General features: G+C 37.6%; 5 protein-coding genes across 5 annotated transcripts; 1 reads left to right on the forward strand and 4 right to left on the reverse strand.

The window, feature by feature from the left end:
• Positions 1-19,384: 19,384 nt before the first annotated feature.
• On the forward strand, positions 19,385-20,409 carry LOC101717618 (olfactory receptor 52P1). Its single transcript, XM_004863485.2, is given in 2 exon segments — positions 19,385-19,901; positions 19,904-20,409. Coding segments are annotated over 2 exon segments (933 nt in total). The 3' UTR covers positions 20,320-20,409.
• Positions 20,410-33,769: 13,360 nt separating this feature from the next.
• Positions 33,770-35,416, reverse strand: LOC101717272 (olfactory receptor 52P1-like). The gene has a single exon (XM_013064975.3). It carries the CDS (start codon positions 35,395-35,397, stop codon positions 34,423-34,425), a length of 975 nt encoding a protein of 324 aa, XP_012920429.3. The 5' UTR covers positions 35,398-35,416; the 3' UTR covers positions 33,770-34,422.
• Positions 35,417-47,057: 11,641 nt separating this feature from the next.
• LOC101716920 (olfactory receptor 52D1-like) lies at positions 47,058-49,234 on the reverse strand. Its single transcript, XM_004863483.2, has one exon. It carries the CDS (start codon positions 48,195-48,197, stop codon positions 47,175-47,177), a length of 1,023 nt encoding a protein of 340 aa, XP_004863540.2. The 5' UTR covers positions 48,198-49,234; the 3' UTR covers positions 47,058-47,174.
• A 12,157-nt stretch (positions 49,235-61,391) lies between these two features.
• LOC101716569 (olfactory receptor 52H1-like) lies at positions 61,392-62,429 on the reverse strand. Its single transcript, XM_004863482.2, has one exon. The coding sequence runs from the start codon at positions 62,427-62,429 to the stop codon at positions 61,467-61,469; it is 963 nt and encodes a 320-aa protein (XP_004863539.1). The 3' UTR covers positions 61,392-61,466.
• Positions 62,430-69,072: 6,643 nt separating this feature from the next.
• On the reverse strand, positions 69,073-70,490 carry LOC101722745 (olfactory receptor 52H1). Its single transcript, XM_004863367.2, has one exon. The coding sequence runs from the start codon at positions 70,224-70,226 to the stop codon at positions 69,285-69,287; it is 942 nt and encodes a 313-aa protein (XP_004863424.1). The 5' UTR covers positions 70,227-70,490; the 3' UTR covers positions 69,073-69,284.
• Positions 70,491-72,089: the final 1,599 nt, after the last annotated feature.

Here is a 72,089-nt window from a genome sequence, read left to right on the forward strand (position 1 = left end):
GGTAAAGGTGCATGTATAGATGTGCAGTACGTGAAATTACCATGGGAACTAATGAAGGCAAGGATTTAAAGAGAAGTCAAAGCATTTTCAAATTAGAAGCAAGATAGACACTCTTAAGTACCAATACATTCATACACAAAGTGTTTATTTGGTATCAACTTAACACTAATATAATTTACTCTGCCATGCATCCAAAGCCATTCTCAGGTCATCAAATGTATTGAACTCCAAGACCCAGAAAAACAGGTTCTGCTATTAGCTGGTACCACACATTATACAGCAAGATTTCCAAGACTCGTCACTCTAGAGCTATAGTCCCTTTACACATTGTCTGCACTTGGTCTCTTCACTCCCTATCTAAGTATTGCGATGGTTTTATTCACCTCCATCCACACCATATATAAGGGTATTTATCCTTGTTGTCTGTATTTCTTGGACCAGAGCTAAATTTGAGCTCTGATAAGCTGCACATACTTAATCTTAGATCCTGAGAGTTTCTCTAAGGCAGTAGTGTGTAAATTTTACCGAACTAAAAAATTACCTGTAGCTCTTGTTAAAACACAGACTGGGGTAATGGGAGGGGCAAGGGAAAGGAAAGAAAGGAAAGGAAAAATGATGAGAAATGGAAAAAATAGAAATAAAGTCTTTGTAAATAGGGAAGGGTGGAGGGTGTGAAGGGAGGGCTAGGAATGGGGAAAAAATAAGAACCAAGATGCATTATGTAATGAGAAATGTAATTGTGTTGTATACCTACAATGTACCAATAAAAGAATTTAATTAAAAAAACCAGACTGATAATCCACACATACTTCTAGTTTCTGACTCAGTAAGTTAAAAGCAGAACCCTCAAAGTGCCCATTCTAACAAGTTGCCAATTAATTCTGCTGCTGTTAGTCAAGAGATCATACTTGAGAAAGTATTACTCTAAGAAAACGAATACTTAAAAATTTTTTGATTAAATTTTCCTCTCAAAATTGCTATCTGGCCTTCACTTCTTGTAAGTTCTACTGGACAGTATCAGCACTACAATTGTCTTTGTTGAGTTGTTTTAAAACCTTGGGCAGGAAAGGAATGCAACATCTTTCTTTTAGCAGAAAGCTGCTCTGAAAATTATTATCTGTCTAGAGTTTAGGAAGGCTCCAGAAAGCCTTTAATCCACCTCATTCCTATTAACTAAAGAAGAAAAGAAATTATACAAAGGAGGAAAGGGCTTTTTAAATTCCCCTGTTTACTGTCTCTCAACAGTTCTGGGGAAAGCCCTGGATAGCTCAGTCATGAAGGACATAATATCTCTGTGCTCTGATGACTTGGCCAGACTGAGCTGCATTCCCCAGAATTCCCATTCTATGTTGTCTCCGTGTGAGGAGGGTTACCAGAGATAATCTCTGTGACAGCTGAAAGATGGAAGGGAAGCATTTCAATTACACTGGACAAATAAGAGAAACTATGATAAAAATACACAAATTACAAATGAAGAAATTGAAACATTTCCTTATCCATAATTTATGTTAGCATAACATGAAATAATAGCAAAGTAAATGTTAAGAGAAAATTATTAAAACGTATGTATATGACAAGCTATTTTAAGCCTAAAGTAAAAATAACTCTAAATCAATTTTTTAAAAAGATTAACAGCCCATTAGGTAAATAGGCAAAAATATATGGAAAGAAAATTCACTTGATTAGTTACTAAATTTAGTGGAAAAACACAAATATATACAATAATGTAATGTAATTTCATATATATCAGATTAACAGATATGAACCATGCTAAGCACTTGCAAGAATATGGGGAAACAAGGATTCACACATTGTGTATGAGGTATAAATTCACAACTATTTTAGAAACAGCAATATGTAGTAAATGTGAAAGTATATTAACCTTAAGTAAACCACCTCTATTCCTTTGTAAATATTATATTGTAGGATAATCCAACAGTGTAATATCTTGAAGCATCAAAGAAAAATTATGCCACATTGGCATAGTTGAAGAAGGATCCTTGTAACTGGACACTCAGCTTCTATAACTCTACTCCTCCCTCACCCTTAGCTGCCATGAGGACAGGAGATTCACAGCTTGACACACCTGTAATTCATTTAGTCTCACAAAACATGTATCATGGCAAATAAGTTGTGTACAAGGGAGATAAAAAATGTTCTTTACAACATTATTTTTGAGAATCACAAAGTTAAAGCATGTGAAACATAAAAGAAATTGTTGTATATGAAAAAGATTATATAGTATGCTATGCCACAGTTAATAATTTTGTTACATTCAAAATGACATATAAAAGAGTTACACAATACACTTTCTACATTTAATCATACACACAAAGCTAAAAAGTATATTCTAATAGTTCAGTCCATAATTTTACAGAAAAAGTGCATTAGAAGAATATATGCTAAATTTATCTTATTATTTAATTTTCGGGTGAGAAAGAGAAGTTTCCCTCTTGACGTTTACTGAGGAGAAAGCAGAGATGATACAATTCTGCACAGTGAGAAACTACCCTAAATTCACCAGGGGTATTCAGGTGTATGGAAAATATTTTGATCACCATCTAGATTAAAACTGAAACAAGTACAAAGTACTTTGTCTTTGATGTCTTTTGTCATGATATTGTTGCAAACAAAGCAACACAGAATTCAGTGATTTTTGTCATATGCAGAATAAAATCCCTCTACCTCTAACCACCCCTCAGCAAAAGAACCAAGATCCTCATTTCTGGGACATATGGATATGTCAGGTTACATAGTAAAACGTACTGAGGTTGCAGGTCACATAAAGGTTAAGGCTCTTGAGAGGGAGTGATTATTCTGCATTGTCCAGATACGCCCAGCACAATCAGGAGGGTTCTTATGAGTGAAAGACAGGCAGAAGAGAGAAAACCAGAGGAGTGACAGGCTGAGAAAGACTTAACCAGCTTTATGTGGCTTTGAAGATGCAGAGAGGTCTAAAAGCCAGAAATGAAGATGGCCTTCAGGATCTAGAAAAGTCAAAGAAGCAGTTTCCCCTCTAGATTCTCCACCAGATACATAGCCCTGCCAACACCTTGATTTTACCTCAGTGACACCTCTTCTAGACTTCTGACCCTCAGACCTGAAAGAGGATAAGTGTGTGCTGTTTTAGCAAGGTTGTGGTACTTTTTTTTATTCTTAAGTTCTTTTATTGGTACATTTTAGGTATACAATACGTTTGCATTTATCATTGGGTACTTGTACCTGCACATGATGTAGCTTGGTTCTTATTTTTTCCCCATTACCTGTGCACCCTTCACCCCCTCCACCCTTCCTTATTTACATAGACATCATTTCCATGTTTTTTTCTGTTCTCATAATTTTTCCTTTCCCTTCTTTCCTTTCCCCCTCCCCTCCCTTCACCCCTACCTCTTTGGGCCTTTTTTCCTATTTCAAATTATCAATTATTCATTTTAATCCTTATTTACACTTTCAGTTTCTCACACTAGAGAAGCTATTTGGTGTTTACACGTGTGTGTTCTATTTATTTCATTTAGGAGTATGGCCTCAATATGCATCCATTTAGCTATAAATGACTCTAGTTTCTCATTCTTTATGGCTGAGTAGTACTCCATTTTATTAAAAAAAATCTTATTTATCCTATTTCCAGTTGATGGGCACTTGGGCTCCTTCCAAGCTTTAGGTATTACAAACTGTGCCACTATAAACATGGGTGAGCATATATCGCTGTGGTATGATACTTTTAATTCTTATGGGAAGATACTCAGCAAGGGAATAGCTAGGTAAAATGGGACCTCTAGTCCTAGTTCTTTGAAGTATCTCCATGCTGATTTCCACAGTAGTTGCACCAGCCTCCACTCCCACCAGCAATGGAGAAGGGTTCTTTTCTACCCACACCCCCGCCAGTATTTGTTATTGGTTTATTTCATGATAGCAGCCATTCTTTCTGGGGTGAGGTGGAATCTCAGTGTTGTTTTCATCTGCATCTCTCAAATGACCAGTGATGTTGAACATTTTTTCATAGGATGCCCACTATCATGACTCCTATTCAACATAATTCTGGAAACATTAGCCACAGCAATTAGAAAAGAGAGAGAAATAAAAGGAATAAAGATAGGAAAGGAAGAAGTTAAACTGTCATTATTTGCTGACCAGATGATACTTTACATAGAAGACCCAAAAAACTCCACCAAGCCAGGGATTTAGCTCAGTGGTTTCACTGCCTGCTGCCCAAGAGCAAGGACCTGAGTTTGATCCCTAGTACAAAAAAAAATTCCACCAAAAGACTTCTAGACTTAACTGACAGATTCAGTAGAGTAGCTGGATAGAAGATCAACACTCAAAAAAAAATAGCCTTCTTGTACACAAACAACAGACTCACTGAGAGAGAAATTAGGGAAACAATTCCTTTTACAATAGCATCCAAAAAAATGAAATATCTGGGAATCAATCTAACAAAGGAAGCAAAAGACCTCTACACTGAAAACTATAGCACTCTGAAAGAAGAGATCGAAGAGGATACAAGAAAATGGAAAGGCATCCCTTGCTTCTGGGTAGGAAGACACAATATAGTGAAAATGGCCATAATTCCAAAACTACTATATAGATTCAATGCAATACTGATTGAAATTCCAACAATATACTTCGCAGAACTAGAGAAAACAATCCAAAAATTCATTTGGAACCAGAAGAGACCTAGAATAGCTAAAGCAATTCTAAGCAACAGAGACATGACAAGGGGTACCACAATCACCAACTTGAAACTATACTGCAAAGCTACTGTGATAAAAACAGCATGGTACTAGCAAAAGAACAGATCTGAGGATCAGTGGAATAGATTAGAAGATGCAGAAGCAACTCCAGACATGCTCAGCCACCTCATCATTGACAAAGAGCCAACCATCACCATTGGAGGAAAGGTAGCTTATTTAATAAATTGTGTTGGAAAAAATGAATTTCAACCTGCCAAAGATTAAAACAAGACCCATACCGATCACCATGCCCTAAACTAAGATTGAAGTGGATTAAAGATCTAAATATTAAAACAGAAACATTAAACTTGCTGGAAGATAAGTTAGGTAGAACTCTTGAAGACATTGGCATAGGAAAAGACTTTATGAACAAAACCTCAGTAGCATGGGAACTAGCACAAAGAATCAACAACTGGGATCTCATCTTATTAAAAAGCTTCTGTGCTGCAAAAGAAACCACCAACAGAGCTAAAAGACAACTTAAAATGTGGGAAGAAGTGTTTAGCAGCTGTACCTCATACAAAGGACTACTATTTAGAATCTATAAAGAATGAAAAGCTTCTGTCCCGCTGCTCCTGGCCCAGAGGAAAGGGCTTTGGTCTGCAGTCTGTGCTGCCACTCCTGGCCCAGAGGTAGGGGCTTCTGAGCTGCTGTACCACTGCTCCTAGTCCAGAGGAAGGGGCTTCCCAGCCACCAACCCTCCCACAACTCCCAGCCCAGGGGAAAGGGCTATAGGGCCACCTTCTGTCCCACTGATCCTTTCCCAGAGGAAGGGGCTTCCAGGCCACCATCCCTACTGCCACTCCTGGACCCTGGCCCAACTCTCCCAGCTCAGAGGAGGTAAACCACGCGGGCGCCAAAATCACCCCCACTGTCACACCCCCCAGGGGAAATGAGAATACACGTAAATAGGTCTCTAAACCAGACTTCCAGATCACCTACAGCAACCCCAAAGGGAAATGAGATGGAACACTCTGATACTCAACCACCTGGACCCACTGAACTGGCAACAAAAGGGAATCTGGAAAAAATGAAATCAGAAATAATTTCTCAGAAAACAGCAGAGATTGTGCTCCCAGTGCAAGACATGATTAATGAATCTAGAGAGGAGCTGAGGAACATGATGGAATGGAATCCCAACATAGGAAACAAACGGAATCCATAAAACACATGTAAATAGATTTCCAGGAGATGAAAAACTCCACTGAAAGTCTACACAGCAGAAGGAGCCATTGTGAGGACAGAATTTCAGATATAGAAGATAAGATTGCAATTAATGACCAGGAAAAGAAAAATTGCTTCAAAATTATAAGGGAACATGAGACATCAATCCAGAAGCTGCTAGATGATGCAAAGAAGAATAACGTAAGACTGGTTGGAGTCAATGAAGAAACAGGAGAGAGTGCAGATGACATAAAAAAACTCTTCACATAATTAAAGGCAGAAAACTTCCCAAGCAGGGAAAAAGAACTTCACATACAGATAAGTGAGGCATATAGGACTCTAAATAGCCTTGATCAAAAAAAAAATCTACACATAGGCATATAATTGTTAAGATTCAAGAAACTCAACAGAAGAACACAGTTCTACAAGCAGTGAGAGAAAAAGAAACAAATCACATACAAAGGAAAGCCCATCAGAATCATAGCAGACTTCTCAACACAAACCATCAAGGCAAGAAGAGCTTGGAGTGACATATACCAAGCTCTAAAATAAAACAGCCTCCAACCCAGATTGATGTACCCTGCAAAACTATCTTTCAAAATGGATGGAGAAATAAGATACTCTCATGACAAAGAGCACCTTAGGAACTTCGTGACTACCAAACCAGCACTCCAAAGAATTTTACACAATATCCTAGGAACAGACATTGAGGATCAAAACCCCAGGAAGCAAAGCAGAATGAACCTATCTGGCATGAGAAGATATCAAATGTAAAGGGGAGAACCCAACAAAAAGAAAAAGTCATGGCAATGATAAGTCAATACATTTCAGTTATAACCATCAACGTTAATGGTCTCAATTCACCAATCAAAACAAACAGCCTGGCAGAATGGGTCAAGAAGCAAAATCCAACAATATGCTGCATACAAGAAACACACTTAATTCAAAAGGAAACTCATAGACTGAAAGCTAAAGGGTGGAAAACAATGCCCATGAAACAGGAACCCCCAAAAAAGAAGGAGTAGCTATCCTCTTGGCAGATCAAGTAAATTTCAAACCAACACTGATTAAGAAAGATGAAGAAGAACATTACATCCTTGTAAAGGGAAGAATCCAAGAGGAAGAGATGACAATCATAAATATCTATGCACCAAACACTAGTGCACCCAACTATATAAAACAAAAACTAATGGACATGAAAAGTCATATATGCACTAATACAATTGTAGTGGGGGACCTCAACACCCCACTGTCACAAACAGATAGTCAACTAGACAAAAAATAAGTAATGGAATACTAGAACTCAATTGAACTCTTGAACAAATGAACTTAACAGATGTTTACAGAGTGTTCCACCCCACAAAATCAGAATACACATTCTTCTCAGCTGCATATGGGCCATTCTCCAAAATAGACCACATACTCACACATAGAACATGTTTAAGTAAGTGCAAAGGAATTGAAGTTGCCCACTGTATATTATCAGACTATAGTGCAATGAAATTGGAGATCCAGAGCAAAAGAAACTGGAAAAATTTCATAAACACGTGGAAATTGAACAACACACTTCTGAATAACCAATGGGTCACAGAGGAAATTAAAGAAGAAATCAGACAGTTCCTTCAATCAAATGACAATGACAATACAGCATATAGGAATCTATGGGAGACAATGAAAGCAGTCTTAAGAGGGAAACCATAGCACTGAATACGCACTTTAAGAAAACAGAATGAGCTCAATTAAACAACCTGATGCTGAACCTCAAGCTTCTAGAAAAAGAAGAGCAGGACAACCACAAAGCTCATACAAGGGAGGAAATTATAAAGATCAGAGGAGAAATCAATGCAATGGAGACTAAGGAACAATACAATAAAATCAATGAAGCCAAGAGTTGGTTCTTCAAAAGAATCAACAAAATTGACAAACCCTTAGCCAACCTTATCAGAAAAAGGAAAGAAAAGGCCCAAATCCATGCAATTAGGAATGAAAAGGGTGAAATGACAACAGACCCAGCAGAAATCCAGAGGGTCATCAATACCTATTTCCAGAACCTTTATGCCAATAAGATGGAAAACACAGAAGAAATGGACAGATTCCTAGATACTTATGAATTACCAAAGTTGAATGAAGAAGACCTAAAAATCTAAACAACCCAATATCAAGCAATGAAATTGAAAATGTAATTAAAAACTTATCAACTAAGAAAAACCTGAGCCCTTATGGCTTCACTGCTGAATTCTACAAGGCATTTAGAGAGGAACTACTGCCATTGCTGTTTAAACTCTTCAGTGAAATTGAAAGGGAAGCAATACTCCCAAATTCATTCCTGGAAGTAAGCATCACCTTGATCCCCAAAGCAGAGAAAGACCCAACTGAAAAGGAGAACTATAGACCAATCTCACTAATGAACATAGATGCAAAATTTCTTAATAATATACTGGCAAACAGAATGCAGAAGATCATCAAGAAGATCATACACCCTGATCAAGTGGGATTCATCCCAGGGATGCAGGAATGATTCAACATACACAAATCAATCAATGTAATACAATATATCAATCAAGGGTAAAAACCACATAATTATCTCCATAGATGCAGAAAAAGCATTTGACAAAATGCAACATGCATTTATGATAAAATCCCTACAAAAAATTGGAACAGATGGTCTCTACCTCAAACTGATAGAAGCCATCTATGAAAAACCAGCAGCCAATATCATACTAAATGGTCAAAAACTGAAATCCTTCCCACTAAAATCAGGAACAAGACGAGGATGTCCACTATCACCACTCTTATTCAATATAGTTTTGGAAACATTAGCCAAGGCAATTAGACAAGAGAAAGAATTAAAAGGAATAAAGATAGGAAATGAAGAAGTCAAATTGTCATTATTTGCAGATGACATGATACTCTATATAGAAGACCCCAAGAACTCCACCAAAAGTCTTCCACACTTAGTAACCACATTCAGTCAAGCAGCTGGTTACAAGGTCAACACACAAAAACCAAAAGCTTTCCTCTACATGAATGACAGGCTCACTGAGAGAGAGAAATAGGGCAAACAATTCCTTTCACAATAGCATCCAAAAAACTGAAATACCTAGGAATCAACCTAACGAAAGAAATCAAAGACCTCTTCTCTGAAAACTATAGCACTCTGAAAAGAGAGATTGAAGATGATATCAGAAAATGGACAGACATCCCCTGCTCCTGGGTAGGAAGGATTAATATAGTGAAAATGGCCATACTTCCAAAACTACTACATAGATTCAATGCAATTCCAATTGAGATCCCAGCAGCATACTTCATGGACCTTGAGAAAACAATCCAAAAATTCATTTGGAACAAGAAGAGACCCAGAATAGCAAAAGCAATTCTAGGGAACAGAGACATGGCAGGGGGTATCACAATCTCCAACCTGCAACTCTACTACAAAGCTATTGTGATAAAAACAGCATGGTACTGGCAAAGAAACAGACCTGAGGACCAGTGGAACAGATTAGAAGATGCAGAAACAATGCTAGACACACTCAGCCATCTCATATTCGATAAAGGAACCAAACGCCTTCACTGGAGGAAAGATAGCCTCTTTAATAAATGGTGCTGGAAAAATTGAGTTTCAATTTGCCAAAGATTAAAACTAGACCTGTATCTCTCACCATGCACTAAACTAAAATCAAAATGCATTAAAGATCTAAATATTAAAATAGAAACACTGAACCAGTTGGAACAGAGGTTAGGTAAAACTCTTGAAGACATCGGTGTAGGAAAAGATTTTATGAACAAAACCTCAGTTGTCCATGAACTAACACAAACAATCAACAAGTGGGATCTCTTCTTATTAAAAAGCTTCTGCACAGCAAGAGAAACCACCAGTAGTGTGAAGAGACAACCTACAGTGTAGGAAAAAATCTTCACCTGCTCTTCCTCAGACAAAGGTCTACTATCTCGAATCTATAAAGAACTTAAAAAGATCAGACTTCCCAAATTTAAAGACTCAGTCTGAAAATGGGCATTTGAAATGAACAGATATTTCTCAGACAAGGAAGTAGAAATAGCAAATAAATAGATGAAAAAATGTTCAACATCACTAGTCTTTTAAGAGATGCAAATGAAAACAAAGCTGAGATTCCACCTCACTCCAGAAAGAATGGCTGCTATCATGAAATCAACCAAGAACAAATGCTGGCGGGGCTGTGGGGAATGAGCAACCGTGCTCCACTGCTGGTGGGAGTGTAGACTGGTGCAAGCACTGTGGAAATCAGTATGGAGATACCTCAGAGAACTAGGACTGGAATTCCCATTTGACCCCACTATTCCACTGCTGGGGATCTTCCCCAAAGAACTAAAAGAATCATACCACAGTGATATATGTGGGCCCATGTTCATAGCAGCAAGTTTGTGATAGATAAAACTTGGAAACAGCCCAAATGCCCATCAACTGGAGACTGGATAAAGAAAATGTGGTTTTTTTCAAAATGGAGTACTACTCAGCCATAAAAAGTGAGAAATTAGAGACATTTATAGCTAAATGGATGCACATTGCCGTGATACTCTGATGTGAAATAAATAGGACACACATGTATAAATACCGAATAGTTTCTCTGGTGTGAGAAACTGAAAGTGTAAATAAGGACTAAATGTATAATAGGTAATGTGAAATAGGAAGAAAAGGGGCAAAGGGGAAGGAGGTTGGAGGGTTAGGGGAAAGGAAAGAAGGGAATGGAATTAATATGAGAAAATGGAAAAATAGGAACAAAATTTTTGTAAATTGGGAGGAATGCAGGGGTTGAAGGGAGGGCTGGGCAAGGGTGAAAGATGGGAACCAAGACAGATTATGTAAAGATGCAAATTTCCAATGATGAATGTCATTCTATTGTATACCTAAAATGTACCAATGATTAGAATGAATAATCAATAATGCAAAATAGGAAGAAAAGGTCCAAAGGGGTAGGGGTAGTGGAAGGGACAGGGGAAACGAAAGAAGGAAAAGGAAAAATGATGAGAAATGGAAAAAACAGAAATAAAGTCTTTGTAAATAGGGAAGGGTGGAGGAGGTGAAGGGAGGGCTAGGAATGGGGAAAAAATAAGAACCAAGATGCACCATGTCAAGGTACAAGTTCCCAATGAGAAATGTAAATGTGTTTTATACCTACAATGTACCAATAAAAGAATTCAAGAGGAATAAAAAAGAACTTAAAAAAATCAGACCCCACAAATTCAAAGACCCAATTCAAAAATGGGCATCTGAAATGAACAGACATTCTTCAGACAAAGAAGTAAAAGCAGCAAATAAATATATGTGGTACTTTTAATAGCAGCAGTAGGAAACTAACATAGGTAGTAATTACAAGCATTTTGTTTCAGTCCTGATTTAGTTAGGTTGATTCTAGACTGGGCATGTCTGAGTGGCTCTGCACTGTACTTGGGGTAGGGGAGTCTGGTGGTCTGAGTGTCTGAGGTCTTAAGTGAGTTCCTGTTAACACTGAGTGTTTTAACTCTGGAGCCAAAACTGAAGGGCAATGGTAACCTTGGGAATGTGATCCCTAACACATATTGCCAAATACAGCCACATAAATATATTTAAAGCCTGAGCTGCAACGTCTCTAAAAATATATCAGTTTTCAAACCAAGTAATGGTCCAGTTTCACCTCAATGAGATGGGAAAGCACATTCCATACAGAAGGAAAGAGAAAGTAATATTTCTGGATGATAATGCATACTATCATGTACAGCTTTAATAGTGATGAATTTTTCCATAAAACTCATTAAATTGAAAATTCTTCCTGCCCTAATTTGTCCAGAACTTTATCAAGATACGTTCAATCATTTATGTCCATGGGGCATATTTTTTTTAAGTTCGTTTATTGGTACATTTTAGGTATACAATACATTTACATTTATCTTTGAGTGCTTGTACCTGTACATGATGTATCTTGGTTCTTATTTTTCCCCCATTCCCTGTGCTCTCTTCACCCTCTCTGCCCTTCCCTATTGACAAAGACTTTGTTCCCATTTTTTCCTTTTCTCATAATTTTTCCTTTCCCTTCTTTCCTTTCCTCTTCCCCTCTCACTTCCCGGACCCTTTTGGACCTTTTCTTCCTCCTCTTTGACAAAGGAGCCAACCACCCTCATTGAAGGAAAGATAGCCTCTTTAATAAATGGTTTTGGAAAAACTGGATTTTTACCTGCAGAAATTAAAACTAGACTCATATCTATCACCATGCACTAAACTAAGATCGAAGTGGATTAAAGATCTAAATATTAAAATGGAAACACTAAACTTGCTGGAAGATAAGTTAGGTAGAACTCTTGAAGACATTGGCATAGGAAAGGACTTTATGAACATTGGGCATATTCTATTTAAAGCCCCAATACTATTCACTTCTGTCTATATTTGCAGTTGTGCCATTTGTAGAGGTTAACTTTTGACTTCTTTATCAGATTTCTGTTCTTTTCATGCCTGAGGATTACTTATTGAAAGATATATTACTGTCTTTATTATGCACATGTATTAAATGAATAAGTATATTTATGCATGCATTATTTGGATTATACATATAATTATTACATACATTACAAATTATTTTTATTGCTCATCTGTATTACAATTAGGATGTTATATGTATTTTATGGCTATTCAGTATATTACAAGTGTAATTTCATAATTAAGGAAGGCTTAAGGTAATATTGTGTTTGAGAAGGATAGAAGCACTGCCCAATAGTAAATCACACATTAACACAAAAGAGCAAAATTTTCTAAATATTGTCTAGGTTATCACAAAAAATTACAACCATTTTCTACCATCTCAAAATAAACAGTATTACTAACAAAAGAGAAGAAAGTTAAATTGTGAAATCCAGTTTATTAAAGAAAGCTCTGTCTTTATAGGGTAAAAATGTTACCAAAACATTGTTCTTGTGTTGGCAAAAGTGGGAAGTGTTACAACTCACAAGCATAAAAACGCTTAGCATTATATGAAAACTGGGAATGATCAAAGTGATCCCTTTTCCTCTGGGACTCACTTTTCAAGTCATGTTGCCTTGGGATAAAAGGACCACAGGGATGCCCTAATGAACTATTTTTACCTGTCTTTTCCCTTGACCTCAGGGGAGTCATGGATACCCCAGGTTCTTGAAAAACAAAGGCATAGGGTTCAAAATTTCCCGTATATAGTACAAGAGCTGAACCAACTATAACAAGAACACTTGTGTATGTGTTGTTTTGCAAGAAAGAAACACAGGAGAAGACCAGTGTGGGCAGTGAGTTTCTCCCAGTAAATTTTTCTTCCCAACTAAGGCAAAACCAAGAAATACTGTTTCATGAACCATGAGAGAGGCAGATTCACGCTGTGACTTACAAACGGAAATGCTTTGATCCCCAGAAGAAAAGACATTGGTAAGACTAGAATGGAACATTTCCAGGTAAATTATGATTGAAATAATTAAAACAACTTCTCTCACTCTCTTATCTTTCAGTAAAATGTTTTCCATAAGCTCCTTCTATTTGTAGCCCTCAGTGATTCTATTTCACTTGCATTTGTTCCCTATCTATGCAGTATGTCTACTCCCTGATTGCTGAAATTACTGTTTTTGTTCTGAAAGCTGAGAAAGTGTACAGAAGTCTTTAAGGAGTGAGGGACAAGAATCCAGAACTTTAAGATCATATGAGGCCATCCTGGGCAACTTAGTAATACAACTAGACTCTGTCTCAAATTTTTTTAAAAGGGTTGGGAATATAGCTCATGCAAAGCTCCTGGGTTCAATCTCCAGTACAACAGGAACAACAAAAGCAGAAATATTATCACATATGACAAAGTGGCGTATGTTTACAAATCCTTCCTCATAGTGAGCACTTACTAAACAGCAGTTGATGAGAGGAAGGAAATGAGGCTGAAGGGGCAGATAAGAGAAGCACAGATAAAGGCAAAGCCATGATGGGAGCAAGAGAGTAAAAGTGAAGATACGGTTGAGCTGAACACATTTGCCAAGAAAAAAGAGGGATGTGGAAAGCGTTCTAGACAAAAGAGGCTGTCAGTGGTCCATTTCTGACCTTGTCCTCCGGCCTCCATATCACACTGAATTCCTCATTGTGAATGTAGCTACATTTTCTGATATTGTGTCCTTTTACTTTCCCCTCTCTATTCAGAATGCTTTTCATTTGAATGAATCTTGTCATTATTTCAGGTGATGGTGATTTTTACTTCTCTAAAATTTTCCATGCCATGGTACAAAAAAATGTTCCTTCCTGCTCTATAAATTCTTTTACATCTCAGTTATAACACTTGTTAAACTGTGTTGCAATTGTTTGTTCATAAGTTAATTAGTCTTCTGAGCAAAGAACAAGGAAAAAGGGGAAGAGCAAGAAGACGAAAAGAAATGGATAAAGAGAAGGAAAGGAGGACCTAGTTTCATGCACTCTTGAAACTACAGTTTCTAAGTTAGCTCTTGAGCTGGTCATGCTCAACACAGCCATACAGGAAAACCCCACAAGCTCTAAAGAATGTAGCTCCTAGGATCCAATTCTGCATGTTCTGATTCAGTTGGTGGAGCCTGGGTATCAAGATTGTTGAACTCCTGATATGTAGCCAAGACTATGAATCGCTTTTAAAATCCATAATAAAGATATTAAGAAACAAAGTTTTTTTTAAAAAAGAAAAACATGATATGAAGGCCCAGGAGTGGTGGCACACACCTGTATTACCCACCTTTCTAGAAAGGTGAGATAGGAGGATCCCTTAAACCCAGGAGTTCAAGACCAGCCTGGGCAACATAGCAAGACCCTGATTTTGTTTAATTATGTGTAGTTTAGTATGACTAAAATAGAAATTTAAGAGCAGTGAGTTTTTCCCAGATTTAACATTAAAAATGGGGAGTGAGTGATGTGAAGGTGTGTGGGGCATAGAGCTGCACAGGCAGTCATTGGGGCAGCAAAGTTCTTCACGCTAAGAGAAGAGTGACATGATTAAGAATGAAGTGTGAGTGTGATCATAGGAACAGGATGAAGAATGGGGGGAGTGGGATGATAAAGTTGAAGCAGGGAGCTGCAGCCAGGTGCTACCTTGAACATCATGAGTAACATGAGTGTCCATGATGAAAGCATGTATCACAGGGCTTTGTCCATCATGGTACAGCCTTCTGAGAGTTATTTATAATTTCAAAGTTTTTTATATAATTTCAAAAATTTTAAAGATATGACTGCTCTGTAGACAATAAGGATTGTGTAGAAAAGACGGAAGCACAAAGACAAATGAAGATCTCCATCAGTAGTCCAAGGGAAAGCTAAAGATATCCCAGCTACAATTGTGATGGTGAACGTGAGCATAGTCGAAACCTAACTAGAAGAGGGAATGTCGGTGAGATAGGAGAGGGGATGTGATTGCTGAAACAGCTTTTGATTGAGAGAAAGTAAATGAGACTCAGTTCAGGAGCAGATGAATAAGACTTAAATGAGAATGTGGCAAGTCATTCATCTTAATAAGAAGACCCAGTGTATGGATATCAATTCAGTGGATGCTGTTTTTGGTGCTGGGGAAATGAACAGATTCTGATTGGTTTTGTTTTCTTGTGAAGAGAAAGATCATCCTCTGATTTGGAGGTAGAAATGTTGGAAGATCAAAAAGAGACAGTAAGATATCTCATAAAATAGCGGTATGGATAGAAGTATGGCATGGTTCCTGAATGTTCTAAGAACTCACCGGAGAATTGTGGTTGAATTAAAACCAGTGTCGTTAAAACCAGGTTTCTTGGAAGTTATATTAAGTTGCTCAGGTATAGGTACAGAAGAGACAGAAATGAGCTCAACTATAATTGTACCTTTACTATATTAGTACCCGTAAGGAAGAGAACAAAGAAGTGCAGGTTAAACACGAGCAAGTGATTATAGTGATGGAAATGTTTTATAATCTGGTGAGGAGGTAAAAGGGTAATAGACCCCCAAAAATGGTGTTGGCCTTGATGGAATAGAAAAACCTTTCAATGTCAAAGAATTGTTGAAGTAAAAGATGTTGGGAACAGTAAACTTGGAAAACCTGAGCTACATGAAAGAGATTGGATTCTTAAAAACAAGATTCTGAAGGTGGTGCAGTTATTCTAGTGGATCATTGACAATACTGCGAAAGGCTGAGGTGGGAGTCAAGCAATAAAAGATGAAGTTCCTCATTTGATTGCTGATATGAGTGAATTATGGCAGAAATTATGAAAGAAGTGACAGAGTGGGGCAGCAAAAAAGATAACTACATACAAAAAAGGTACTAAAAATGGGGCCAGATGAGGAAAAGTGACTGAGAACACAATAGGTTAATGTAGGATGAACAGACAGCTTATGTTTCAAAAGGGCCTTTGAGTTTTCAAAGTGGAAAGAGAAACACAGATCTGGAAAGCAGTGGAGAGTAAGACTATCCGATACATACTCTACTGCCAAGATCTATATTCTGTGAGGAATTAAATTCATAAAAGCAAATTTCATCTGGTTGTACAGAATCCAATATACTCAGGGCATAACCTAGTTTCTGTTAGAGGAACAAGGTAAAGTGAAAAGAAAAATAGTTTTTGACAACAGCCTATGACTTTGAATGGGCTGAAAGACTCCTCTAACTCTTGAGGTGGACTGTGTTTAGTTAGATGGACCATCAGTCTTGTTAAGAGTAAGACACGGGACTCCCTAAATACTGAAGACGGTGGAATCAAGCATGTGCAGTAGTGGCAAGGTATTTTGCAATTCATTGTTGGCAACAATTGAAGGTTTTGTAATTTTGTTCCCAGAAATTGAAGTATTTTATCTTATGCTTATCTTCTCTGTAACAAGTGGGAAATGTGGATTGCATTTGTAAATTAAATATAGGATAAGAGCTATTCTCCTTCAGGAAAATAATGACTTTTGAAATTAATTGTAGACAAAAAAAATATTGATATTTGAGAGTCTGATTAAGGTTGAATAATTATAAATAAATGATCAGACCTATTAAAATTATGTAACAATTTGTAGGTGTTATAATAACCAGCACACTGATTGGGGAACAAGTAATGTGAAGGGCAAGAGGACAGAGGTCTTGATGCCATTAATAAAACCTAGAAAGTTTAAGTGGGAGAGAGGTACAAGATTGGAAGGATGTGAGCAGGCATAAGGATAGTGACGGACATTGAAACTGTGAGATCAGTTCGTCTGCAAATCTACATAAATATTTCATTCACTCAGATGTGAGGCAGGGATGAGGATAGAGTAGAAAAACAGAATGTATAATTTTCTGTCTCTTTAATGACACCTCCCATTTTTCTATAATGTTATCATTCCCATCTTGTCTTTATGTCCTGTTAGCTCCAGAATCAATGCAGACACTAGCCAGTGAGTCATCAATTATTTTAGTAACCTAAACCTAGTCAGCTACTCTAGAAATGGGATAAGTTTTTTAATGCTGTGAAAGAATCTGGCAGCTTAAATCCCGTGTTACCCTTTACAGTAATTTTAAGAAAGGTGTTAATTTGATGAGTGTCAAGTTTTAGTTGGTTAACAGAGTAATGTGAAAGGGGTGCTGCCTGCCAAAAATTTTAATTGTAATAGAATCCAATGCCTATGAGAAAAGTGAGGACATTTTTAACTGGGGACTGTACAGAAACTGATAATAACTATAACAACTAAATCTAAGAAAACTCAGATTCTCCAATGTGAACTGGAGTGAGGTATCTTTTTATAAAGACAAAGAATATGCAAAAAACTTAGTATAAGGAAATTTAATATATTTATATGACTGCTGCATGGAGGCAAGATATAAGGATCCCCGTGTGTGGTACAGCTTAAGTGAAGAAATGCTTTTAATAGCACTGCAGATAACCTGCATATAATTCTGGAATCATTAGGTTCTAGAGTAAGAACCAGATTTTCCACACAATTCATGGTGGAAATTATACTCTGTGACAGTGTTAATGAATGTATGGGTCACAAAGTCATATCATGCCATCATGAAAAGGTCACGTGTGTTACCTAAATGGGGTTCTAATATAACAAGCAGCTCCAAGCCACATGACTAGATAAATTCTGTTTTCATCCTCACCTCTTTCCCTACACTGGGTAGGGTCTGCAGATTCTCTTCAGCAATCCCTGTCTGAGATGTTGCTTGTTAGTATCAGAACTAACTGTTCTCAATGTCTGCTTAGGCATGAATGCAGGCTTTCTTCTCAATGCAGCCTGTCGTTTTTTTTAAGGAGGATTGTTCCCTCTATCATATGGTTTGAAATGCTGGTGACATTGATATTTATTTATTCAGGTAAGGATTTGCCTCTCTGTTGTTGGTCCTTTATCCTTATATTTTACTTTCTATAAAGATTAGCTTTATATTAGAAGTCCTAGTGTAATGTAGATTTGTCTCATTATGCAAATATATTACTGACTACTTCCAGAAAGAACAAATTAATCATCCTCATGACTGTAACAGCTCAGAGGGTTTCTAAATATCATTTTATATTATATTATGTTTCCTAATATATAGAACTATAAGCAGAGGGTATAAATTAAATTGAATGTCCAAGGCCTAAAAAAAAAAAAGATGGAATGAACAAGATATGGAAGATGAAAGACAGTAAATACCATGAAGGTGGATATTGGAGGAAAGTGTTCTTGATTTCATGACTGCTCAGCGTGACCATAAACCCCTGGAAGGAGAGAGAAATTCTGCCAATTTAGTTCTAGGGATTAAAGAATAAGTGCATTCTCTTTGGTAGCCCTGTTGATCTATTTGAAGTAAACATCTCATGATTAAAAATAACAAAGTCTGCACATAAAGGTAAATTATAGTGAAAAGATACACCAATCATATATAAAATCTCAAAGCATGCTTATGCTTATGCATAGTTTAGGAGACTGTGAGAGACAGCCACCAGATAGCATCCCGATGTGCATATTTGATCTTTCATATTTTTGCCTTGACAAACAGAAAGGCCAGGGAGAGAAAAGGAATTGCCCCAGGGAGTGGATCTCTGTGAGAAGGACACCACATAATAGGAAAAGAACTCAAGGGGGATTTCGCCCAACAGTTTAACTCTCCTGAAACAGGGATAAGGAAGCATATTTCCTCTTTTTTGTATGTATCAGAAGCTTCCCAATGAAAATGTCATGGGTCTTCTATCAGGTTCTCCTATTGTTTCTTCAAGGATAAAAATATTTTCTCCTATAATTACTCAGAATTTAAGAAAAAATATGTAAGTATCATATTGTGGATCTGGTAGTGATGAGAATAAAGGTCCACTACAATATCCCATATAAAGAAAAGAAGTCAAAGCCCCATAAAGACTTGATTGTGAAAACAATAAGGGTGTTTAGAGATAGATCTAAAACCAGATTTCAGATTTCATGATTCCCAAGAGGCATTCTGCCATGTTTTTCTGGGCCCCAACTCAGCAAGTAATTAGAAGCCAAATCAGTGAAAACAACCCACCATCCATGTCTCATGGGCAGGTGTTTAAACTTTCTTTAACAGCCATGAACAGTTGCTGCTATGCTAATCGTCAACCATTCCAGCTTCGTGGCCTTCACGCTGATGGGCATACCTGGCTTAGAGTCACAGCACCTATGGCTATCAGTTCCCTTCTCCTCCATGTTTTTGGCTATCCTCATTGGCAATGGTGTTATTCTCTTCCTGGTGGTCACAGAGCCCACACTTCATACACCAATGTACCTGATCCTGGCTCTGCTGATGGTAGCTGACCTCATATCCACTCTAGCTCTGATGCCCAAGCTCCTATGCCTCTTCTGGTTCAATGATCGAGACATAGCTGCCAAAGCCTGCTTCACTCAGATGTTTTTCATCCATGGAGCATCTGTGGTACGATCAGCTCTACTTGTTGTGATGGCCTTCGACCGCTTTGTGGCTGTGTGTGATCCATTACACTACAACACAATTCTGAGCCATTCTCTAATTGGACGCCTGGGACTGATGGCTCTAATCAAAGGTGTGATTCTTATCCTTCCCATGCCTCTTTTGCTTCAACAGTTGACTTTCTGCCATGTGGTCATTCTCACACATACTGTGACCACATGGCCGTGGTGAAAATGGCCTGTAACCATACCAGACCCAATCGTATGTATGGACTCTTTGTGATCTTGCTCGTAGTAGGACTTGATCTACTGCTCATTGGTTTCTCTTATGCCCTCATCCTTCAGGCAGTGATACGCCTGAAATCTAGAGACGCCACCTTCAAAGCCCTCAACACCTGCTCAGCCCACCTCTTTGTCATCCTCATCACTTATATCCCTGCACTCTTTTCTTCTATAACTCACCGCATTGGTCGCAACATTCCACCTCATGCCCATATTCTCCTTGCCAATCTCTACCTTCTCCTACCCTCAGTGTTCAATCCTGTCATCTATGGTATAAAGATGAAAGAAATACGAGGCAAGGTGGTCAAATGCTTGTGCAGAGGAAATGTATAGGCGGTGGGTCCAAGCAATAATCCTGGGAGTGGGTGACCAATGATAACACCTGACAATAACTCGACCCAACAACCCAGAGCCCGAGGTGAGCTGCAGAAAAAGTAGACCCCTTTCTCTCTCTCTCTCTCTCCCTCCCCCTCTCCCCCCCCTTCCTTCCTTCCTTCAGAAAGTGTTGATGGATTTGTACTTTGATTGAACTATGAATTACAAAAGAGAGCTCTTAAGATAACTCTTTCTCTGTGTGTCTAACAGGGACATGTGGATGGCACAGGGCCCCTGATGACCTCCGCATCTGTGTTTGTGTTCATCAAATACACACAAAATTGCAATGTAAATGATAAATATTATCATTTCTTGTCTTGCTGGAGAATTTATATTTGCTTCAATTTTGTTTGTATTTACTGTTTCCAAAGTCTTTGTTTTTAACTAGTATTTTCGTATTGAAAGGAACCTGGTATACTTGTTGTCTTTGTACACCATCTGAACAAGTGATAACTCTTCAAGAAACTGGCTTTCATCACTCTTTTAAAAAAATTTAACAGTGCTCACTTTGGCAGCACATATACTAAAAAAAATTTAACAGCAGTGTGCTACTTCCCTAACACTGGCTGAATTGTGATGATGCAGATGTTCGTGGCAAAAATGAAAGACCTTTTGCTCTTCTTCATGGTGCCCTGTCTCCTATGTAGTCTTAGATTACTTATTTTAAATAAGTATCTTATTTTTGAGAATCCATTCTTAAAAACTGTATCAAATTAAAGAAATTAACTTTTGGTTTTTTAGAAGGTAGAAATTCTGTAGAATTAGTGCATTTCTGCAAATATCATTAGAGTTTTTTCTTGTAGCAAGTACCAAGAAAATATGTATTTATCCATTACCAAAAATGTCACTTCATTTTAAATTTATTTATTCCCAATGTCTTTTTGTCAGAGGAGAATAAATAATAAAGAATTACTGAAAAAATCCTAAAACAAAACAACTTAGAAGAACCAACACTTTTTATCTCAAAAATTTTTGAGAATCAGAAATCTGGGCGCAACTGGGCAGGTGGTTCTGACTTGAATTTTTTTCATTAGGTGTAAGTGTAGATGTCAGTAGGGACAGAAGTCACCTGAAGACAAGAGAAGCTACTGACTCCACTTTTTAAAAACGTTTTTATTAGTATATATTTGCAGTAAATAATGTTTACATTCTTTGTGTGGAGTTGGTACAGGTACATAACATCTTAATTCCTTTTTATCCTCTTTTTCTGCCCCTGTGCCCCTCTCCTTTCTAAGAAGACATACCCACATAGCTATAGTCTATTGGTCACGCAGACTAACCGCACACAATGTGTAACAAAATTGCAAAAGAGCTTGAGTTCCACAAAGCCTGGATCATTCTGAGACATCCTGGAAGCTGGTTATCATATCGTCTAGGCTTGTTTTATCTCTACCAGGGTTCAGCATCAAAAGGCAAGCAAAGCCAGTTATGGTGGTACATACCTTTTATTCCAGAAATATGGGAGCCTGAGACAGGAAGATCATAAGATTGAAACCAGACTGGGGAATTTAGCAATTTAACAAGACCCTGCCTCAATATAAAATATAAAAAAAGGTTAGGGATGTATATCAGTCCAAAGACCCTTGATTCAGTTCTAGTACCAAAAGAAAACAAAAGGCAAGCAATTCTCTGCTGCTGGAGAAGTTGTGGCCTCACTCCAAAATCTTAGGATTCGCAGCACTGTGGTACTCCCACTGGAAATTGCCATTAGTCCCCATCTTGCCACAGATATTCTATAACTTAGGTTTCTTTGGTCATATCACTCAAGCAGGAAGGATAATTGCATAAAGGCCTGGACCTACTGCTTCTGGCTTCTAGTTAAAGCTGTCAGCTTTCCATGTCACTTGGCTGAAGCGGTATTCGTAGGTGTGAGATGTGTCACACAGACTTTAAAGAGTATTATTGAGCTCTGCTCTCCCTTCTTCATAGAAGTGGAGAAAGGGGAATATTTCCTGCAAAGTATAATTTGTCTCCTGTTTTGGAGAGAATATTATGGTATTTTCTTGATTCCAGGGCTCTTAATAATATCACTGAATTAGCCAGTTCCTGGCTTTTTATATAATTTATCCTCCACACTCAGGAGTGCACATGTTCAAGCTGTCCCTGTAATGTATCAGATAATGTCTCATCTTCCCCAACAGCATAATGTTGACAGTGTAATAGATAGATGGGATTTTAAGCAGCCTGGATCTCTGTGGAATATACCACTATACATGACAGAGCTTTGAAACAACTGTAAATAAATGTGTCCCATGTGAATGCTATTGATGATTGTTTTCCAGTTGAAATAGAAAGAAATGTATTTGATAAATCAGTGACCACATAACATGTGCACAGGGTTTTACATATACTATTCTACTTGTGAAACCATATCTGATGCATCAGCAACAGTCAGAATTTCTACTTAGTCTGAAATAGTCCATGGGCTTTCTTAAGGATCCATCTAGTTTCTGCATGGACTAGGATTAAACAGACAGGCAGTAGGAAAAACACCACTAACAACAACTGCATTGTTAAGTTTTTAATAATGACACTAATTTCCAACAACTGATTCCTGCGACAGTAAATTAATTCTAGCTTATCTCACCTTATACTCTAAGCTTTTGATTAAGCACCTTCAAAATTCAGTCAAGGAGGTTACCTTGGTGCCTCCCAATATTATCCCATCTGGTTCTTATAATCCTCTAGATGTTTATCTTTTTAATCTCTTATGACGTCTAACATGGACCTTACCTGCGTTACTCAGTGATTTAGCCCTACTCATCAGCCTGGCATCCAGAAGAGGGAGAGTCTACTGTTTTGGAGGGCAAGGCTTCTGCAACATTTTCTGGCATGTAAATAGGATCTCTGCATGTCCAGAGGTCCAAAATAAATTATCATGTCACTCTCTCCAAAAGCTGTCCCAGTTTTTAAGATTCTTGGTTATCTCTATAGGACCCTGACCCACACTGTAATCAGAATCACTGAAATTGAATGTTCAAACCTCACTGGAGCCCTGTGACTCTCATAATTAAATCTACAGTCTTCCATCCAATTTTGTCCACCCTTCTACTATAGGTGATGAAAATCTCTTCATGCACTGCTACCACCGAGGCTCTCTGGTTCTCACATTTAGTTATTAAATACTGGTTAGCGGTTCTGAGTTTATCATTAGCCTTCCACAAAGCATCAAAATGAGTTGCCAGTAACCACTTTTTGCAGACATTGTTTCCTCGGTATTTTTCAAATGTTTATATATTTTTCACTTGACTCATTTATTTCTGCTGCTAACATATTTAGCAACTGAGCCACAACATCCTGTCATGTACTATCTTACTCCTCCTACAAATCAGTAGAGCATCCTCTGGCTGCCGGATAATTCCTAGTTCGCATCTAATCATTTGTACCACTCTCAATCATTTGACTTCCTCTGAGTCCTTTGCAAAGCAGAAGCCAAGATGGGATTAAACATACATGGTTGTTTCAGATAAATACTTATATGAAGGAAAATTGAGAAGCACTGTAGATTAGGACAACCTACAAACTGTAAATTTAACCCCACATTAAGGAGAAAGAAAAGTTTGGGTGGAGAGGCCACAGAATGCCACAAAAACCAAAGTAGGCTGACCAAGGAGCCCACCAAAATGCCCTACATTCCCCTACAATGGCATCCTTGCCATACTCATTGGTGGGGACCAAATGGAGGCACCACTTTGGAGTGAATTCAGTGGTGGATTTCAAATTGCAGAAGATAGATCCTTTGGAGAATTAGTCTTCTTGTAGTAAGGGCATATTCATATTTCCCTTATATGACACTGGTATTTGAAAGTCAAGAGAAATGATAATTATTTCCCATACTCTCTCACTGACTCCTGTATTCCAAAAAGTCGAGGTCAATAAAGTCTTCCTATAAAATTGCAGAAAATAGATGGTTACGGCTTTGCAGGCTACGTGATCTCAGTCACAACTGATCAACAAACTGTCACTGTAATGCAAAAGTAGTATAGATGCCATGTAATCAAAAAGATTTGCCTGTGCCCCCCCGCAAATAAACCACTTTATTTACATAAACAGATAGCAGATCAAATTCAGCCCACAGGCAATAGTTTTCAAAATCCTTTTCTAAACACCAAATCAGCCCGCTGCAGACAGGCAGGTCTGCAGATCTGGTCCCGAAGTCGCCAGTAGTGCTGAATACACCGAATCACCCCACGCCCTGGCAGCAATCCACTGAACACCCTCCCCTACTCCTTTGGCCTCTTCTCTGTACAGCCACCTGGTTCCACACTACAAAGGCGCAGAGGACACCAGACCACCAGACCACTGTACTGGAGCTAATCAAGTTCTCAGCATTTAAAGAATTCCTGCCCAGAAGTAGGGGCTTCTGAGCTACAGTCCCATTGCTCCTGGTCCAGAGGAAAGGGATGCCTGGCCACAATGCCTCCCGCCGCTCGCAGCCCAGAGAAAGGGGCTTTTGGCCTGCCATCTATCCCACACTCCCAGCCCAGAAGTAAGGGCTTGTGAGCCATCATCCCACTGCTCCTGGTCCAGAGAAAGGGGCTTCTGGACTGCCAACCATCCCACTGCTCCTGGCCCAGAGGAAGGGGCTTTTGGGCCACCATCCCTACCACTGCTCCCGGTCCCTGGCCCACCTCTCCCAGTTCAGAGGAGGTGAGCCACATGGGTGCCAAAAGCAGAGCTCCCCACCCCAGTTGAAATGAGAAAACACGTAAATAAGTCTCAAAACCAGACTTCCAGATCACCTACAGCAACCTCAAAGGGAAATGAGATGGAACACTCTGATACTCAACCACCTGGACCCACTGAACTGGCAACAAAAGGGGATCTGGAAAAAATGAAATCAGAAATAATTTCTCAGATAACAGGAGAAATTGTGCTTCTAGTGTAAGACATGATTAATAAATCTAGAGAGGAGCTGAGGAACATGATGGAATGGAATCCCAACATAGGAAACAAATAGAATCCATAAAACAGATGCAAATAGATTTCCAGGAGATGAAAAACTCCACTGAAAGTCTACACAGCAGAAGGAGCCAATGTGAGGACAGAATTTCAGATATAGAAGATAAGATTGCAATTAATGACCAGGAAAAGAAAAATTGCTTCAAAATTATAAGGGAACATGAGACATCAATCCAGCAGCTGCTAGATGATGCAAAGGAGAATAACATAAGATTGATTGGAGTCAATGAAGAAACAGGAGAGAGTGCAGATGACATAAAAAAAACTCTTCACATAATTAAAGGCAGAAAACTTCCCAAGCAGGGAAAAAGAACTTCACATACAGATAAGTGAGGCATATAGGACTCCAAATAGCCTTGATCAAAAAAAAAAAAATCTACACATAGGCATATAATTGTTAAGATTCAAGAAACTCAACAGAAGAACACAGTTCTACAAGCAGTGAGAGAAAAAGAAACAAATCACATACAAAGGAAAGCCCATCAGAATCACAGCAGACTTCTCAACACAAACCATCAAGGCAAGAAGAGCTTGGAGTGACATATTCCAAGCCCTAAAAGAAAACAGCCTCCAACCCAGATTGATGTACCCTGCAAAACTATCTTTCAAAATGGATGGAGAAATAAGATACTCTCATGACAAAGAGCACCTTAGGAACTTCGTGACTACCAAACCAGCACTCCAAAGAATTTTACACAATATCCTAGGAACAGACATTGAGGATCAAAACCCCAGGAAGCAAAGCAGAATGAACCTATCTGGCATGAGAAGATATCAAATGTAAAGGGGAGAACCCAACACAAAGAAAAAGTCATGGCAATGATAAGTCAATACGTTTCAGTTATAACCATCAACGTTAATGGTCTCAATTCACCAATCAAAACAAACAGCCTGGCAGAATGGGTCAAGAAGCAAAATCCAACAATATGCTGCATACAAGAAACACACTTAATTCAAAAGGAAACTCATAGACTGAAAGTTAAAGGGTGGAAAACAATGCCCATGAAACAGGAACTCCCAAAAAAGAAGGAGTAGCTATCCTCTTTGCAGATCAAGCAGATCTCAAACCAACACTGATTAAGAGAGATGAAGAAGGACACAACATCCTTGTAAAGGGAAGAATCCAAGAGGAAGAGATGACAATCATAAATATCTATGCACCAAACACTAGTGCACCCAACTATATAAAACAAATACTAATGGACATGAAAAGTCATATATGCACTAATACAATTGTAGTGGGGGACCTCAACATCCCACTGTCACAAATAGATAGATCAACTAGACAAAAAATAAGTAATGAAATACTAGAACTCAATCGAACTCTTGAACAAATGAACTTAACAGATGTTTACAGAGTGTTCCACCCCACAAAATCAGAATACACATTCTTCTCAGCTGCACATGGGTCATTTTCCAAAACAGACCACATACTCACACATAGAACATGTTTAAGTAAGTGCAAAGGAATTGAAGTTACCCACTGTATATTATCAGACAATAGTGCCATGAAATTGGAGATCCATAACAAAAGAAACTGGAAAAATTTCATAAACACGTGGAAATTGAACAACACACTTCTGAATAACAAGTGGGTCACACAGAAAATTAAAGAAGAAATCAGAGAGTTCCTTCATTCAAATGACAATGACAGTACAACATATCGGAATCTATGGGACACAATGAAAGCAGTCTTTCAAGGGAAATTCATAGCAGTGAGTATGCGTATTAGGAAAACAGAAGGAGCCCAATTAAACAACCTGATGCTGAACCTCAATCTTCTAGAAAAAGAAGAGCAGGACAGCCCCAAAGCTCATACAAGGGAGGAAATTATAAAGATCAGAGGAGAAATCAATGCAATGGAGACTAAGAGAATGATACAAAAAAATCAATGAAGCCAAGAGTTGGTTCTTTGAAAGAATCAACAAAATTGACAAACCCTTAGCCAAGCTTATCAGAAAAAGGAAAGCAAAGGCCCAAATCCATACAATTAGGAATGAAAAGGGTGAAATGACAACAGACCCAGCAGAAATCCAGAGTGTCATCAATACCTACTTCTAGAACCTTATTATTGAATCCATTAAGATAGAAAGCACAGAAGAAATGGACATATTCCTAGATACATATGAATTACCTAAATTGAATGAAGAAGACCTAAAAATACTAAACAACCCAATATACCAATGAAATTGAAAACGTCAAAAAAAAAAAAAAGAAATTGAAAACATAATTAAAAACTTATCAACTAAGCAAAGCCCGGGCCCTTATGCCTTAACTGCTGAATTCTACAAGACATTTAGAGAGGAACTACTGCCACTACTGTTGAAACTCTTCAATGAATTTGAAAGGGAAGCAATGCTCCCAAATTCATTCCTGGAAGCAAGCACCATCTTGATCCCCAAAGCAGAGAAAGACCCAACTGAAAAGGAGAACTATAGGCCAATCTCACTAATGAACATAGATACAAAAATCCTTAATAAGATCCTGGCAAATAGAATGCAAAAGATCATCAAGAAGATCATACACCCTGATCAAGTGGGATTCATCCCAGGGATGCAGAGATGGTTCAACATATGCAAATCAATCAATGCAATACACTATATCAATAGAGCCAAGGACAAAAACCATATGATTATCTCCATAGATGCAGAAAAATCATTTGACAAACTCCAATATGCATTTATGATGAAAACTGTAACAAAATTGGAATAGATGCTCTCTACCTCAAACTGATAAAAGCCATCTATGAAAAGCCAACAGCCAATATCATACTAAATGGTCAAAAACTGAAATCCTTCCCACTAAAATCAGGAATAAGACAAGGATATCCACTATCACCACTCTTGTTCAATATAGTTTTGGAAACATTAGCCACAGCAATTAGACAAGAGAAAGAATTAAAAGGAATAAAGATAGGAAATGAAGAAGTCAAATTGTCATTATTTGCAGATGACATGATACTCTATATAGAAGACCCCAAGAACTCCACCAAAAGTCTTCTACACTTAATAACCACATTCAATCAAGTAGCTGGTTACAAGGTCAACACACAAAAACCAAAAGCTTTCCTCTACATGAATGACAGGCTCACTGAGAGAGAGAAATAGGGCAAACAATTCCTTTCACAATAGCATCCAAAAAACTGAAATACCTAGGAATCAACCTAACGAAAGAAATCAAAGACCTCTTCTCTGAAAACTATAGCACTCTGAAAAGAGAGATTGAAGATGATATCAGAAAATGGACAGACATCCCCTGCTCCTGGGTAGGAAGGATTAATAGAGTGAAAATGGCCATACTTCCAAAACTACTACATAGATTCAATGCAATTCCAATTGAGATCCCAGCAGCATACCTCATGGACCTTGAGAAAACAATCCAAAATTTCATTTGGAACAAGAAGAGACCCAGAATAGCAAAAGCAATTCTAGGGAACAGAGACATGGCAGGGGGTATCACTATCCCCAACCTGCAACTCTACTACAAAGCTATTGTGATAAAAACAGCATGGTACTGGCAAAGAAACAGACCTGAGGACCAGTGGAACAGATTAGAAGATGCAGAAACAATGCTAGACACACTCAGCCATCTCATATTCGATAAAGGAACCAAACGCCTTCACTGGAGGAAAGATAGCCTCTTTAATAAGTGGTGTTGGAAAAATTGGGTTTCAATTTGCCAAAGATTAAAACTAGACCTATATCTCTCACCATGCACTAAACTAAAATCAAAATGCATTAAAGATCTAAATATTAAAATAGAAACACTGAACCAGTTGGAATAGAGGTTAGGTAGAACTCTTGAAGACATTGGTGTAGGAAAAGATTTTATGAACAAAACCTCAGTTGCCCATGAACTAGCACAAACGATCAACAAGTGGGATCTCTTCTTATTAAAAAGCTTCTGCACAGCAAGAGAAACCACCAGTAGTGTGAAGAGACAACCTACAATGTGGGAAAAAAATCTTCACCTGCTCTTCCTCAGACAAAGGTCTACTATCTCGAATCTATAAAGAATTTAAAAAGATCAGACCTCCCAAATTTAAAGACTCAATCTGAAAATGGGCATCTGAAATGAACCGATATTTCTCAGACAGGGAAGTAGAAATAGCAAATAAATAGATGAAAAAATGTTCAACATCACTAGTCTTTTAAGAGATGCAAATGAAAACAAAGCTGAGATTCCACCTCACTCCAGAAAGAATGGCTGCTATCATGAAATCAACCAAGAACAAATGCTGGCGAGGCTGTGGGGAAAGAGCAACCGTGCTCCACTGCTGGTGGGAGTGTAGACTGGTGCAACCACTGTGGAAATCAGTATGGAGATACCTCAGAGAACTAGGACTGGAAGTCCCATTTGACTCCACTATTCCACTGCTGGGGATCTTCCCCAAAGAACTAAAAGAATCATACCACAGTGATATATATGGGCCCATGTTCATAGCAGCAAGTTTGTGATAGCTAAAACTTGGAAACAGCCCAAATGCCCATCAACTGGAGACTGGATAAAGAAAATGTGTTTTATTTCAAAATGGAGTACTACTCAGCCATAAAAAATGAGAAATTAGAGACATTTATAGCTAAATGGATGCACATTGAGGCGATACTCTGATGTGAAATAAATAGGACACACATGTATAAATACCGAATAGTTTCTCTGGTGTGAGAAACTGAAAGTGTAAATAAGGACTAAATGTATAATAGGTAATGTGAAATAGGAAGAAAAGGGGCAAAGGGGAAGGAGGTTGGAGGGTTAGGGGAAAGGAAAGAAGGGAATGGAATTAATATGAGAAAATGGAAAAATAGAAACAAAATTTTTGTAAATTGGGAGGAATGCAGGGGTTGAAGGGAGGGCTGGGCAAGGGTGAAAGATGGGAACCAAGACAGATTATGTAAAGATGCAAATTTCCAATGATGAATGTCATTCTATTGTATACCTAAAATGTACCAATGATTAGAATGAATAATCAATAATGCAAAATAGGAAGAAAAGGTCTAAAGGGGTAGGGGTAGTGGGAGGGGCAGGGGAAAGGAAAGAAGGGAAAGAAAAAATGATGAGAAATGGAAAAAATGGAAATAAAATCTTTGTAAATAGGGAAGGGTGGAGGGTGTGAAGGGAGGGCTAGGAATGGGGAAAAAATAAGAACCAAGATGCATCATGTAAAGTTATAAGTTCCCAATGAGAAATGTAATTGTGTTGTATACCTAAAATCTACCAATAAAACAATTTAAAAAAAAAACTTTTCTAATCCCACAACATCATTTATAAAAATGAATAATTAGGATCAACCTAAGTGTCTATTAATACAGGATTAGTTGAAAAATACTAAGAAACAGCTTTTTTAAAAAAATGAGATGAAACTATAGGAGATATACTATCATGGATTATTGTCAAATAATATTAGGTTAAATAATAAACTACAAAATAGTATATATAAACATGATTCCCTTTTAAGTGATAAGACTTGTAGAATTTTGTTAGCACAATAAACATGTCTGGACAGATACATGTTTTATTAGATTGAATAGCACATCTCCAAAATTCATGTTCACCCAGAACTTCAGAATGTAACCTTATTAATAAATAAGATCTTCACAGTTGTAATCAAGTTAAAATGGAATTATACTAGATTAGGGTGTGACTTAACTTGATGACTGGTCTCCTTATGAGAAAAGGGATATTTGGACACAGACAAAGAGAAGATGTGAAGAGATGAACAGGAAGGATGCTATGAGATAACTGAGACAGAAATTAAAGCACTGTGCTTTCAAAGCAAGGGATGTCAAGGATGGTCAGCAGCCATCAGAAGCCAGGAGGGAGGCAAGGAAAGATTCTCCTTTACAGCCTCCAGTGTGTCCATGGCCTTACTAATGACTTGATTTTGGACTTGTCATCTACAGAACTATAAGAAAAAAATTCCATTGTTTTAAGCTACTTAATTTGTAGCAATTTGATACATCAACTCTGAGTTAATGCACATGTTAAAATATTACCAGTCATGATCTGGTGAGATGTTGGCATTCTACACATTATATTTAAATTGGTACTTTTAAAGTTGCATATTTTGATAATTGGGCAAAACTGCTACAAGAGAAAAGAAAAACCTGGAGAGGTAACTCAGTGGAAGAGGGCTTGGTTAACGTGTGGAAACCCTGAATTCCATCCCCAGCACCACAAAGGAAAAAAAGAAAAAGAAACTTAAAAACTGTATTTAGTTTCTTATTTAATAACTGTTTTGACATATTTATTCTTCAGGAATGGTTACTTTGTGCAAACAATGAATAGATAGTCAAAGTAACAGAAGTCATATGCAGTTTTTTAAACAATAAAAGCTGAAACAAACATCTGCCCATCAAAAGGTGATTGTTTAAATTACTGTTGACAAACTTACTATGGAATGCTATAAAACTTTTGAAAAATAAGATCTTCATGCTGATACAGAACAGTCACTAAAAGACATTATTAAATAAACAAAAAAATAAAATAATTGTTTTTCCATTCATGTAAGTTGAAAGTACAATTTTTTTCTACTGATGTTTATTATACATCTTGTTCCACAATATAGATATAAAAATAATGATATTATGTCAAGGATGCATTTTTTCCTTAAGTTCTCCCTTAGCAACTTGCTGAAAATTAAAATATTCAGTCTTCAAATTTGTAGTGATGTAGCTTAAAGAAGCTGTAACATTTACTCTGATGTTAATATCTCTGTCCCAGTTTTTAGAATTTCAGATTAACTAAAGAAGTTGCATTAGAGTAGGCAAGAGTGTCACAATACTTTCTGTTATTGGAAAATAACATATGACATAGGGAATAACAAATGGCATACAACATACAGACAAAAACATGTAAAACAAAATTAATTTATTTTACCATTAATATTTAAACAAATGGCAGACAATTCAAATTAAATGAGATGGAAGGAGACTTGATACAAATTGAAACATTTTTCTTTTGTCATTTTTCAACTATTGCTTAAACTTTCTGTGATCAAATTCCAGGTATATATTCAAAGTATAGTTTACCCGTATTTGGACTGTTTATGAGATAGGTCTGCAACTTTTTGACATATCGATTGTGCCCAGTTCACATTAAAATCCTCTGAACTCTGATGAGGTTTTCTTCCACGACACTCAGTGGCACTTTGCATGACCTCCCTACCTACGCTCCCCATTCTTATTATATTAACTATTTAAATGAGCTTCACTGTATTCAATATCTGCCCTCTGTCCTCATATTTTTAAAAGAAAGAAATCTGTAGCTATTCCCATAAAACTACAAAATACTGCATAGCTATGCAGAAACAGAAGGAAGATTTTTATCCCATTATTTGTTCTATCACACTTGCCTGCTTTATCAGATAAACATGTTTCTTCAACCACACCAACAGCAACAACAAATCAATAGCAAAATAATAAGAACAGTATTCTGATTTAGTTCTGCATGAATAATGACTCAAAAAAGTAAAGATTGAGAACTATGCACATCTATAGAAGATCTTCTGTTTTTAGGAGTCTTTTATTTTTATTTCTTTTTAGCAGTGCATATTAGTTATGCAGAATAGTGGGTTTCATTCAGAGATACTTATACAGTACAGGCACATTACATACTATAATCCCCTCTCCCTTTGCTCCCTGCCTCTTGATTCCCATCATCTTACCTAACACTCTTCTGCTAGTCTTTAAAACATCTTTTAAAGAATTTCTTCTAAAGTCACCTAATTAGCAGTAATTGTGGAAATTGATTTTTCTTAATAAAGATTAATGTTGATTTGGTACTAAAATTTGGAAATTAAAAAATAAATAATTCTGTATAGTGAGTTAAAGAGGTGAATCCTCTATTAATCCCAAAGAAAGGCTTGGTCTTGTGCTCAGTCACTTAAGATGTTACATTAACAATCTTTACACAAATTATTTCATAATAACTTCCAGTACAAAACTGACTTTTATAACTATGTCCCTTAACAGAACATTCTCGTAGCTATCTTTTAACAGGAGAGTCTTAGGTGGTCCAAGGGAACAAGGGCAAAGGGTGAGGAGGAGGGGAAGAGGAAATAAAAAGAATGAAGATATGCCATGTACAGGAGCCTAATAACTAACCCCAATTAGTGTAAACTTTATAGGTCATAACATGAGCTAAGGGAAATAATGTAAACGAGAATGAAAAGCAGGATAGGGGACCTGCAGGACGAGGGCAATGGGGGAGGGATGGGGAAGAGGATAAAAACAAAAAAGAAACAAGCTCTAATATCTACATGTAACCATTTCCCAAGACGACTGTAAACTACTTGAACTACAAACATGTACAAATTAAATTTTTTTTTAACAAATTTAAACAGGAGAGTCTTCTCAGATGCTGGAATTGTGACAAGCAGAAGAGTTGACTCTAGGAGTTTTTGCAAGTATGAATTTAGTTAAGATTCATGTTAAACTTCTAAACCTAAGCGTTGACCATTGTTCCTTTTTCCTCTGAAGTTTCTCTGGAAATTGGAGATGGTTTCCTATACATAGTCTTTGGACTTATAAGAAAGCAGCAAGTCCTGCTGCCTATTTATAAAGCTTTGGCAGTGGGGGTAATAATAAGTGATTCTAAATTAAATTTTGAAAATTTTCTGTCCCTTCTCAGTCCCTAGAAAAAATCTTCTCCACCTCTCACCCTACCCTTGAACACACAAATGCAAATACACATCCATAATGACATGCACCTTGGCCTTGCCTTGGAAAGTCAGTAGTTTTCTGCTACTCCCTGGTGGTAGGCAAGTTACTGTTTGCTCTTACATTTTCTCTTCTCTTCATATGGGAACATTCTGGTTGATCATACATGGCATGTTGTTTTTTGAAGTACTTTTAGATACATTATCATGCATAATTTGCCTAACCAGATATAGAGAACAAGTGCCATTATTTTATTTGACAGAGGACAAGTGCCTTGCTTTGGAATTAATAAGACAAAAAGTTCTTAGGTGTTAGCTTCTTTGTCCAAAAATAAACATTTTGATGCCAAATCTGTCAGCATGACATATTTCTACCAAGGGACAAATTTCCCCAAAACTGTATGCACTAAACATTTCTTCTTATATTCACAGTTGCTGGATTATCAAACAAGTTTCTGACTATGGGAAATGGTTATAGGCCCCTTCATCCAGAAACCATATTTGGTCACTTGGTTCCAAAATTCCTTTGTTTTTACTCCATAAATAATAGGATTGAGCATTGGAGGTACAAGAAAGTAGAGGTTGCCAAGAATCGTGTGGACATGGGGTGGAATGCCTCTGCCAAAGCGATGAGTAAGAAAAGAGAAAAGTGAGGGAGTGTAAGAGATCAGCATGACACAGATATGTGTGGTACAGGTATTGACTGCTTTGTGGTGGGCTTCTTTAGAAGAGAGGCGCATTATAGCCTGGATGACTAGCGCATAAGAGGAAGCAATGGCCGAGATGTCTAGGGCAACAACCAGCAAAGCCACCGCCAGGCCGTACGTCCGGTTGACTGTGGTGTCCACACACACCGTCTTCACCACGGCCATGTGCTCACAGTAGGTGGTTTGAATGGCATGGTTGGCATGAAAGGCCTCATGCTGGAGGAGGATGGGCATGGGGAGAATAAAGAGGGTGGCTCTCACCAAGCTCACTAGGCCGAGGAGCCCAATGCGGCTGTTGGAAAGGATGGTGGCATAGTGCAGGGGCTTGCAGATGGCCACATAGCGGTCAAAGGCCATGGTGGTCAGGACAGCTGACTGCATGGCAGAAATGGAATGGATGAAGAACAACTGGACCAGGCAGCCTTCATAGCTGATCTCACTCTGGCCAAACCAGAAGATGCACAGTGCCTTAGGAACCGTGGTTGTGGACATGCCCAGGTCAGTGAGAGCCAGCAAGCAGAGGAGCAGGAACATGGGCTTATGCAGGGAGCGCTCTGTGGAGATGGTGAAGAGGATGGTGCAGTTCCCCAGCACAGTGATGAAGTACATGGAGGAGAAGGGGATTGAGATCCATCTGTGTTTGTCTTCCATCCCGGGGATGCCTTGGAGAATGAAGAAAGATGGGTGGCCAGTGGCATTGCAAGTGGTCATGGTGGCACCCTCATGAAGTACCTGGGGGGAACAGAAGAAACTGTCTGAGCTTCAATTTAAAAATTCAAGAGTTCCAAACTGGAAAATAAAGATTGGAACACTAAGATACACAAAAATGATTCTGAAATCATAATTGTACATATAGTACAATAATATACTGTAATTGGACAGTGGTAATAATGTAGTATAACACCATCAATATCTATGAGAATATATTTTATAATAAATATTTTTATTAAATACAAATTAATTTATTAATAAATAATATCTTAACCCATTTATATATTTTAGAGATGTGTTTCCACTAAAAAAATGATTTGAAGTCTGCAAAACAAAAATGGTTAAAAATATAAAAAATTGATTAAGATAACTTCAAAGATTATAACAAAATCTTACATTCAAAAGTTAAAGAATGCACATTTTTAGCAGATGTAGGATTTGAGAGAGCGGGGACCTTTTTTGATGAGAGCTTTGCCACGGTGATGAAGAGTGAAGTAGGCAGTGGGGTACTGCAAAGCTGCAGCTCAGAGAACAGCCTGCTAGCATGTGAACACGAACCTCACCCTCATGGAGAACCACTCACCTGAAAATGAGGCAGTGGGAGAGTGGGCAGGTAGTCCCGGACACCTGCTGCAGATGTGTTCAGGTGAGCGGGGACATGCATTTGAAGGTATATTTCAGCAAACATCCATAGGGATGTGCACGCTCATGGTCCCGCATCTCTTCACTCCTCTCCTCACTCTCAGGCACTCAGGATCCATAACATAGCCCCTTAAATAACCAAAGAAATGTCTCTCAGGGTGTCAAGATTAGCTCTTTGCTACTCTGCACCACATACACAACCCACTGCTACCGTTATACACACAACTGACCCTGGAGGTCTCCTGGACTCCCAGGAGATGAGGCTAATTGATCTTAGAGATTCTCGAAATGTTCAGTGTTTGCTAGTTTTGGAGGAGCTTGGAAAAGAGTGGGGTAAATTCAAAGCTGATTCAGTGGACAAATAAATAAACGAGAGAGAGAGAGAGAGAGAGAGAGAGAGAGAATATCAGCCCTAAAATAGGAGGAGATCTTGACATTTGTGACAGCACAGATGGACTTATGAGAAACTCTGCTAAGTGAAATAAGCCAGGCACAGAAGGAAAAATATTATGTGATATCACCTATATGTGGAACCTAAATAAAAATGCCTAAATGCAGACAAAAAGTTAATAATAGTGTAGTGCATCCAACATTTATTTGAATGAGTAAATTGCAGCTTCTCTTGACACAGAGGTGGAACAATGGGTAAACTCTCTGAGATGAGAGACATGTGAGCTTGGGTCATGATAGTCACCATCTGGCCATGTGTGCCTCTTATCACACACTGACTTCTGGAGTAATCATGCCCAAGAAGGAAAAGGAGGTACTACACTTGTTGATGAACACCCTAACAAAATAATAATAATAATAATAGTAATAATAATAATAATAATAATAATAATAGTCTCTACCCTCTCTCTGTCTTTCCCTTCCAACCTTTGTCCCAGGTCAGTGGCTTGGCTTTTCATGCTCTCCAGGGTATTGCCTGTAGTCCATCACTCTCTGTCCTCACAGCCTCTTTCATTCCAGGCCCCATCCCCACCCCAGCTTTTAGGTCCAGTTGTGGGCAGATAGTTTTTTACATAAGTTCAGAGGAAGCAAATGTATTCAAATTTTTTAAAGCACTTTACCAAGACCACTGCAAAATGCAGAAGACCAAACAAAATCACAAACCCTGAAAAACTCAATAGAAATATGACTCTGAGAACCAGATTCTAATTCCTGATGTAGTGCAAATTCTGCTATAGCCAGGCCCTGCAGAAAGACTGGTGAGAGTTGGGTAAGAGGAAAGCAAGAGCAGAGGAAAGTGAATGGCAAATTAAACGGCCTATGAAAATAATACATCCATGGAAAGGTCCTTAAATAGACAAGTGTAGATACACTTTAGTATAGACACAAACTCACAGCAGGTATATAGCTTTCCTCTGAAGGAAGCCATGCCTCTAACAACATTCAGAGATCTGGGATTCTGTCATGTCTTTCCTCTTGGTTCCAAGGTGGTCCTGACAGGTGACAATGGCAGGTAGGTAACAATAGTAGGTAGTAACCAAAAATAATCCTTTCTTGACCTCTCTCACTGAGTCTGCTATTTCCCCAAATCTTATATTACAATCTCTTCTGTCATGTTTGGTATGGAGTAGGCATATACTAAGTAATGAATAAATATAACATTCATAATATAAATGAATGGATAAGTTAGCAAATAAATAAATTCATTTAAAAATAAACTAAAACATGTATCCTACCTCATTATCTTTTACTCGTTTTTTTTTTTTCCTGTATATATAGATGTTCAAAACCCAACCATGTGGGGAGGCTATTACTACTTTATGAATTTTTAAAATTCAGGAGAAATCCAGACTAATATTAATAATTCATGTTTATAGACTCTTCACATAATTTTTATAATTAAATCCAATACAAAGAACAAGTATCTAAAGATAAACCAATGATAAAGGAGTGTTTGATCTACCAAAATGATAAATTATAGAACTATTGTTAGTATTATTAAACAATAAGGTTATGCATGAGTAGACAGATTATTTGAAAGGAACTGTGTCAATACAAAAGCCCATTTATATGCACATAAATTATATTAAAAAGATAATATTATAAAATGGGAAGATTGTACAGATATTATGTAAAATAAATACATATATATTTATCATATCAATTATCATATTTTCATACCAAATCTAACTTTTATGTAATCTACTTCATTAAAACAAAATTCATAAAAACATACAGCAAAATCCAGGCATATGGAATTGATATTAAGAAATAAAATATTAACAAAAGCAGAAAGCCTTCTTTGTGGCTTTCCCATGTGGTATTTGCATCCTTCAGAAATCAATTGCATCATTCCCAAAACTATTTATGGTTTTATACTATTACTACATATATGGATTCTAAATAATATATCTTATTGGTTAGTATAGTTTAAGCTTATATAAATGGTTTTATGTCATGTCACTTTTCTACATTTTGAGTTTAGTTTAACATTACATCTCTGAGATATGGGTATTGCATTGGTTCAATGCCCCAAATCTAGAGTTTTAATTACTACTTGATAGCCATTATCACATTATTCAACAGAATATTTTTAACAAAAGAAATATTTCAAGACTAACTACAGGCTGTTTTCTGAACAACCTCCTAATCAATAACATTCATTCTGACAATCATTTAATCGGAACACACAAATGAATTTTTGGAGGTTGGTCTCATTGATGTTGGACAAACGAGTATAGTGACAGAGTTTTTTTAAATCTCACCAGCAATTAATACATGTTGCTCCCATTTGAGCATAAGACCTATTGTTGAATATAAGCAATACACAGACCATCCTGTGGCAAAGTCTGAATCAAGATAAAGAGAAGCCAATGAGATTTAATTCTTCCAATAACATGAGTAATTGTTAGTTCTTTATTGATGTTAACCAGGCTATGTATGTACTCATATTTCTGATATTTAAAAAGATACCATCCATAACTGCCTACATTTTTTAGCATACAATCTGGAATTCCTCCAGACTACCACAATCCTTCCCTAAAATCATTGCGTGAATAACAAAGCCCTCCCTTTTGAGTTCATCAATGGTTCTGCTGGAATGGTTTTTCACTTGCTGCAGTAGAATAAATCTAATTATTTAGTATAGTTATGTTCCTAGTAGTCTTAGGTTGGTGAGTTTTATTAATTTCCAAAGAGAAAATAATCTTCACAATTGTTTACATTTTCCTTTTTTTTCCCTTAAATTCTTTTATTGGTACATTGTAGGTATACAACACAATTACATTTCTCATTGGGAATTGTACGTTTACATGATGCATCTTGGTTCTTATTTTTTCCCCATTCCTAGCCCTCCCTTCACCCCCTCCACCCTTCCCTATTTACAAAGATTTTATTTCCAGTTTTTCCATTTCTCATAATTTTTCCTTTCCCTTCTTTCCTTTCCCCTGCCCCTCCCACTACCCCTACCCTTTTGGACCTTTTCTTCTTATTTTGCATTATCGATTATTCATTCTAATCATTGGTACATTTTAGGTATACAATATAAGGGCATTCATCGTTGGAAATTTGCACCTTTACATAGTCTCTCTTGGTTCTTATTTTTCACCCTTGCCCAGCCCTCCCTTCAACCCCTCCATTCCTCCATATTTACAAAGATTTTGTTCCTATTTTTCCATTTTCTTATATTAATTCCATACCCTTCTTTCATTTCCCCTACACTCCCACTTCTCCCTCACCTGTGCCCCTTTTCTTCCTATTTCACATTACCTATTATACATTTTAGTCCTTATTTACACTTTAAGTTTCTCACACCAGAGAAACTATTTGGTATTTATACATGTGTGTCCTATTTATTTCACTTAAGAGTATCGCCTCAATGTGCATCCATTTAGCTATAAATGTCTCTAATTTCTCATTTTTTATGGCTCCCTTTTATTAAAAAACCACATTTTCTTCGTCCAGTCTCCAGTTGATGGGCATTTGGGCTATTTCCAAGTTTTAACTATCACAAACTGTGCTGCTATGAACATGAGTGCACATATATCACTGTGGTATGATTCTTTTAATTCTTTGGGGAAGATCCCCAGCAGGAGAATAGTGGGGTCAAATGGGACTTCCAGTCCTAGTTCTTTGAGGTATCTCTATACTGATTTCCACAGTGCTTGCACCAGTCTACACTCCCACCAGCAGTGGAGCAGGGTTCCTCTTTCCCCACAGCCCCACTAGCGTTTGTTCTTGGTTGATTTCATGATAGCAGCCATTCTTTCTGGAGTGAGGTGGAATCTCAGCTTTGTTTTCATTTGTGTCTCTTGAATGACCAGTGATGTTGAACATTTTTTCATCTATTTATTTGCTATTTCTACTTCCTTGTCTGAGAAATGTCTGTTCATTTCAGATGCCCATTTTTGGATTGGGTCTTTAAATTTGGGAGGTCTGATCTTTTTAAATTCTTTATAGATTCGAGATAGTAGACCTTTGTCTGAGGAAAAGCAGGTGAAGATTTTTTCTCACATTGTGGGTTGTCTCTTCACACTACTGGTGGTTTCTCTTGCTGTGCAGAAGCTTTTTAATAAGAAGAGATCCCACTTGTTGATCGTTTGTGCTAGTTCATGGGCAACTGAGGTTTTGTTCATAAAATCTTTTCCTACACCGATGTCTTCAAGAGTTCTACCTAACCTCTATTCCAACTGGTTCAGTGTTTCTATTTTAATATTTAGATCTTTAATCCATTTTGATTTTAGTATAGTGCATGGCAAGAGATATACATCTAGTTTTAATCTTTGGCAAATCGAAACCCAATTTTTCCAGCACCACTTATTAAAGAGGCTATCTTTCCTCCAGTGAGGCTGTTTGGCTCCTTTATTGAAGATGAGATGGCTGAGTGTGTCTGATGTTGTTTCTGCATCTTCTAATCTGTTCCACTGGTCCTCAGGTCTGTTTCTTTGCCAGTACCATGCTGTTTTTATCACAATAGTTCTGTAGTAGAGTTGCAGGTTGGGGATTGTGATACCCCCTGCCATGTCTCTGTTATCTAGAATTGCTTTTGCTATAGTAGGTCACTTCTTGTTCCAAATGAATTTTTGGATTGTTTTCTCAAGGTCCATGAGGTATGCTGCTGGGATCTCAATTGGAATTGCATTGAATCTATGTAGCAGTTTTGGAAGTATAGCCATTTTCACTATATTGATCCTTCTTACCCAGGAGCAGGGGATGTCTGTCCATTTTCTGATATCATCTTCAATCTCTCTTTTCAGAGTGTTATAGTTTTCAGAGAAGAGGTCTTTGATTTCTTTCGTTAGATTGATTCCTAGGTATTTCAGTTTTTTGGATGCTATTGTGAAAGGAATTATTTGCCCTATTTCTCTCTCTCAGTGAGTCTGTCATTGGTGTACAGGAAAGCTATTGATTTCTGTGTGTTGACCTTGTAACCAGCTACTTGACTGAATGTGGTTATTAAGCGTAGAAGACTTTTGGTGGAGTTCTTGGGGTCTTCTATATAGAGTATCATGTCATCTGCAAATGACAGTTTGACTTCTTCATTTCCTATCTTTATTCCTTTTATTTCTTTCTCTTGTCTAACTGCCGTGGCTAATGTTTCCAAAACTATATTGAACAAGAGTGGTGATAGTGGACATCCTTGTCTTGTTCCTTAGTTTAGTGTGAAGAATTTCAGTTTTTGATCATTTAGTGTGATATTGGCTGTTGGTTTTTCATAGATGGCTTTTATCAGTTTGAGGTGGAGACCATCTATTCCAATTTTTTGTAGGGTTTTTATCATAAATGCATGTTGGATTTTGTCAAATGCTTTCTCTGCATCTCTGGAGATAATCATATGGTTTTTATCCTTGATTGATGTATTGTATTACATTGATTGATTTGCATCTGTTGAACCATCCCTGCATCCCTGGGATGAATCCCACTTGATCAGGGTGTATGATCTTCTTGATAATCTTCTGCATTCTATTTGCCAGGATCTTCTTAAGGATTTTTGCATCTATCTTCATTAGTGAGATTGGCCTATAGTTCTCCTTTTCAGTTGGGTCTTTCTCTGCTTTGGGGATCAAGGTGATGCTTGTTTCCAGGAATGAATTTGGGAGTATTGCTTCCCTTTCAATTTCATTGAAGAGTTTCAACAGTAGTGGCAGTAGTTCCTCTCTAAGTGTCTTGTAGAATTGAGCAGTGAAGCCATCAGGGCCTGGGCTTTTCTTAGTTGGTAAGTTCTTTGTTTGTTTTTTTGGTTTTTTTGGTACCGGGGATTGAACTCAGGTCCTTCCGCTTGCAAGGCAGGTGGCAGAACCACTGGGCTAAATCCCCGGCCTGGTAAGTTTTTAATTACATTTTCAATTTCATTAGTTGATATTGGGTTGCTTAGATTTTTAGGTCTTTTTCATTCACCTTTGATAATTCATATATTTCTAGGAATCTGTCCATTTCTTCTGTGTTGTCCGTCTTATTGGCGTATAGGTTCTGGAAGTAGGTATTGATGATCCTCTGGATTTCTGCTCTGTCTGTTGTAATTTCACCTTTTTCATTCCTAATTGCATGGATTTGGGCCTTTGCTTTCCTTTTTCTGATAAGCTTGGCTAAGGGTTTGTCAATTTTGTTGATTCTTTCGAAGAACCAACTCTTGGCTTCATTGATTTTTTTTGTATCATTCTCTTAGTCTCCATTGCATTGATTTCTCCTCTAATCTTTACAATTTCTTCCCTTGTATGAGCTTTGGGGTTGTCCTGCTCTTCTTTTTCTAGAAGCTTGAGGTGCAGCATCAGGTTGTTTAATTGGGCTTGTTCTGTTTTCCTAATATGCATATTCACTGCTATGAATTTCCCTTGTAAGACTGCTTTCATTGTGTCCCATAGATTCCAATATGTTGTATTGTCATTGTCTTTTGATTGAAGGAACTTTCTGATTTCTTCTTTAATTTCCTCTGTGACCCATTGGTTATTCAGAAGTGTGTTGTTCAATTTCCACGTGTTTATGAAATTTTTCCAGTTTCTTTTGCTCTGGATCTCCAATTTCATTGCACTATAGTCTGATAATATACAGTGGGTAACTTCAATTCCTTTGCACTTACTTAAACATGTTCTATGTGTGAGTATGTGGTCTATTTTGGAGAATGGCCCATATGCAGCTGAGAAGAATGTGTATTCTGATTTTGTGGGGTGGAAGACTCTGTAAACATCTGTTAAGTTCATTTGTTCAACAATTCTATTGAGTTCTAGTATTTCATTACTTATTTTTTTGTCTAGTTGATCTATCTATTTGTGACAGTGGGATGTTGAGGTCCCCCACTACAATTGCATTAGTGCATATATGACTTTTCATGTCCGTTAGCATTTGTTTTATATAGTTGGCTGCACTAGTGTTTGGTGCATAGATATTTATGATTGTCATCTCTTCCTCTTGGATTCTTCCCTTTACAAGGATGTAGTGTCTGTCTTCATCTCTCTTAATCAGTGTTGGTTTGAGATCTGCTTGATCTGCAAAGAGGATAGCTACTCCTGCATTTTTTTGATTCCTGTTGCATGGAGTATTGTTTTCCAGCCTTTAACTTTCAGTCTATGAGTTTCCTTTTGAATTAAGTGTGTTTCTTGTATGCAGGACACTGTTGGATTTTGCTTCTTGACCCATTCTGCCAGGCTGTTTGTTTTGGTTGGTGAATTGAGACCATTAACATTGATGGTTATAACTGAAATGTATTGACTTATCATTGTCATGACATTTTCTTTTTGTTGGGTTCTCCCCCTTTACATTTAATTTCTTGTCATGCCAGATGGGTTCATTCTGCTTTGCTTCCTGGGGTTTTGATCCTCAATGTCTCTTCCTAGGATATTGTGTAAAATTCTTTGGAGTGCCGGTTTGGGATTCACAAAGTTCCTAAGGTGCTCTTTGTCATGAGAGTATCTTATTTCTCCATCCATTTTGAAAGATAGTTTTGCAGGGTACATCAATCTGGGTTGGAGGCTGTTTTCTTTTAGGGCTTGGAATATGTCACTCCAAGCTCTTCTTGCCTTGATGGTTTGTGTTGAGAAGTCTGCTGTGATTCCGATGGGCTTTCCTTTGAATGTGATTTGTTTCTTTTCTCTAGCTGCTTGTAGAACTTTGTTCTTCTGTTGAGTTTCTGGAATCTTAACAATTATATGCCTATGTGTAGATTTTTTTTTGATCAAGGCTATTTGGAGTCCTATATGCCTCACTTAGCTGTATGTCAAGTTCTTTTCCCCTGCTTGGGAAGTTTTCTGCCATTACTTCTGCGAAGATTTTTTATATCATCTGTACTCTCTCCTGTTTCTTCATTGACTCCAATCAGTCTTATGTTATTCTTCTTTGCATCATCTAGCAGCTGCTGGATTGATTTCCCTTATAATTTTGAAGCAATTTTTCTTTTCCTGGTCATTAATTGCAATCTTATCTTCTATATCTGAAATTCTGTCCTCACATTGGCTCCTTCTGCTGTGTAGACTTTCAGTGGAGTTTTTCATCTCCTGGAAATCTATTTACATGTGTTTTATGGATTCCATTTGTTTCCTATGTTGGGATTCCATCATATTCCTCAGCTCCTCTCTAGATTTATTAATCATTTCTTGCACCAGGAGCATAATTTCTCCTGTTACCTGAGAAATTATTTCTGATTTCATTTTTTCCAGATCCCCTTTTGTTGCCAGTTCAGTGGGTCCAGGTTTTTGAGTATCAGAGTGTTCCATCTCATTTCCCTTTGTTGTTGCTGTAGGTGATCTGGAAGTCTGGTTTTGAGACTTATTTACCTGTTTTCTCATTTCAACTGGGGGCGGGGGGGGCAGGGGTGTGCTCTTGGCATCCGCAGTGCTCACCTCCTCTGAGGTGGGAGAGGTGGGCTGGGGCCAGGAGCAGCAGTAAGGTTGGTGGCCCAAACGCCCCTTCCGCTAGGCCGGGAGTGGCAGGACGTTTGGCGGCCCAGAAGACCCTTCCTCTGGACCAGGAGTAGTGGGAAGGTGGCTTAGAAGCCCCTACCTCTGGGCAGGAATTCTTTAAATGCTGAGAACTTGATTAGCTGCAGTACAGTGGTCTGGTTTCTGGTGTCCTCTGCGTCTTTGTAGTGTGGAACCAGTTGGCTGTCTGCAGGGGGCTGATTTGGTGATTTCCACAGTACTGGTGACCTCAGGACCACGTCTGCAGACCTGCCTGCCCGTAGCGGGCTGATTTGGTTTTTTCCGCGTGACTGGTGACCTCAGGACCGTGTTCGTAGACCTGCTTGTCTACAGCAGGCTGATTCGGTGATTTCCGAGCGACTCTGTTTACATTTTTCTTTCCACAATATGTAGGAATAATCTCCTTACATTTTAGATTGTTACTTGTTTTTTTTTTTTTTTACAATTCTGTTTTTTGGATAGGATTTTTCCACTGAAATGGCTTATTAACATTGGAACCATGAAGAAATAAAAAGTATACTCTCAAGTTATGGGTAGGTTGTACCTACATCAAGGTGGATCAAAAAGTAATGATTAGTTCAGGGTCAGAAAAAAACCCAGAATTATCTTATGTGTATATTTTTCTCTTTGCTCTGATAATAGTACCTTTTACTGTGTTGCCACAGTTGCTGTGTTTTATGATAATTACATTATTTCCTCTCTAAATAAATTGTGAGTTTCTGAAAATATGCCATTGTGCCTTATTCACTTGTGACATTACATTATACCTAGTATATATACTTGGTCCTCAATAAATATTTTTGAATTGATGTTTATTGTAATAATAAATGAAAAAACAATGTTTATTTAAATTCCTTTGAAAAGGTTTGTCCTCTTCAGAAAATAGATTAGAAATTTTCCAGGACAGGCAGAGGGATGAACGGAGAGTTACTGCTTCATGGTTACAAAGTTTCTCTTTGTGATGATGAAAAGTTTTATCATAGATAATAACAATAGTTGCCCAACATTGTAAAAGTAATTAATATCACTAAATTACACATTGAAAATGGGCAGAATAACAAATTTTATGTTATATATATTTTAAAATAGCACAATAAAATTGTGGTCTCTGTTTCTACCACCCTTAGTGACCAAATGCTATATTGTGGTTGACTAAGTCAACTTTACTATCTCGGAACTTAGAAAAAGAAAGAGCTATAGATACTGCAATGGAAAGGTGAAATAAATGTCCTGGAAGACCAAGAACACTGGGTAATAAACCATAGATGATAAAAAATTGACTCTGGAGAATGTTACTACAGTATGTAACAGAGTAGACTGACTATTTGCACTTACATCTTCTACAAATGGAGGAGGGCAAAACGAAACCCACAAACACTGCCAACACTCCATGCAAAGTAAGTGTGTGGTAAAGCATGAAGGCCAGCTGTTTGAGAATTCTTGCCACCCTATAAGCCTGGATGGCATTTGCACAAACTGTGTCTTGGAAATTCTTGGATACTCAAAGGGCTGTTGAATAATTGAGGTGAGCCAACTGTTAGAATAACTTCACAATGGTCCTTAGCATAATTTGTATGTTAAATTCATCACTCTGAGAAAGCCAGGAAGAATGCAAAGGTCATCAATCTTGAGGTGAGTATATTAGCTACATGACATCTTCTGAAGCAATTCTTGAGAAACATGTGCTGTGGCTTTCCCACATTATCATGTGCTTCCGGAAGTCTCACAGTGAACCACCAAGCAATCATTCATATGTATTTCCAACCTAAGCCCAGCTCCAGAGGGCCTGGGCTTACAGCCATATCAAGCCTAGAGCTGACACCCTCACTGCAGGTACTCTTGGTCTAAGAAAGTGCTGAAAATTATTAATTAACTAATAAGTATAGATATTCTCAATTCATTGAAGTGATAAGTAAATAGCTCTTTTATAACAACATCTTTCTTAACTCTAACAAAGGGGGTTTTTGTTCATGGAGTTAACTCTCCCTGGCTTGCTCTTTTAAGCAGACTACAGTGCCTCTTAATCTTTCCCTAGGAAAATTCAAGATAGACAGGCCCATTAACAGGCCCCATCATAACTTTATGAGATATTAGTATGTTGTAGATGTAGTAAATAGGTATAACTACCCTAAATACTTCAGAATATCAGGTAATTCATGATACTGGCTTGCTGGGATTTAGAAGAGGCAGCAACCACTAGTCTGGGGATAACAGGTGCTGAAGATAAAAGATTAATTCCAGATTTTCCTATTAGTTCTTTGGACATGTAGAGTATAGTTACCCCCTCCAGATGAAAATGTCACATATTCTCAGGCGGATCTGTTTGGTATTAATGCCATAGACCAGAGGGTTGAGAACAGGGGGCACAAGTAGATAGAGATTTGCAAATAAAATGTGCACCTGAGGAAGTATTTGGTGGCCAAAGCGGTGGGTAAAAAAAGAGAAAAAGGCTGGGATATAGAAGACAAGAATTACACAAATGTGGGCTCCGCAAGTGCTAAATGCTCGGAATTGGACATCTTTAGAGGGCAGTCGAAGCACAGCCTGCAGAATCACAATGTAGGAGGTGACAATGAGAACCACATCCATGCCGGTGATGGAAAGTGCTACAGTAAGACCATAAATGGTGTTGGGGTAGATGCTGGCACAGGCCAGCTTGGCTATGCCCATGTGCTCACAGTAAGTGTGGGGGATTACATGGTGTCCACAGAAAGGTAACCGCTTGATGAGGATGACAAAGGGAAAAACAAAGAGAAGACCACGAATCACACATGCCAGACCAATCTTCCCAATCATAGTGGCATTGAGGATGGATGTGTAATGAAGTGGACGACAAATAGCCACATAGCGGTCAAAAGCCATGGCCAGCAGAACAGCTGACTCAGTGGCAAAAACTGCATGAACAAAGAACATCTGGGTGAGACAGCCATGATAGGAAATTATGTGGGACCTAAGCCAGAAGATCGCTAACATTTTGGGCAATGTTGTTGAACAGAGTACCAGGTCAGTAATGGAAAGCAGGCACAAGAAGAGGTACATGGGCTCGTGCAGAGCTCTGTCTGTCGTGATGATGTACAGGATAGTGCCATTGCCAACCAGTGCAAAGATGTACATGGAGCAGAAGGGAATGGCAATCCAAATGTGCTGTTCTTGCATCCCAGGAATTCCGAGTAAAATAAATGTGGAAGGGTGGAAAGTGGTGTCATTGGAGACAGATGCAGAGAGCATTCTGAAGCAGAAAACAGCCTTTATCTTCCTAAAAGTGGTTAGAAAATAAAATGATGTCATCTCAAATGCCATTTGTTCTTTCTAAGCATCTATTGGATTTCTTCTCTCTTTTATCCCTACCAATTCTGCTGTAATTCATGCCTTTTTCTTTTCTGGCCTAGGTTATTAAAGTGATTTCATAACCAATAAGTGCTTATCCCACTTCTAAGATTTCCACCTCCCAGTGAAGCTTCTGCATTGCTGCCCAAATATTTCAACATGAATATAACCAATCAACTATAAGGCAAATGTTAACTTTTCTTAGTGTACGCTCTCCAGCCTAGCCTGCACTCACCAGCTCTGGTCTACCTTCACTCTTTTCTGTCATGTTCTGGACCCTGGCACACAGACCCCTTCATCTTCTCACTGCTAGTTATACTGAGCAGTAGGAAACACCAACAGGAGGTTGACAGGAGGAAGAAAAGTGAGAGCAGAAGTTTATTTCTCCAACAGCTTTTGAGCAGGGTTGTTTGTTGCAAGCTCCCTATATCCTGCCTTTCTCTACATCCCATCTCTCCAGTTCTGGTTTCTTCTGGTACCCACATCATCTCTTAGTCCCTGTCATTTACCTAGGGAACTTTACAAACACTTGTGACTTTCTCTACACATAACACCCCTGTTTCTCTCAAAATTCCCTAAGTTAGATGTGTAATCTGTTTCCCACTGGGATCCAGAACAAGGATCAGGATGCAATGCTCTTCTTCAGGGGGCTTTTTGCTGCCTATCTAACATTATTTATCATTGTTTGCACCATGTTCTTTATGTTTCAACAATACATATTGTCTTGAAATATCTGAAAACATACTTTCTCACACCAAGATGCTTTTTCATGGGCATTTTTTTTTTCCTGCATAGAATGGTCGCTTCCACTTAGTTACCTGACAAGCTGCTAATAGTCTTTCAAAAATCAAGTGAATACATACTCAGCTATAAAGTACTACTATAATAACTTTTCCTAAGGAGAGAGAACCATACATCATCAACATTCCTCCTTTTGGAAATATACAATGTTTAATAATTATGTGTATATATCCCTCTTTATTATGCTCTGAAATTTCCAAGTCTTATTTTTCTTTATGTCTAGCATTTATGCCTTTTATACATTAGGCTGACAAATAATGTTTATGAGTTACTAATGGAAGGTTGAACCCAATAATTGAATTTTAAAGACTTGGGTGAATGACTATAGTAAAAAAAATGGATATTTCATCTTGGTAGCTGTCCTTATTAATAAGACAAGATCTTCCCTTGCTAGATCTTATGTACCCATTCTTCTCAGTGTATGTAATCTAGGAAGTGCTCCTTATCACTTCTTGTTTAATATGATATAACATTAGTATTATTAGTATACAGTATTAACAGATAAAATAATGTAATACCTAATATGATCTATATAATACATACCTGTCTGTTTTTTTATTAAATATATGCATTCATTTGATCATAAAAATCTTTGCCTTATTTTGCTTTACAGCTTTATAAAATGATACTGCAGACTCATACGTTACAGCCAGTCAGTCCAGAAGCCACATAGGTATGCACGCCCCCAAATCTCCAATATGAATTATGTTCTGGGAAGGGAAGAGAAAGAGCAAAGACATGGGACTTGCAGATGAGAGAAATTGGGAGTTTCTCAGAATGCCTGCCTGTGGTTTAAGATTATGCCAATAGGAAAGGAGACAAAGATTCTGCAGCTGTCTTGCCTTGGGAGATCCCTGTACACGGAGTCAGAGTCATCATTTTTATCTTGTTGAGCTCCAGTCTTTGGGCATCAAAGATTCTCATCTTTCAGAAGAGACACCAACATTTAGCTCATTCAGTCATTCTTCCCTAGAAATAATTTTAGAATGTGGAGGAAATAATCAAAGCGTTGTACAAAGACTCTCCTTCCTTTAAATCTCTGCTCACCTGAAACTGCATCATTAAAAGAGTAACTAATGGTGCAGTATGGATTTTCTTTGTTTTAGCAATTGCAATGTATGTGCCTCATTTACTGCCATAATTTATACTGAGTTATTGTAAAGTATATAGATATCATTATTCTAAGTTTTAATTACTAACAAAATCATTATTGTTTATATTTTAAATCCACAACAAGATAGTTAACTATAAATTGTGCTGTGATTGTGTGTATCCTTTAAAATTCAAGAATTCAGTTACAACTTCCCAAAAGAAAGTGATTGTACACATGTCAGAGCCCATCTTGGAAAAATCTAAATGTTTTGGCTTCTATCCTGGTAATGCCTGCTCTTTTAAAACAATAGATAAGGTATAGTAGATAATGTGAAATGGGAAGAAAAGGTGCAAAGGGAAAGGGGAATTGGGAGGGGTAGGGGAAATGAAAGAGGGGAACAGAATTAATACGAGAAAAAGAAAAAATGGAAACAAAGTCTTTGTAGATAGGGAGGGGTGGAGGGGTTGAAGGGAGGGTGGGGGGAGTGGGGAAAAAAAACCAAGAGAGATTATGTAAAGGTGCAAATTTCCAATGATGAATGTCATTATATTGTATACCTTAAATGTAACTGATATAATTAGTAAAAAATAAATAAATAAAATAGATAAGCCAATATGATGTAATTCTGTTATGTTGTTAAGAAATAAGTTACTAAGTATTTGTGATTTAGTAATTTTATGTTGCTTGACTCCCAAATAAAGGTATCCTGAGATAACAGATCACCTGGTAGTTACTTGTGCTTCTCTGCTGCCAGGAAGCTTATATTTTCTTTATGCAGCCATGCTCAACTTCAGACCTTGAGTTGGAAAATGTTTCTCTTTTCACTGAGCCAAAATCTATAACAAAAACCCACAATAAACATTATTTTCTTCAATTTATTAGGCTTCCAAACTTATAAATATATACTAGTATTTCTTAGGTTTACTGTATTTTATTTCTTTGTCAAAAAATTTTACTGTCTCTTCTGTATCAATTATTCTTGTAGTCATTTCACATATATTGATGAGTAAGAACACACATGCTCAAGGATATATTAAGCATACAGTTTAACAAGAATACATAATTATTCAAGTAATCTCCATCACATGCATTAAATACTATACTGATTATGCTATGAAGAAAACTTACATAGGCCAATTTCTACCCAGAGAAGTCTTCCCAGGGGAAATGAAATTTAGACTCCAAATCCAGGTCAGATGCTTCAATCATCTCTTGTAGAAATGTGCTCCCGGCATTATCAGCCTTCTGAAGCTCTCCTTCTGGGGTCCAGTCTGAAAAATAAGACATCAGGACTTAAATTTATACTCCCGGGGTTCAAAGGATAGCTGTATGCCAGTACGTGCTAACTATATTCCCTTTATTACTTTTTGTATCCCCTCAGTCCTCAGCTTCAGATACTAATACTTTACAGGGTTTTGTGTTGAGAAAAGTTATGCAAAAACATCAGTATAATATAGTCTTATAACTTAAGGTATATCAGCTTTAACACTGTTATTTCTCATGATTTTGAAATCTGTGAGTCAATTGAGCTATGTATTCACCTCTAAAAAAGAGGAAACTTCATTTGAAAATCTCAAATTGAAAGATGCATTGGCTTTCTTAAATCTGTAATCCAGGATGAGGCAATATGGTTTCACTCCTTTCTAAATCAAAGACTTTCTTTAGAGATAGAGAAGGCTTGTCCTCAGCTAGGTGGTTAGGTGAACTCTCAGGAGATGAAGATGGATGGCTCCCGAAAGATCCCAATATCATCAAACTGCCAGCGTCATTGGAGTCTTTTCATTAATTTCCTTCAACCTCAAGGAACTGTTGTGGCATTTGGTTTCCTTTGATTCAAAAGTAAGAAGTGTATTCAATGCTTGTGCCTGATTTTCCCCTGGAGGAAAAAAAACACCTGGGGATTTCCTGCAAGGATTTGTAGCTTGGTGGGTTTCTAAAGTTTCCACACATGAAATTCTAGGATTATCCACATGAAGAAAGTTAAATGTGGAAAGAATCAGCTATGCTCAGATACTGGGGGGATAGGAAATCAGGTGACTTTGCTGCTGTCTAGCCTTTCTGGAGACACCGTGATGGTCCTAGGCACTCAGGAACAAAGTTGCTCACTAATAAATGAATATAGCTTCACCCATACCTGGCTGGTGTAAGTGAGAGCAAGAGGCAGCCATTGTGTGTCAGTATAGTAACCATTTACTACCTATAGGTATCTCAGGTCATCATGTTGTACACTTCTAATACACAAAACAAAATTTACTTTAAAGAGAAAAAAGAAATGCTGACCTCATTTTTTAAAGAAAGGCTCCTGCCAGAGATCCATCTGATTTATTTGACCTACAAGGAGAATAGCCAGAGGCTAAAACTTCAAACTGCAGCAGGACAGATTTAGGTGCAAAGCAAGGAGAATTTACCATGATAAATGTTAATATGCACAAGGTCTATACAACTATCTGAGGGATCCAAAGAACTGTCTTTTCTATAATGGAGTCAGAGAGCTGACTGAGATGATCTCTACAGCACCCCAAAACATTAGCATCTCTGTATGATTGCTGTTTCTCCTAGTCTTTCCCTAGCTCTCTTCCTGGCTTAAGAGAACTGTCCTGAACCCAATTTCCTGTTCACTTCATCCATTTGGCTGGCACTCACCCCATCTAGGTAGTCAGAAGCACAAAAGACTTGATCCAGCACAGGTAGCATAGCTCCTGGATCTGAAGTCTGAACCTATTTATCCCTATCATGTAAAGACTTTTTAATCCAGAGAGACTGTGCTTGGCTCAGAACACCCAGGGTCCCAGCTGCTACACAGAAATGAATTTGGATATCCAGGCTCTGGGGAGACATGCCAGTCAGGGAAGGATCTTTCAAAGGAACTTTTTTTAACACAGAGGAAAGAAGTCACCAGCACCCTGCTCCAAGGAACAAACCACTGTTCGATGTTTAGAAAAAAAAAAAAAATGTAAGCAAGTTTTGCCAGACTGTTGGGGAAAGCCATTCAAGAAAGGAGGAGCATGAAGTAGGGATGGAATTGGAAGCGATATATCTTGGGTTGAGATTTTCCTAGCTTCCTTTTCTCCCCCAACCTAGTACCACAGATCAGCTGTTTTCCAGAAAAGAATCACTGTACCTAATCTGAATTCATCTAGGGTGACTTTGAGCTTGATTTCTTTATTTCTCCTTAACATTTATGTATGTTTATTAGGCTAATTCCTTGTCTTCTCTTCTTCACCTAGTTACACCAGATGGCAAACTACTTAATCAAAGTTATTGCTAATTGTAGGCCACCCCAGAATCTATGAAAGAAAAGACATATTTTCAGTTGTTATTACGCAAATCAAGAGTTAGGAGGAAAGACCCACACTATGTTTATACATTTGTTAATCATCATCATAATGACAATATTTTAGAGCTATGAGATTAAATGAGATCAAAAGAGAGTGAATATATATAAAGAGCAAAAGATCCTGGTGCGATGAGACATTGTAATACCTACTTGAGAGGCTGAGGCAGAAGAATCACAAGTTTGAGGCAAGTCTGAAAAACCTTAGCAAGACTCTGTTTTGAACTTTTTTTAAATCTTTTAAAGTATTTTATACAGGAAGCATGAACCATTGGGTTCAATCCCCAGTACTACACACACACACACACACACACACACACATACACACACACACACACAATCAAAGATTTAAACTCTAATATAGAGTTTAGATGATGGGGAAAGAATAAGTGAAGGAGGCAAATAAGGTAGGAGAAAAAGTATCCAAGACAAGTGAAGAGCATAATTTAAAAAGATGAAAATGTACATAAAATTATATAAAATATTGCTAATAGATAAAAGAACAAGACGACTAAGACTACTGTTTTTACTCTTGTAATTATTATTGTCCTTGATTAAAACAGAATTGTGCAATGGTAATATGAAATTTGGGTAGCAATGAGTTGAAGAAAAAATGAGACAGAAGAAGTAGAAATAGTGGACAGAAATATCTCTTTCAGGGAGTTGTATTGCAAAAGAAAGCACAGAATCGGAGGTAATAGATTGAGTAGAACTGGAGTAAAGAAAGAATTTTAACTTGAGAGAAATATTATAAAGTGTTTATTCTGATAAAGATCCAACAGAGAGGAAAAGTTAATAATTCAAAACTGAGGAAAAAATTGTTGGACTAGTGGCTGCACAATGTAATGCAGTTAGATTCTGATAAGATTGCTACAAAAAAGCACAGTGAAATGTGTACTTGGGAAGGAAGGTAAAAATGAGAAAAAGAGAAAAAGAGAGAGAGAGGTTTTGTATTAAACATTAATTCTAAGAATTGACCATAACATAATGTTGCCAAAGGGAAGAATGAAGAAATAAAGAAAATGAATATATGTGAAAAAATAGTAAAATATATTTATTATTGATGCTTAAATTTCTAAGATTGTTGAATTGGGATTTCAGAGAAAAAGAGCTTAGGGTGATGAGCCAGGGACTAAATCCCTAGAATGTAGAGTATTAATAATTTGCACTTATATTTGTATAATTACAAATTCTAAAGTATGTATCTGAGGTAGGGTGGTCAAGATATTTGAAGGAAAGGTCAGAGTGCTGAGAATCAAATTTATCTCTGTTATCTATTATTGCATACAATTCCCCAAAACATAATGGTTTCAAAACAATTATCATTTCTTGTGATTCTGTAGATATACTGAAATCAATTGAACATTTCTGAGTTGGGCTGTCAGTTGGCTACAGTCACATTTTGATGGAATTGCAGTCATCTCTAAGCTTGACCAGAATTTATGTGGTTGGTACTGGTTGATAAATAAAAAGTCAGCCAGGACTGTCAAACACAGGACCTCTCTGTCACTTGGGATTTCACAGCTTGGTGCCTGTGTACTAGAAAGTGTCAAAGAAGTAAATGTGTAAACACACCAATGAAAAGTGGCAAGATTTCTTCTAACAGTGCTTCTACTACCCCCAACACCATTTCTATTTTTCGAGAAAATTGATAAGGCCAGTCCACAGTAAAAACAGAGGAATTAGATCAGATCTTTTGAAGGAGTGGCAAGTAATATTGCAGAAAACTAGCTGGGATGCAAGATATTGTTCTGGCCATTCTTGGAAAACAAAACTTGCAATATTCCTTTTTCTGACCATAATATTTTTTTCCCATTAAGTTTATTGGTACATTTTAGGTATAAAATAAAATTACATTCATCATTGGGATCTTGTACCATTACATGAGTCTCTTGGTTCTTATTTTTTTCCCCTTCCCTTGCCCTCCCTTCACCCCCTCCACCCTTCCCTATTCGCAAAGACCTTGTTTCCATTTTTTTTCCTCTTCTCATATTTTTTCCTTTCCCTTTTTTTCCTTCCCCTACCGCTCCCAATTCACTGGCTTTTTTAGATCTTTTCTTCCTGTTACACAATATCAGTTATATATTTTTAAAATTACAATATTAAGATCTAGGAGACATTACCACAGATTTTACAGAATTTAAAAGGATATAGAAAGCATATTACAAAAATCTTTTTTGAAATAAATTTGACAACTTCTAAGAAGTAAGTTAGAAGACAAATTAATGAAACTAACTCTGGAGGAAATATAAAATTTGAATAGCACCTACTAAAGAAAGTATATTCCTAGCTTGAAAACCTACCTATATGACAACAGCAGGCTCATAAACATTTTAACTGATAAATTATATCAAACAATTAAAGTAGAAAAAAGAAGGAACACTTCTCCCCTCATTTTAGGAACTCACCATTGTGCTAATCCTAAAGCTGGATAAAGATAATAGAAGAGAAAAGTATGAACATAGATAGAAAATTGTTTAACAAGACAAACTATTGGAAGTCAGATCTAGTAGGATGTAGAAAGTGGTTTTGTTATAGGGATGGCAATGTTGGTTCAGCATTGGAAGATCCACCCCCAGAAGTCATCATTTTAACAGAGGAAAGGAAAAAACCATATGATCCTGTCACTAGTTGGAGAAAAAGTATTGGATTAATTCTACAGCTGTTCATGGTAAAAGCTATCAGGAGACTAGAAGTAGAACAGAAACTTCTCAACAGATTAAAGACATGTACTCCATTCTTCCAGCAAAAATGCCTTATATAGATGGAGAAAATACAATGCTTTCTCCTTAAGGTGGGGAACAAGGGCAGATATGCTTACTCTTTATCTGTCCATTAAACTTTGAAACCTAGTCCCCACCAAAATAGTCTGACAATAAAATGACACAACTAGGATAGCATTGGCATGACAGAAGCAAAATCTTTATATGGAGATGAAATGATCATCTACAGAGAAAATACTAAGAAATCTCTAGGAGCCCCTAGAACTTGTACTTGAATTTAGCAGGATTAGAAAACACAAGGTATATATAAAAATTCAGGTCTGTGTATACTTGCTATAAATGAAGAATTGGATATTGAAATTTAAAAGTTATGTAGGAGTACAAAGGACCTAGAAAAGTTAAAAACAATAACAAAAACAAAAACAGTGTTGGAAGACATTTAGTACTTAATTTTAAGACTTCTTCTAAAGCTACAGTAATCAAAGCAGTGTTGGTGTAAGGAAAGACATATAGATCATTTGAATAAAACAGAGAATCTAGAAATAGAACCATACATATATGGTCCACTGAGTTTTGAAAGGTTATTTAACATTAGTATTTTATAGAATATAAACTCAATTCAAGAGCCGAGGAAGAGATAGTGTTTGCAGCAAATGGCACTAGAACACCTGGTATCAGTATATAAAAAATTAACCTCAACCCTTTTTTTCCATACATGAAAATAACTTGAAGGGATCTATGAACCTAAATAAGAAAGCCTAAAAGTATAAAACTTTAAGAAGAAATTATAAGGGAAAATATTTATGAATTCAGGGTAGGCAAGAACTACCTAGGATACAAAAAACATGATGTATAAAAGAAAAACATTGATAAATGAGATTCCATCAAAATTTAGAACTTTAAATGACATCATTAAAATGAAAAGTAGTCCTTAAACAGACCATATTTACAATGCATATAACCTATGAGCAGAATATATAAAGAATTCTTAGAGCTCATTAATAGACAACCCAATTAAAATGTAGATGTAAGAAGATGATAAATAGACAGTATAGCACAAGGAATGGTGTGCAATTCTAGAATCAGGAAAATGCTAATCAGTACAATAATAAGATTGAATTATACACTCATTAGGGAGATGAAGTCAAAAGTTTTAAAAGCCTTGTCATGACTTTTTCTTTTTTTTGGATTCTCCCCCTTTGTGTTTAATTTGTCACGCCCAATGGATTGATTCTGCTGGGTTTCCTGGGGTTGTGATCCCCATTGTCTTTTCCTAGGATATTGTCTAAAAGTTTTTGGAGTGCAGGTTTGATATTCTTGAAGTTCCTGAGGTGCTCCTTGTCATGAAAGTATCTTATTTCTCCATCAATTTTGAAAGATAGTTTTGCAAGGTACATCAATCTGGGTTGGAGGCTGTTTTCCTTTAGGGCTCTCTTCTTGCCTTGAGGGTTTGCACTGAGAATTCTGCTGTGATTCTGATGGGCTTTCCTTTGTATGTGATTTGTTTCTTTTCTCTCACTGCTTGTAGGATTTTGTTCTTCTGTTGGATTTCTGGAATCCTAACTATTATATGCCTATGTGTAGATTTTTTTTTGTTAAGGCTAGCTGGAGTCTTATATGTCTTACTTATCTGTATGTCAAGTTCTTCTCCCCTTCTTGGGAAGTTTTCTGCCATCACTTCTGTGAAGAGTTTTTTTATGTCATCTGCACTCTCTCCTCTTTCTTCATTGATTCCAATCAGTCTTATGTTATTCTTCTTTGCATAGTCTAGCAGCTGTTGGATTGATTTCTCATGTTCCCTTACAATTTTAAAGCAATTTTTCTTTTCCTCCTCACTAATTGCAATCTTATCTTCTATATGTGAAATTCTATCCTCACATTGGTTCATTCTGATGTGCAGACTTTTGATGGAGTTTTTAATATCTTGGAAATCTGTTTGTATCTGTTTTATGGATTCCATTTGTTTCCTATGTTGGGATTCCATCATGTTCCTCAGGTCCTCTATTTTTTTTTATCTGTGTCCTTTCTAGATTTATTAATCATGTCTTGCCCCATGAGCAAAATCTTTGCTGTTATCTGAATAATTATTTCTGATTTCATTTTTCCCAGATCCTCTTTTGTTGCCAGTTCAGAGAGTCCAGGTGGTTGAGTACCAGATTGTTCCATCTCGTTTCCCTTTGGGGTTGCTGTAGGTGATCCAAAAGTCTGTTTTTGAGACTTGTTTACCTGTCTTCTCATTTCCAGGGGAGGGGGTGCTTCTGGCACCCACATGGCTCACCTTCTCTGCCCTAGGAGCTTGGGATGGCAGTGGGGTAGCTTCCTTCCAGGTTCTGGGACCAGCTCAGCTTCTCTGCCCTAGGAGCCTGGGATGGAGGCAGGGAGCTTCCTTCCAGGTGCTGGGACCAGCTCACGTTCTCTGCCCTAGGAGCCTGGGATGGAGGCGGGGAGCTTCCTTCTGGGTGCTGGGACTGGCTCACCTTCTCTGCCCTAGGAGCCTGGGATGGAGGCGGGGAGCTTCCTGGACCATAATATTATATATCTCCTCCTACATCCAGAATTCATTTACCGTCTCTGAGTTCTCGTGTCCATTATGGGATTAATTCAAAGTACAGATCTCATTAATTGAGAGTGGAGTGGCTGTTAGCAGTGACTGAGAGAATAAGAGAAAGGGAGCACAGGGAAAGACGGGTTCCTGAGTCCAGTTGGTGTGCTCTAGTTACTTCAGAAGGATAAGGCTGGGATTCTTTCGCACAGTGTGGTGAATATAATTAGCAGTAATGCATTGTATATCATCAAATAAAAGATTTTTATGTATTCACCATAAAAATGATAAATGTATAAGGTGATGAGTATGCTAACTACCCCAAAGTGATCCTTGCCAATTTATACACAGATCAAAACATCACACTGTACCTCATAAATATGTACAATTATTGGATGTTGATTAAAAATAAATTTCAAAAGAGTATAAATATGGCTTCTCAAGTTCAGTTCTTTGTACTGAGCTCTTTGAATGCAGCTCTCAATTTTAAGAACAATGAGGTAAATAAATAGGTTATCTGCCACCTACACAGCCAACATACACTGGTGATATTTACAGAATAACTGCAATAGATGCATACATGTTAGAAATAGAGGTTCCATATAACAGTTGTGTTCTCTTGTAATTCTAAAATTCAAACTCAAATGTATTACCACTTTCTTAATAAGGACACAGTCCTGCTCCATGGGGATGACTATAGCTTGACTACAACTTATGGACAACTGGATCAATATTTTATGTCATTTTTGTTTTTCAATTAGAAATCACTTGCATTTGGGTGTGATTAGCTTTCTCAGCCTGATCCCTGCTTGAGGGGGTTGAAGATTCATATTTCCTTTCATTTGCAACAACTATGCCACTGTAAGTAGAAGTTGCTGGTGCTTTCATCTACACATCTCCCTTAAAAACTGACTGGAGGGAGGGAGGAGGAAAGGGAGGGCAATGAGATTTTAAAGGAGGAATTGTGATGAGCTGTGTACATGTACCCAGTCCCTATGAGGAATGTGATTATTATAGACTACAAACATGTACAAAATATATATATATATATAGTATAAAGGATCCAAAAGGATGGAGGGTGGGGAAGGAATGGGAGGGGAAAAGGATAAAAAAGCAATTATGATGTGTCATATACATGTACCTACTCCCCACTACAAATATGTACTAATAAACATAAATACTGAAAAGTCATACTTCTAAATATCTCCTAGAAAGTCCATTGCATCGTTTTGGGGGAGAGTTGTTGTGTTAAGGGAAAATATTCTTGAGATTCCTAGAGGCCCTTTGCCTAGTTGAAAAGGTTTGTAAAGTTCATCCTTAAATATTTCTCTGTTCTTAATAAAGAATATTCTTCTCAGGTTTCTTTATCTGTGCCCCATTTTATGTGGTATAAAAATAACATTAGTATTTTTAGTACTCTATCTCAAAATTTCCTTGGCCAAATGGACCAGGACATTAGGTACATTTTCTATTTTTTGTATTTCTGCTTGTGGAAATTTTAATTAGACTGGATGTACGAGATGGCTTACTGACATAGCTGGCAGTTGTTGGCTATGATCTCAATAGGGGGACATTCACTAGAATTTTTAGAAATAACTTCTCCATATTGCTTGGGATGCTCACACCATAGTAGCAAGGGTCTAAAGGGAGCCTATAATGATCAAACATTTTAAGAGACTCATGTGGAAACTGAAAAGATTTATATGACCTACTCTCAAGGAACTGCTGAGCCTTGTCCAAATTCAAGAAAAGGAGGACTGGACTCTATTAATGTGGAAATGGGAAGAAAGTCATAGCACAGAAAAGTACAGAAAATGAAAGGTATATTTGGCCATCTTTGTAAAATACAATGTCATATTGAGTTCTTAAAGAGCCATCTATGTACACATGAAAATCACCAAGAATTATAACAAGAGTTGAGTGTTTTGCTTTATTTTCTTCTATTTTTTTTTAGAGAAAACAACAGTATGCCAAAAGCCAAAGAAGAAAGAGTGACCTGGCTCAAGAGATAAATACCACAAGTAGAGATGAAATGAATAATATATTTTGATTATATGAGACTTAAAAGTGAGAAGTTTTAGTGTGAAGGAATAATGTTGGTCACGAAGGAAATAAAGCAGACATAAACCACTTTTAGATCTGGAAAATTACTACAAGAACCAAGTCTATGGGTTTTTCAAAAGACCATGACTTTTCTGATGTGAAGCATCACAGTCACTCGGAAGATTATTAAAGAATGCAGAGGTCCACTGAAGTATGACAGAGCCTGGAGCTTTCCACTTTAATTTCTCCAAGTGATCCTGATAGCCAATGTAAGTTTGAGAACCGCTATCTTAGAAGATTTATTTCCTGCAAAGAATTCTTTAAAAGTATAATCGTTCACTGTTATCTCTATGAAGTTTTTATGTGAAAAGTTCCGTAGAAGGTTTTCCCAAATTGTGGTTTTAATCACCACTTTTACCTCATTTATAAGAATAATTTGTCTCTGTAATATAGTCAAGAGGCTATCCTATGTGTTACAAGTCATATATGAAAATGAGATGTAAACCTCCCTCTGATCTATCTTTCCATGTCTTCTTCAACCTTTTATTGCTTCTCTTGAAATTTACCTGCTCTTTTTCTCTTACTGCTTTCAATAACCATAGTAGATTTTCATAGTAGATTTATGCTAATATTGCTAAATTCTCTCTTTTAAAAAATGAGAAATACTCCAAAACCAATACCATTACCTATTTTCTTTCCCAAACCCTTAGCCTTTTGTCATCCCTTTAGAGGAGAAGAGTAGTTTGATTTTGTCCTGAATCTGCTTGGTCTTCACCCCGTATATGATTGGATTGGTTGCTGGAGGGATGGACACATAAAGGTTAGCAAAAAGTATATGGAAAGAGTGAGGAATATTGTGACCAAAACGATGTGCAAGCACAGAGAATATTGCTGGTGTGTAGAATATAAGAATGACACAAACATGGCAGCCACATGTGCTGAGGGCTTTCTGTCGGGCATCCTGGGATGGAAGATTAAAAACAGCACGAAGGATGAGAACATAGGAGATTCCAATGAGGACCAGATCTGAAGTGACAGTCATTATAGGCACCGCAAAGCCATACCAGATATTGATGGAAATATCTGCACAGGCAAGCCTGGCAATACCTATGTGCTCACAGTATGTGTGGGGAATGATAAGTGTTCTGCAGAATGGTAGTCGCTTTAATAGGAACACACATGGGAAGATGATACAAAAGCTCCTGCTGATTATACCCATCATAATCTTCATAATAATCTGACATGTGAGAATAGAGGTATATCTTAGGGGGAAGCAAATAGCAACATAGCGATCAAATGCCATGGCCAGCAGTATAGCAGAATCCATAGCAAAGCTGGAGTGGAGAAAAAACATTTGAGTAAGACATCCAGGAAATGTGATCTCCTGGCTACCCAACCAGAAGATACTGAATGTTTTTGGTACAGATGTATTAGACAGAATGAGATCTGTAGCAGCCAACATGGAGAGGAAAAAGAACATGGGCTCGTGGAGGCTGCGCTCCATGAAAATAAGGTAGAGAAGAACGCTATTGCCTACAAGGGCCACTAGGTAGAAAATAAACAAGGGAATCCCGATCCAGATGTGGAACTGCTCCAGTCCTGGGATTCCCAGTAGGATAAAGGGGCCTGGATTGAAGCTGCTCAAGTTGAATGCGGCCATTATGGTCATGGTTGGATGAATCTCATAAACTGAAAATAAAAATTTCATGACTGATTGTTATAATAATATAAAGACATCCACATCTGAGCCTTCTTCAATATGATTCTTACTTTCAGTTTGTAGGAAATGATCATTTATCCCTCTTCTATTTTCTTTCCTAATAAATAGCTGCCAAACTTTCAGTCCCAATTTTAAAACCTAATAACAATACTATTGGAATATTTTCCCAGAGACAGTCATATAACTCAATCCCAATCTTGCTTACCTATCAGCAATCCATGACGCTTTCTAAGAAAATAAGTGCATGAAATAATATTAAGCAGAGATCTATTTAATTAAAGTTAAGAATTTGGAGCAAAATTCAATGTGAAATCCCACCCGGGGAGAACTGTCATAATGTGAAGAATCACAAGGAACTTAAGAAACGCAGGCAAGTTTCTAAAACCTCAATTTATCATGCAGTCCCTTTTCTTCCTTCTTTCACCTTTCATACTGAAAGTCTGCTTGATTCTCATTACTAGTATGGAAAAGTTTACAATAAACAGCTAAAAGTGGGGAATTAGCACCTTGTCTACCTACCTTCAAAGTTTTAAATACGATAAAATAATCTATAGCTCTGCATTTCCATTCTTTTGGATCTCCCCGTGTGTCTCAAACTGTACATTTCCTTTAATCTGTTAGTAGTATTTTTGTCTTTGATCAAACTACCTTAGCCCACAAGATCATGATTTTTGTCTTTAGGAAATATTTGACTCTCCTTAATTTACTGATCTCTATTTGAATACTGAGAATTCTTCTCCTCTCTCCCAATACTGGGAATAATTCTATGACACATCCTACAACTGTACATGCTCGGTGCCCCTCAATGCTAAGCTAAACACAAGACATGTCTTCAGTAATATCTTGATCATGAAATAGAATAATTCATTGCCTATCCTTTTTTCTATTTTTATGGTGAGTGTGCCAATGTGAGGCTTTACCCTCTGCACTCCTAAATTAATAACTAATCATTACCAATCATTAGTAAGAGAATAATATCCTAAGACCTATTCTAGAATGCAACTGTTCTACTCCATTATATTTGTATAGTATGCCATGGTATTGGATACCTTGGCATTTGCCCCATCATCCAAAAGAACAGACACTGTCTTGCAAAACACTCACAAATACAAATCTATGCTTGTACATATGAGGTAACCTAAAAGTCTCTGAGCTGGCATGGCCCGTCATAAATATATCAAAGGCTAAATATATATATAAATATATATATATATTATATCAAGACTACCTATTGCCTTTAACATATCTTACATTGTTAGAGTTAGAACTTTTGACCTCCCCACCAAAAAACTAGAAATATTGTGAGGAGAGACATAGAATTCAGAATTAAGCTTCCAGCTCTTTTACATTATTATTTTACATAAGTGCAAGCTATAAAACTATTTTCACAATTCTAATCTTGGCTTTCCTACTTTCTGGAGCCTGCTTTTACACATCTCTTTCTCTCCCCCTGCCATCAGCTCCATTTCTCATCAGGTGTGTTCTCCACTATTTTTACTCCTTCTAATAGTTCCACGCTGCTCTCCGCCAGTTGATACCTTGGAATTGCTGATCCTGGAACTGTTTTTGCAAAGGCAGGATTAGGAAGACAGAGTGCAGAAATACAGCAGGCAAGAAAAAGACCAAAAAATAGGAGAAGCAACTTGAATGTCAAGAAGGATGGACACAGGGAAAAAGGGGAATGACATTGGATCATGCTCAAGGTAGTAAAGAACAAACACAGAGCTTGGAGGCGCTGTGAAAATATATAGCCCTCGATTTCTCTGTGGATTAAAGGCAAGTTAAAACAGAGGGGCTCTGAGACCTGTTAGCCTCAGGCCCCAGGGCACTAATATATTCTAGGATAGGAGAAAAGACTCAACTAAATGAATAGTTTTCCAATATAAGAACATATTATTCTGCTCAGATTAATAGTGGCTTGGGTATCTAAGAATCCAGGAGATGATGTAAGGACAAAAATGTGTATTACCTTTCCCCCTTTCCATTCCAACATTCATAGCAAACACTCCTGTAACAAAAGACAGATTTACAAGGGAAAACCATAACAAATTTATTTAATCAAAGTTTTAATTGACACAGTAGACTTTAGAAATGAAGACCCAAATATTAAAGGAGAACTGTGTGCTATGCTCAGGTTCAATGAAAAATGGGCAGCCATATATAAAGGTGATTGGACAAAAGGGGTCTGGTCCAGTAGTACTAAATGAGGTGGAGGGGGTTGCTAAGCAAGGTTTGTTTTCTCATCTGCTCCTTGGCTCCTTGGTTTAGCACTTCTTTATCTGTTGGTATGAGGTAGGACCATTCAGAAATGAAGATCTTATGGCCTACCTTCAAGGGAGGTAGATGGAGCAGTGACCTTGCCATGTTTTATGACTTTCTTTGGGAAAGAGTCCTAATTTCCATGACCTGCCCTGAGGAAGAATTCTAGTTTCTATGCCATGTTTCTAAGACTAAACAGGAAAAAGAGAAAGAAGAGGGAGACAATCAGAAAGAACTTTTTTCTGAGGTCCCATCAATTCCCTCATTTCAAAGTTCACAAATTGCCAAAGAGCTATATTTTTCAATATCATGTTCTGATACCAACTGTAACACGCCTGAATTTTTCCTTAAAAATTACCTTTCTTCTTCCAGTTTGACCAGCAACTTGATAAAGAAACTCAAGAGTTAGAGCTACTATGTTCTGTGGCCCAGTCTAGTACTCCTAAAATTCCTTATAGAAGCCATTTTATCTTCTGAATCCTTGGAAGAAATTATTTCACAATGGATCATCAATTAATGCTTTTTGAATTTAAATAAATCCATTCTAGGTGACAAAGCTCTGGAGCTATTTCTTACTGTAACTGACATCTGTGCAGATATGAAGAAGCTGTTCTTTGTGATGATTTATATCAAGGTCGGGCTTGCTTGACAATTCTTTTGATCTTGCTATAGAGGTTATTTAGAGTACAAGCCACTAATTTATTTGTGTAGGGTAAATCTCGAAAACAAATTACATGCAAGTATGAAATCCTTAGATAACCCACCTGGGTATTTTGTTTAATCCTTTCAACAGTAAAATGTTCCATAAAACCTTCTATTCATCCAGTGAGGAAGTCTAGTTTCTAAGGCTAGTACCGAAAATTCAAAATTTACTCATTGCCTTCCTTTGTACTAAAACAAAACTTGTAACTATTCTAGGAATCAGATTCTATATCTGTGAAAGAGAAATAATAATTTGGAAATGTTTATTTTAAACACATTTCAAAAATTGATGATGAAACAATTATCACCTTAACTATAGAGAAAATAAGTCTCTAATTTCTCCCAAATTTTCTATTTAGGTTGAATTATGAATCCATGCAGATTCCCACCAAGCATAATAGACTTCAACTCTCAACTAAAAATCTTTACATTTATCCAGTAAATATTTACTGAGTGTTTATTATGCTAGGACTGAACTGTGGAATGCTAGGATCCTTTCAGGGAATGGGAACAAAGGTAAACAAGACAGACACTAACGTAGTCTTCAGTGACCTAATAAAGAGAAGGCACAGACATTTTAAAGGCTAAATGTATAAGCAATCATCTTATCAAAGATGTGATGAACCTTGAAATTAAATGTACTTATGCCATATACATGAGACAGTAATCTAGAATACAGGATTAAAGAAAGGATATCTCAGGAAGGAGTTTTAATTGAGATCTAAAAAGGAGTTACCAAGCAAAGAATAGTGAAACAAAGAAGGCAAAATTTCATGTATTTGAGAAGCTGAAACTAGGCATGTATGGTAGCTGTATGATATTAACTCATTAACCTGCCCTATGGGGCCATTTTCTGTAGAGAACATTATCAATGACCCCTTCAGTGGGTCTCGATCTCCTGTGAGACAGTTTGATGCAAGCTGAGAGAGAGAAAGAGAGAGAGAACAAAGACACAGACACAGAGAGTTGGGGGCAAAAGCTTAGTCTCGGGCTGATCTAAGCTGCTCTGGGCAACAAAGACAAAGGGAGCCAAAGACATTCAGGGTTTACTGATTACAACTGTGGGAAGAAGGTGAGCAGGGAATGCTTTGAAAATATCTAGTGCTACAGTGTGAGGCATCTGGTGATAGTGGATATACAAGCAGGGTTGTTGAAGGGAGGCACTTCTTACAGACAGGTACTAGGATTGGGTTGCAATTAACCAGCAACTCATCAGGTCAGTGAGAAGCCATAATTCAGGGGAAAGGATTTTAATTGGGGTCAAGCTGACCTCAGCTGCATATAACTCAGCAGGGCCCTGCCACTTCACAGACCAGGCCTTAGGTCTCCATGGCAGCCACTAGGGGAGGAGCTATACTAGCCCAGTCCACCATCTTTCATGCCCATTTGAGTCATGTAAGGCTTCAGTCTGGCTCCTAATGTAAAACAATATAGCTGAATTACAGAAAAGCAAGAAGCATGTGCCACCTATATATAGCCTGCTAGTACTGGGAAGGGATGTATGCTACAATTTTCACCAACTGCTCCAAAATACAGAATGAACTTAATAAGATTCCAGATTTTTTAGCTGAGTGTGTAAAAAAGAAAGGGGAGATTAGGAGATAAATGAGATGTGACTGAAATGATGTACTATGGAATCTTAACTGGTTAGAGAAGGAAGAAAAGAGAGCTTGGAGGTAACACCTTGGTGGAAGAGATTTCTAACGAAGTTTAAATATGCATGATGCACTTATGGAGGGTACACTGTGTGCTAGGTATTTTCACTGGGTGGAGTGTAAGGAGATCTAAAGGACAAGTTGTAACATTCAAAGAGCATATGAAATAGGTGTCAGGTAGATAAATACATAAACAAATAAATATGATATTTTTTTAATAGTAGCATAAAGAAATCAGCCACTGTGTCTCTTCTGAGCTTCCAAAGGGGAGTGCAGACAACAAAGAAAATGTCAACACAGGCACACACACATTGTCACATGTCAGAATACCAAGCTCAGTCACTTTCTTGCTCACGATGATTTAATGTGATCCCCATGATTGAATATATGACTTTATTTCCTGTGGAGATATTTAAGCAAAAGGTATTGCTACCCTGGGACAGCTGCCAAAGAGGAGTGTGGACAGTTCCCACTGAGCTCCATCCAGCACACACTACATCTATGCCAAGTCTTATTTTATATAAAATAACATAAATGTTGGGTGTGACAGTGTAAAAGAAAACCTTCGCTACTGAAATTACTTGTTCAAAGAGTCAGAAAAGTGCAGATAAAGTGTAAATAAACATAAATACATAAATTTCATGATATAAGTAACATGTAAGATTTGGAGTTTCAAGGAACATCGCTTTTTATTTAATCTTTCAATGATCTGAAAGGACAACATTTATGCATAATTCTGAGGGCAATGGAATCATTGAAGAGTTTCAAGGTGCAAAGTGACACAATTGTTTGTAAACTGTAAAATCCTCAGTCTGAGAATAAATTGGAAGGGTCAAGGTAAGAACTCCCCCAAAAAACCCACTTTAAAATACTCTCAGAGACAGATCAATGGATTAGACACTCATTAACCTCAGTGTTGTAACAAAGGAGAGAATGTGATGCATACAGCTACTAGAATGACATATAAGCACCATAAACCCAAATATTCAATTCAAACATTGAATTAATTGTGTTGGTGGCTTGTAAAGGAGAAATAAAATACAGCCCACAGGTTTCAAGCTTGGTGTTCATGTTTGTTTGGTATTTTTTTTAATGGTGCCATTTACCACAAAGGAAGACCTAAGAGAAAGAGAACTTTTGTGAGATAGGAGGGATCAACTGGGATTATGCCCAGAGGCAGTCTACTATTGCGCTATCTCCCAGCCCATTTTATTTTTTATTTTGGACAAGGTCTCACTGAATTCCCCATGCTAGCCTTGAACTTGCTAATTCTCCTGCCTCAGCCTCTCAAACTACTGGAATTATAGGTCTCCATCACTACACTCATTTCCAAAGAGAAATTTTTACAAGAAGTATAGTGACTTTCCAGGTCCGTTTTGAGGAAATTCGTTTCAAGAAATGTATAAGCCATTTGTATTAGTAGATTCCCAGGAAGAAGTGTTTAAAGAGTTGAGTTCAAAATCATTTAGAACTGGCTTTAGATCCTGCCCCTATTATCTTTCTGTATTTTTGTAGGTTTCGGTCTCTTCATCTTTAAACCAAATTAACATTTCTCCTACCAAACATTTTTAGTTAATTGTACTAATGTTCCTACAACACAACCTAAAGGCTATAAAAAAATTGGATTTCCCCTGCAGTATACAATTGAAGAAAATAATTACAAAAATAACTCCACGAAATTTGAAATGAGGAAAGGAAAATAGTACAGCAAGTAAAAGACACAGGAGGAAAAAGTAAAGATGTATGGAATCTGGACTGAAGAAACAAGAAGTTCTAAATCTGATAATTCTAGTAAAGAGAACTGATAACCACTTGACACAGGGAGGTAGGGGCATTGCCTTTAATTTAGAAGCTGTAAAGCAACATAGGGTGAGTTGCATGTCAGGAAGTAGCTATCCTTAAAACATCCTCAAATTTAGCAAAAGGAATAATGGAAATCTTAGTGTTGGTGCTCTTCTGAATCCACTGTCAGCTTTTCATATAAAGAGTGAGATAACTACCTAAAATCCCTTGATTTTTCACAAATGTAGATTTTCTTTCACCTCTTTCCCTCTTGGCTATACTTGGTACATGGGCAGAATGTTTATATTTCATGTATATAGAATTTATAGATTTATCCTTATGTCTTCATATATAATATAGAATTTCACCAAATCAATTTCATCTCAACTTCTCCCTCAGGGTCCACTCATTGTGTCTTCTTCAAAAAGAAGAGAAGAATAAATTTGTCTTGGATCTGCTTGGTCTTCACTCCATAAACAACAGGATTCAGAGCGGGAGGGATAGCTACATAGAAGTTGGCAAACAGGATGAGAACATTTCGAGGGACACCATGCCCAAAGCGATGAGCAAGGATGGAGAAGAAGGCGGGTGTGTAAAACATGAGGATAACACAGACATGGGAGCCGCAGGTGTTCAGGGCCTTTTGTCGGGCACCCTGGGATGAGAGCTGAAAGACAGCATGGAGAATGAAGATATAGGAAACGGAGATGAAGATGACATCCGAGATGACAGTCATGAGAGGTACAGAAAATCCATACCAAATGTTGATGGAGATGTCAGCAGATGAAAGTCGAGCAACACCTATATGCTCACAGTATGTGTGTGGGATGATGCGTGTGCTGCAAAATGGTAACCGTTTCAGCAGAAAAACATCAGGTAGGATGACCCAGAAGCTCCTCGCAACAATGCTCACCATTAGCTTGATGATCACCTGTGGAGTCAGGATGCTGTTGTATCTCAGGGGGAAACAGATGGCCACATAGCGATCAAACGCCATTGCCAACAGGATAGCTGAGTCCACAACAAAGCTGAAATGGAGGAAAAACATCTGAGTCAGGCAACCAGAGAAGGTTATTTCTTGGGAGCCAAACCAGAGGTTACCAAGTAATTTGGGCACTGTAGTAGTGCACAAGATGAGATCTGTGCTGGCCAGCATAGAGAGGAAGAAAAACATGGGCTCATGGAGGCTCTGCTCAACTGCGATGAGGTAGAGGAGGATGCAGTTTCCCACAGTTGCCACAATGTAGATGATACAAAAGGGAATCCCAATCCAGATGTGGTACTTTTCCAGGCCAGGTATTCCAACCAGAATGAAGGAAGTGGGATTGTAACAGCTCAAGTTATACATGGTCTCTGCAGTATGGGATACACTGGTTCCTGAGCCCTGAGGAAAAATCAGTTGTCATGATGAGCAATGAAAGCTACATATTCCTTCCACTCTGCTGCTGAAAATTGTTGGGGGCTGCAATTGTCACGGTCAAGGTTTTTGCACCAGAAGTTCCTTCCTTGCCCATATTGACCTGCTGCCTAGAAAACTGACTAATCATTACCCCTTCATTTTGCCATTGGTGGCATTTGATTTCTTTATATATTTACTAGTAAAGCATATGAAATCGTTAGTTTTGGTAGGTCAGAAATCTCATATAATTAAACATAAATAACATTCTGTGTCCATGCAGATTATTGAGAATAGGCACGGGTCCAATAGGAGAAAAAAATCAAATTATCAGGAGAGCGGAGTGGGGAGAAGCAGGAGAAGGAAAGAGAATAATAAAAATACTCAAAATATGATACGGGATGAAGAAAGGAGACTAAAAGACTTTTGTACAGACAATGAATATGATAGCACAAAGAGTATGGAGAAAACATAATGAAAGGAGAAGGAAACAAAAAGAGCAGATTCCAGTGCTGGGGGTGATGAGGAAAGCATTGTTTCACAGTGGATGAAAAATGGTTCAAATGAGGACATATGCTCCTAGGGAGGTGAATGTAAGAGAAAGTCTTTATCAGAAAACACACAGTGACAAGTGAACAACATCACTCAAGCAGTGAGCTCAGGGGGTTATTTCAGACTTCAGAAGCAACATTCTGAACTCTGATGCTCTCTACTCCCTATTGTTAGTGGGACAGACAAACCTATCAATGAGACTAACAATGCCTACCTAAGAGAAAATAATGATTTGCCCTAAGCGAAGTTGAACGAAAAAGACTGTCACTTCCTACAGATGAAATAGGTTTTCTTGGGTCCCCAAAGGTTTTATCTAAAAATCTAAAGTTTATACTAAACAGAGCCTGCCTTTGGAAGTGGCTTCAACCTTGAACATGCTCTTTGATTGTTAACTCCAGATCTGTGATGCAGTTTATAGATGACTTTGAAAAGAGGAGCAAAATCAACCAGGATCGTTGACACCAGAAAGCAAGCACAGTACTGGAGAGGCCCCACAAATTATGAGCCACTATGAGCTCACTTTTAGAGGGGTTTGGCTCTTTCTCTTCCCAATAAACTTACAAAATCATTTGAAAAGGTTGTAAGGAAAAAAAGTGGACTTTGCAACCAAATCTAAACAAATCTGTTATGTTTGTTGTGTTTGGCCAGGATCAGTAGACTGGTGCACAAGAAGACTGAGTGGATCCTCGTAGGATTTTGTAACATCTCTTCAGCATCTCAATCAAAGCTGTACATAAGTGAGCTTCTTTCTCTCCCGTAGGTTTGTCATTGACAGAATCCTCAATTAAGCAAAATGAACATATTGCATCTACCTAGGAGAAACATCCCTAGTTCCATATCCAAAGGCAGCTCCTGTATGAGTAGTCTAAGTTATATCTCCTGGCTGAGGCTGACTGAACTACTATAGGTGCTGAGCTCATATAGATAATGTAGAGCAACTAGGTAGCCATAAAATACTCCTAAAATCATGGCCATATGATCTCCTGTAGCCAGAAGAGCAAGTAGGCTGAAAAGCCCCCAAATGCATCTATCATTTAGGCTACTTTGCAGTTCAGCCTCTTGGCACAGATTCATTGCCCCACAACAGTAAACACATTTCCTCAATCACAAGGAATACAGTGAAGGGGGAGAAAAATAAGTCACAAATCATTACAACTACAATGAAGAGTCTAAAGAAAACATTGCAATCAAGGTCAGCTGCTATAGTCAAAAGCTATTCTAATTTCACTTCTTTTGCCCAAAGAGCTCTTTTTTTTTTTTCCC

The sequence above is a fragment of the Heterocephalus glaber genome, unplaced genomic scaffold (assembly GCF_053883595.1).
Source record: "Heterocephalus glaber isolate CG9 unplaced genomic scaffold, H.glaber_assembly_v1.0 deba00001428, whole genome shotgun sequence".
NCBI lineage: Eukaryota > Metazoa > Chordata > Mammalia > Rodentia > Bathyergidae > Heterocephalus > Heterocephalus glaber.

Excerpts from the sequence above, each read along its gene's own strand:
- LOC101716920 (XM_004863483.2), bottom strand. The coding sequence starts at position 48,197 with ATGGCATTTGAGATGACATCATTTTATTTTCTAACCACTTTTAGGAAG.
- LOC101716569 (XM_004863482.2), bottom strand. The coding sequence starts at position 62,429 with ATGACCATAATGGCCGCATTCAACTTGAGCAGCTTCAATCCAGGCCCC.
- LOC101722745 (XM_004863367.2), bottom strand. The coding sequence starts at position 70,226 with ATGTATAACTTGAGCTGTTACAATCCCACTTCCTTCATTCTGGTTGGA.
- LOC101717272 (XM_013064975.3), bottom strand. The coding sequence starts at position 35,397 with ATGACCACTTGCAATGCCACTGGCCACCCATCTTTCTTCATTCTCCAA.